The 71,529-nt window shown below is 43.6% G+C and overlaps 1 protein-coding gene across 1 annotated transcript; it reads right to left on the bottom strand.

The window, feature by feature from the left end:
- Positions 1 to 11,233: 11,233 nt before the first annotated feature.
- On the bottom strand, positions 11,234 to 65,882 carry LOC310868701 (uncharacterized protein; the record flags this gene model as incomplete). Its single annotated transcript, XM_083779158.1, has 6 exons — positions 65,441 to 65,882; positions 29,559 to 29,870; positions 23,095 to 23,170; positions 22,769 to 23,013; positions 18,945 to 19,135; positions 11,234 to 11,530 (listed from the first exon to the last, which is right to left on the bottom strand). The coding sequence occupies exons 1-6, from the start codon at positions 65,838 to 65,840 to the stop codon at positions 11,234 to 11,236; spliced, it is 1,521 nt and encodes a 506-aa protein (XP_083635284.1). The 5' UTR covers positions 65,841 to 65,882.
- Positions 65,883 to 71,529: the final 5,647 nt, after the last annotated feature.

Below are 71,529 nucleotides of genomic sequence, written 5' to 3'. Positions count from 1 at the left end.
AGAGTAACACAACGCCACAAGATAACATAGAAACCAGACAATTGGGAAGTTGTTAACATTTATTGGTTTTATTTGACTAACATTTAAAGTACCCAGTCTCAACTTCTAAAACAGGTAAGAAAAACAAAAAAACAAAACAAAAAAACATCACCATTGCCTACATAATAATCATATTTTCATGACAGTTTTAACTTGGCATGAATGACATTCAGACTGCACTCATGTTCTCAACATGGGGCGGCGGTACAAAGGGAAGGAGACTCATGGCTGGACACCATTCCTATTTGAGATAGTCCATTCTGGACATGCAACTATACTGAGGGAGTAAACAAAAATAATTCCACCGTGAGAAGAGTGGCTCACACTTGCAGGAGCGTCCATTTGTCACGCTGCTTCTGGTGTAAGCGTTTGGCAATAAACTAACGATCAACGTGACTTCTGTTAGAAAAGGGTCAAAGGTTAAAACGTTAAAAAAAATATATATTTATTTTTTTCTTATTATTTGACTATGGGACTCATAGATCCAGAAAGTACTTCTACCGTGTATTTTCTGTAATGGACTGACTGGAAAGTAGAATGGATGGACCCAGCCTTGATCAGAGATTCAGAGTTCCAGAGAGACAAAACTAGGCCCTTAGAATTTGGCAGGTCTAGCTTAGTTTTAAGAAAGAATTACAAAAAGGGTATATTTCAGAAAAAGAAAAAAAGAAAAGAAAAAAATGACTGTTGCATATCCCTTTAATTCCCTCATTCGTAATTTTCACAAGGTGAGACAGATCATCCCTAATCTGATCATTTTGAAGCCAACCTCTGACTGAGGAGGCTGGAGTCGCCATATCACGTACATACTCTGGGAACCACAACCACTTGTCAGGAAAACTGCCAAAAAAGAAATAAAATAAAACATAACCATGGAAATCTTGATGTGTAGTCGGGTGATGTTTTGAACCACTGAAGCTTCGTCGGGTTCACATGCTTTTGTGATTCATTCCGTGACCGTTTTTTCTTCCACGTCGTCCTCCTGGTGAGTGCATGAATAGAAAAGCACCTGGTTTAATTCAATACAGATTCAGCAGGATTAAGGAGCACACTCCACTCCGCCATCTTTTCTCCCTTCAGCTACACTTTTAGTGGATGTAAAGACATCGTTTTCATATACATATGATGTGTTTCTCCAGTGTAGTTTGTAGTAGTAGTTTGTCTGTATAACTTCACTGATTACTCATGGCTCTGTTCCAACTTAACAATCGTCATTTCCCTTTTTTTTCTACTACTTCACTTGAAGGAAGAATCTGTTCTTAATTTCACCAACGTGCTAAGTATAATTAAGGCTCGATTACACAAAAAACTTAAACATGTAAACAATATTGATATTGGCTCTGTTAGTCATCTGTAACAATTCGTTATCGTTTGCTACGACAATCACCTCGTTTCCGCTGGTTGCTGGATCCCGTTCCTTACCAATATATAAATAGTCTAGTGTCCCACTAAACTACTCGTTTGATTCTGGTGACTGTACGATTCTCGCCAAGTGCTTTTCTCTTCATTATGGCTTTCTTTTTTATTGAGGACTTTGACAACAGGTAACATACACTGCTGTGGTTCACGGGGGAGTATCTGCTCATGTTTGAAATTCCTTTGAATGTCCTTTGCATGCCGTATTATAGCCCATTCATTTGTTGTCCGACTGTGTTCCAACAGTCAAGACCGTTTGGGCCTTTTGAAACCAGTTAAAACAACATGCTTTTGAAATATGATTTCTTTCCTTGTCACTTGTGTGTAGTAATAATAATATAAGCCAAGACCCGCCTGTCCAAAGAAAACAAAAGAAGAGAGAGAAAAAAATAACCTCTACATGTCAGGTAGTCTAATAACAAGTACTTAAGAACTATTGAGGTAATGAGGTCTGTGTGTCACATAATAGGAACCGTTTAAAAAAAACGACAACATGAGGTATAGTGTGAATTGGTAGAGTTGACAGAGTGTTGGAAAGTGCAATACATTGGAGTAAAGACACAGTCAAGTACAGTACTAAAAAAAGGAACCAAAGAAAAAAGCAGGTTCACACTTGGCATTTGCAGAAAAGCGGTTGGGTAATTCACATATAATGCAAAGCAGAGACTGAAGCGGAATACATTTTATAGTTGCTGCAGTCGGAGCAGGGTAAAGCGTTCAGACGGCTGAATGTTGGGGTTTGAAACATCGGTGAACGAAACCAGACACTGCCAAGATATGCTGTGTGCGTTATTTTAAGGCATCTTGAGGACGATAATCTGGTGTGTAACATGTTGAATCAACAAATGTTAGGTTTTTCTTCTTTTCGTAGTTTTTCCCAGATTGTCTGATCGTGTGTAAAGAAGTCTCAGATGTAGAGCAGCCCTGGTTTGGTCTACTACCGTGTGGGATGGTCATGGTACTCTTGAATTAAATGGATATTTTCTCGCCAAAGGCGGTGTGTGCACATGTGTGTGTGTGTGCACACATTTACTGTATGGAGTTTTAGCCAACATTGTGTGTCTCAGAACGCCCCCCCCCCACCCCTACCTAATACAATCCATCATGGCTCTAATGCCCCGTGAAAGAGCCGATTTACAAGCTCGCGACGTGCCGCGGTGCGACGTGTCGTGGAGCTTGCAGATCTGCTGTGTTTGGCGCGCGACAGCGGGGCATGCAGCCAAGTATAAAAGTGGGGCGCAGTAAGTTTGCGAGTGCTTTCTCATGGTCTACAATGTTGAATAAGAGGCTAAAATGTTATCATGCAACAAACATCTACAGCCAGGAAGCAGAGATTCATCTAATATTGCTTGGCGACAAAGTTCAGTTCCAGTAAGGACACATGGAATCACTGGACCCTACAGAGAGACAAATGAGTTCCACAACTCTTTAAAAAAAAAAGTTCTATAACATTCCATTACGAAGACGTTCTGCCTTTCACAGTAACCAGCAACCTAATCAGAGATAACAGCCGATTGTGCATGCTGAAGCATTGTATTGTAGAGCAATATGAGCATTTCAATAAAAGTCAAGATGACAGTTGTGTTTTCTGTTTATCCCATCTATCTAAATGTCACCTATTCATCCCACCCTTCGGTTTCCCCAAAAGTCATAGAAAATGATGCCAAAGTTATTTACAAAAAATACAAGTCACCTCTGACTCAGGCAATAAAACATACAAAATACTGACATTTAAAGAGAGAGCGCAAAAAGCCTAGCTTCACCAATGCGTGAATGCAAACGCCGCGCGAGAAGGTGACGCAACATCTGCCCATTGCCCGAAATTAATTTCCTTTTTAATTGAAAGGTAGACCAGGATGTCACCTATACATGTTTGTCATTCAGCACTGCTCGGGCTTCGCTTAATTACAGGCATATGCAGAATTTGTATTGAAGAGGTGAGGTGGTGTCTGTACCGAAAGCCAGTGATTTTCTCAAGAATAAAGAGCACTTATTGTCTTCTAGACGGCGGAGCTTGTCCAGTCAGTGTCCACTCCAGTCCAGGAGGTGACCCTAATTGGGTTTAATTCTAGCTGTCTATAATCAGGGGGGCCGTGTATAGACCTTAGACATCAGGTGAATGCAACTTACTGGCATAAGAGAACATATCCAGTAATCTATGGCCCACACTAGAGGAGACCAGAGGATAAAAGAACCACTGGTTTAGAGGTGGCACAGCGAGGTGCAGTTCAACGTGCCAATTAAGTCTTCTAAAAGAAACTGAATGATTCCACACGGCCGTATCCAGTTCCTTGGTAACCCGAACACAGAATTAAAAAAAAGTCTGAACCAACTGGTTCACCGGGCTAAAACCACATCGATGACACTTCACGGGAGGACGTGCCACAGCACCGACCACAATTACAATCAACAACTAAAGTTCTCTTGCATCGCACGAGATGCAGGCTACCACGACAAACTCAAATTCCTGACAGCAACTTCATCATTATATTAATATAGCTAAATTACTTCATAGAAACAAGAGAAGAGACCGTCGCTACGCCTGCCCAAGGTGTACGGTAGAATAGATAAACTCATCGGGAGGTGCAATCACACGATACATCTGGCAGGTGTTAATGTCACGGTCAGTCACGCAGTGAACCGTCACTAATGCAGCTGGGGGATGACAGTTTGGTAGTGCTGAAGATTGAGAAGAGATTTGAGTTGAGGTTTACGATTTCAAAGGTAGCGCCCTACAGCATCAAATGTAAGGAATTGACTGAAAAAGACAGCAAGACGAGACAACGGTGAGCTCCAATTTTGGGCATGTCATCATAATCAGGCGAACATTAACAGGAAGGGGAGGGGCCAAAATAAACATACGACATGACACGTTGTGACCTCGTAGGTCGTCCATTTTGGCCCGGCGATACTTGTCCGATGTGCTTGGAGGCGACCAAGAGCCGAGGAATGCCAATTGTATAAATCACGTGCAATGTTCTGTTGTTTTTAACTACTGTGTGTTGTTTCCCAAACCACGTGCTGCAATGTACCAAAAAGGACCATGTGTAACCAACCATAAGTAATACTATGGTAATATCTGACCTGAACGCAACCAAGAACCACAGCTGCAAACGATTTTAGGTAATGAAGAAAACACTAATTTGCAACCCAAGGTGTAATGTAGGCAAATCGTCTGTGGACTAATGAGAGTGAGGGCATCCCTTAATCACATAAATCACTAGAATAGGAGGACGTCAAATTGAAAAGTGGGTAACGATAAATTACTAGCAATGTCCCCTTGAGCAAGGCACTACTCTGCTCCAGCCAGTGTTGATTTTGTCAACTAATACTATGACAAAAAAGACAGACAGACACAGACAAACAGACAGACAGACAGACAGATCAGGAGACAGGATAAAAGTGAACTTTGGGCCTTAATGATTAATCCTAGATCGGCTATTTTCAGCAAGTGAAAGTCATTACGACGGCATCAAGGCCCGCCAAAATACATTTTAGTCGACAAAATCAAGTGTAGATTTAGTCGACTAAAATCTTATGACATTTAGTCGACTAAAACTAGACTAACACTAAAACATTCCAGGTGACTAAAACTAAATGAAGACTATTCAAGAGACTATGACTAAAGCTAAAATCAAAATGCTGCTGTCAATATCAACACTGGCTCCAGCATAGCAGCAGCAGCTCATGGCTTCAACACCAGGTGGGAACGATATGAATGTTAGGTCGATGCTGAATAATAACCGGCGTGTTCGAGAAACGAGAAACCTTTTACTGGATGAATAAATGTTAGCAAATTATCCACATTGATTTTCAATTTTTCTTTTCCTGCCCCAGTTATAAATCCCGAGCTACACCGACTCAAAATGTTGCCGGTCGGTGTATCATTATTGACTTAAGAAACACCATCAATATTTGGAGAGCGGATAGCAGAGCGTGCCACGGTAGTGCTGTCAACACACAGCAGGAGCTCATATACACGCTATGCGTCTGGCTTTCACAAAAGCTCTTCGGGTATTTCAAAGAAAACAATGTTGGGAAATTGTCTCCCCTTTGGTCGTCTGTTTTTCTTGTTTCCTTTGTGGTTATTTATGATTTTCACAAATTCACACCACTTTCATTATCCGCTGCAGAAGTCCACAAATACGAGGGTAATAATAGGGTATCATTGATACATAATATCAATCACTAAAATAAGGAATACAACAATGCCAATGTTGCCGGGTTGATATGGAAAACACTAATGTAGATGGGCAATTCTACCATCAATTGCATAATTGTCCTTTTGTTTCGCAAAAAAATTACTTTATCTCGAGACTTTTGAAACGTTTCGTTTGGGATGCCTTCATAAAGTTTTGAATGACCTTGACAGTGTGTGTATTAAATACGCAACCTTATCAAATGTATGTGTAATTTATAGGGCCATTAAACTATGTATAAAAGGAAGGTTCAGGTTCAGTGAGATTCCTCAGACGTAATTACCAGGGTTGGGTTCAGTCCTGCACGTCCACATGATTCATTGCTTCGTGGAATTCAATTCAATAACGCATGATCGTATCTGGTTGGTTCCAGGAAAAAGAAAACTGGCTTTTGTTTGAGAACCCAACCCAGACAGTGCATTGGCATGGTGTAAAGGTGACATTGATTATTACACCAAAGTTAAACCTACGGTCCAGATAAACGACTTCGTCATGGGGGTTAACCATGGTCTGGGGACGAGCTGTGGGGTTTCCTACGCAGTGAAACGGGGGGGTATAGCAGTGGGGTTTACTACCCGCTACCAGTGGGTAGGTAGAGGCTGTGGGGTTTCCTACGCAGTGAAACGGGGGGGTATAGCAGTGGGGTTTACTACCCGCTACCAGTGGGTAGGTAGAGGCTGTGGGGTTTCCTACGCAGTGAAACAGGGGGTATAGCAGTGGGGGTTTACTACCCGCTACCAGTGGGTAGGTAGAGAGGCTATGGGGTTTCCTATGCAGTGAAACAGGGGCAGAGGTGGCTATTTCAATAGCTAACAGAATCTCTCTTTTGGCCGGTGAGCTTCATTGGTTCTAAGGAGACTCATTGGTGGGGTACAGAGGGAGATTACACAAGTGGAACACACTCTCACCTCCCTACATCTCTCAGGGTGCTTCTCCGAAACACACGCGCACACACACACACACACACACACACACACACACACACACACACACACACACGCGCGCGCACGCACACACACACAGAGTATTGCTTGCCTGCTTGCTACAAGTCTATGGTTTTGTGTTGCCACAAGCTGTAGAAGAGTCTACAAAGAGGCACACAAAATCTTGAATATCAAGGAAGACACCACAATACAAAACATACAATATAAAGACAAATAAAATCATAGAGCCTGGATGAAATAGCAGGCCTTTGAAATAGAAATCGACTGACTGTGACAGACAGGCAGGCTTTCCATCAGTGGGAAAACAACAGAAACCAGCATGACATAATTTAGTCAGCATCTTTAGAGACTTCCATTTCACCAAATCCCACCTCGAACCCTTCCCGTTCTGGAATGGCCCCTCCCCATCCTGTTCCAAGCCCCTTCCCTCAACAGAAGGTCGAAGGGAAGGCCCAAATAAGGCAGGGAAGCAGAGAGGACCTCCGCCGCCGCCTCGGGCTCTAGAATGTTCCCAAAAGGACTCTGAAGTCACCCAGAACAACAACAACAACCCTACATTTCCACGGTAGCATTGCCGCACTTCCTGGGTTGTGGGTCACGTGACCTAAAAAGGTCTTGCATCGTCATCATCCTTCCCCCGAGGATTTCCTCTTCCCAAATCCTCTTCCCAAATCCCCAAAACTTGCTTCTGTTTGCCTGGCCCTCGGGACTATTCTCTTTAAGAGTACCGGAATTGTGGGTGAATGAGGAAATGGGAATTGCCTAAAGCCTATATATATACACACAGAAGCAGTTATGATGATAGCAGGTTGTCAAGGACAGAGTGAAGTCAATCTACAGTATGTGACTACTACTGTCCATCATTGGTGTCTCACTGAAAGAAGCCATGCTTGATAAAGAGAGGGGGGGAAAAAGCATTGCGTTTAAGTGCCTAGCTAACGCTTGGTCACGCAGTTCGATCTGGATTAGGACGCTTTTGGCTTCCGCATCGGATAATTGTTTACATTCCAAATATCTCAACTCCTTAACCAGACCAACCCGTTGAGCGTGGTCCCACGTTTAATGATATCATCACCACTAGCTATCTGCCTTGACGGTCGCCTCTGTCACGTCAACCGTCCACTAGCGGAATCGAACCGGCTTCTAAATGTAACAGAAGATAAGATACACAGCTGTGTTTGTGTGGAGGAGGTATTCGTGTTGAGATGAAAAGTAGAATACTGAGGGGAGAGAGACAGGTAGTAGTTGATAGTGGGCTGACGAAGTGAAGGTAAAGAGGAATAAAAAGTAGAAGAGAAAAGAAAAATCCATCATTCTGGTCGGCGATGTGCATCGAAGAGGAGACCAAAAGAATGTCTTCCTTCCGCCTTGTCATTTCTCTCGCTCCCCAAACCCTGGCTCATACTGGGCGTCCTTCTCCTTTTTTCTCTTTCGTTCCATTTTGTTATTCTCCCTCTTTCTCCAGACTCAACGTTTTAATCAGTCCTTTCTCAAGTGATACAACAATATAAAATTGCAAAGGTAGAAACGGTCTACAACAAAAAAAATAAAAAGGTTCACATTCAATGAATCCTTAAAAACGCCACTGATGCACAGAGAAGATGCACATTGAGCAGTTCAGTTCAGTTTTTTTTTTGTGTGTGTTTTTGTGTTTTTTCTTGTCTGTACAAGGCTCTGGGGCGGTCCACAGAGAGGAAACGATGCCCCATCGTCCACGTGAAACAACTCACATAAAAATAATAAAAGATCCCCGCGACGACATTCCACAAATGTAAAAATACGAAGAAAATGCACTTGACATTAATCCAAAACATGTAAAAAAAAAAAGAAAAAAAGAGAGAGAGAGAAAAGAAAAGAGAGAGAAAGAGAGATAAGAGTCTGTTCGTTTGAGAAAATCATAAAGGCCACTTAAAAATAAGGTCAAAATGAAATTGGTAGAAAATAAACAAGGTCACTTTATTGGTAAGTGACCACTTTGACTACATTGCTAGGTCCATGCTGTACAGATTTTACAATTAAAAGAGACTAAAAAAAAAGAAAGAAAAAAAAACTACAACTCAGGGCAGGGAAGAAATGAAAATCCACCGGCCACAGAGCCTGCTGCTACATCCCCCAAAATGCACCAGCCGCTTTTATTGTTCTACCAGCCAACTTGATTTTTAGATCCAAAAAATGCATGTCTGTTCTCCCTCGTATGTGACTGGTAGTGGAGAGGTGTAGCATTTGGCTGGTATTAAGTTTCCCTCCCTCATCCTTGTTGAACTGTGTTGATGTAGAGATGCACTGACATCCAAGTGGAGATTTTAAAGGAGTGAAAACAGTTCTGTACAGCAGGATGGTGTAATTAGTCCAGTCCGCCCAGAGAGGGCTGACTATGTGCGTATGGCTGTGTGTGTGTGTGTGTATGTATGTGTGTGTGTGTGTGTGTGTGTGTGTGTGTGTGTTGCGTGCTGTGTGTGTCTGTGTCTAACTTCTGTCTCGTATTTGCCACCTGTTTAAAAGTCCGTCCAAATAAAGTCTTGTTTCACGTCAATGGCTTCGATTGAACTGTATAGTGTTCAGCTCAATTCCCTGTATTGGATTAATTAATGATCATATTGTGCCCAGTCTTGTTGTGTTGCGTTGCGTTGCGTTCCCCCATGTCAGGCTAAATGGCGCGCTGTGGTCCAGGTTCTGTGTTCGTCCTGTCCTCCAGTGGTTCTGCGGTAGTGATCTGGTCCAAACTGCAGGTCCCTGCTTGGGCTGCATTCTCTGTCCTTCCTGGAGTTCTGTGAGGTTCTGGTTCCACATTCTTTTCCGTGGTATTTCTTTTTCTCCTTTTGGTTCCGTGGAACGATTTGCTGTCCCTTTTCTTTTAAAAACTAACAGAGTTCTGCTCTGTTGATTCCTTTGGTTCCCTGGGGATCTCTGGAGCTGCTCGGTCAGACCAGTCCAGTTATATGGCTGGATGCTGCTGCTGCCGTGCGGACCGATATGTTGACCTCCGACCCGCCCTGTGTTAACCCATTCTGTCCTGAGATCAGATTCATACGAGGTTTCCGCCGGACACACACTGGTCTGATGAACCCATTCTGACCTGAGATCAGATTCTAAAAAAAAAAAAGTCGTTCTTCGATTTTTCAAAAATAGCAGACCTACAAGCTCGTATCGCGCCACTCGGTGGCGCGATATGAGCTTGTAGATCTGCTATTTTTAAATAGCTAAAGCATAACATGATGCTGACACCAAAATGGGTGCCCGTTCAGAATGGGTTAATTCCTCGGGTTCCTTTGTATTCTACTAGGAAGCGGTTCCGTTTGTTGGCTCAGTCTCAAGTCGTCTCACTCATTCCGCTTCTGTCTTTTTTTTCTAGGCCTTCGGGTGATCCCGTTTCAGGCCCTCGATCCGATTGGTTCGTTTTGTGGATCCATATTCTGGTTCCATCTCAATGAGGCTTTGCATTGAACCCAAAAGAAGCCTTGTGCTCTGAGCTGAACAGTGCCATCTTGGACTGCATTACTTTCAGGCTGCAGGTGTCCGCTATAAAACTGTCGCTTGAGAAAAGTCTCTATTTGGTGTCTATTTTTGACTAAGGACTAATCTAATTCTGTTCAACTTCTAATTCTGACTCGGTTCGGTTCTTCTTGTCCAGTCCAGTGTTTTCCGATGAGTTAACCTGATTTGCTTCCGCGGTGTGGGAACGAAGCACCGAGTTCTCCGTCTTGTGAGAGATCATTCCGATGTTTGTTTTCCCGGTTTCCGCACGGTTCCGTTCCGTTTGATGTCCCTTGTTTTCTCTTCCAATTAGTTGCGTTCCCTGTCAACGTGTGCTGCCGGGTCTTGGTCCTGATCCTTTTAAGATTTCCGCTTCGTTTTTAATTCTGTACTGTGTGGTCGGGTGCAGTTCCACTGCATTCTGGTCTATGCGGTGTTCCTCTGTTCTGGTCCCAGTTCAGTTCCGTCTGGACTAGGTCTGGTTCTGTTCTGTATGGCCCAAGATATGGGGTTTTCTGCCTGTTCTGTATGACCCATAGGGGGTTTCCTAACTGTTCTGTATGACCCAAGATATGGGGTTTTCTGCCTGTTCTGTATGACCCATAGGGGGTTTCCTAACTGTTCTGTATGACCCAAGATATGGGGTTTCCTGCCTGTTCTGTATGACCCATATGGGGTTTCCTGCCTGTTCTGTATGACCCAAGATATGGGGTTTTCTGCCTGTTCTGTATGACCCAAGATATGGGGTTTCCTGCCTGTTCTGTATGACCCATAGGGGGTTTTCTGCCTGTTCTGTATGGCCCATATATGGGCCTGTTTCTCGTGTGTGCACCGAGTTCTGATCCTCGGGTTCCGATTCTGTTCCGTCTCTACAACCGGTTCAACTGCATTCTTGTTCCGAGTAATCTGTTCTGCCGACCTGCCGGTTCAGCTCTGTTGAGGTTTAAATCCTGCCGGTGTGTTCCGTTTCTGTGTTTCGCTGAAGTCGGTTTCATTTTTGTCTTCTTCGTCAAAGTCACCCGGGTTTTGTGTATACGTTCCGTTTCTGTCGTTGTACTGGAGTTGGTTCTGTGCTGCGGTGCGTTGCGTCGGTGCGTTCAGGGTCGTTTCCCGGGGGTGATGGGTGCGTTCAGGGTCGTTTCCCGGTGGTGATGGGTGCGTTCAGGGTCGCTTCCCGGGGTGATGGGAGTGCAGGTGGCTGTGCAGACGGGAGGCCGAGGAGAAGCGCTTGCCGCACTCGGAGCAGCGCAGCCCCGGCTGCGACGAGACCGCCGTCGGCGCGGCAACGTGGTGGTGGTGGTGCGTGAGGGGGGAGGGGGGGGCCGAGGTTTCAATGCCGACGCCGCCGTCCCCCCCGCCGCCGCCGCCGTGCGTCTGCCGGTGGGCCTTGAGAAGGGAGGCGCGGCTGAACCGCCGACCGCATTCCTCGCACTCCAACCACACTCTCCTCCTCTTTTTCTGGAGAGAGAGAGAGAGCAAAACACACCCACACGGTTACATAACCAACACACATTCATGTTCATTATTACACCATTATTCATTGGTTACCTAGTTGTACACTGCAGGCCCTTTGCCACACGAGGACGGCTCGGGCTGTTCCCAGTGCAAGTTTATAAACGATATAAAACTTTCCTGTGTCTACATTGCGGTTATGTTAATTATGTATGCTGTATACACGAGACCGGTAAACTGCTCCGGATTCAAGGGAAAGCTGTAGTACACATGGCCGGCCTGTAGATGGCCACCCAAAGAAAAAAGCTTATTCTAAGACTTAGGGCTGTATTTTGCGTGTCTTAAGTACCAGGTCTTATTACCTAACTTGAGTAAACTAAAGACCTGGAGGCGTGATGCTCTTTGGCCACTCAGAATAGCCAAATGGCATTGATCACGCCTCCAGGTCTTTAGTTTACTCAAGTTAGGTAATAAGACCTGGTACTTAAGACACGCAAAATACAGCCCTAAGAGTCTTAGAATACTATTGGTATTTCACACAGGTGTTGCCAAATAACTAATTATCTTGCCAGTCAGATGCGCATATGACATATCTAGGTCATAACAATTTAATCAGCAGAGGCTGCAGAGCAGTGCTGCCAGCTAGTTTATGCCTACTTTAAAGCTCACAACGAGGGGCGGCATGATACATTGTGAACTTATGAGTTTGACTTTGGAGATTGAATATATATATATATATATATATTCGCTGGTGCGCAACACCTCTGAATGTCAGATAATTGCTCGTTTAGATTGATTCCACCTGCTGCGCAGCACAGCGCTAATCATTGCACATAGGCTGTACAAAAGTAATTAAAAAAAAGAGCAATTGGAAACAGTCCGTTTATAGAGGAATATGGACAGTAAACAATGTGTTAATCTGACTGCAGTGTGCACTGCAGTCAGACCTGCCTGAGAGCTGTGCTTGTACTTGTATAGCCTGTATACTAATCTATTCTACACTACACCATTTAATAGTAACAATAATGTAGAAGATCATCCGTTCTTTTCTTGTCTTCCCAGATTGGTAACCATCATTTAGATCTGTTCTCCAAAAATAGCTCATCTACAAGCTGCAGATCGGCTATCTTTGGAGAAGAGATTTATAGACATTATGTGCAAATATAAAATAGCTGTGATACTTATATGTAAGTGGTTATGGTCAGTGTTGTGACTAACGCCCTTACATCGCGTTACGTTACATAACGTAACTACTATTTGCAGTAACTTGTAACCTAACGCTTTACGTTTCCCTATTCCATAACGGCCTTATAGTTATTGTGCGAGCGTTACCCGCGTTATGGCGTTATGTCAACTTATGTGATCAGTGAAAAGTCTCGCAGCTCCGTGAGTCTATCATACAGGCGTCTCTGTGCTGCTGCCTGCAGTGCAGAGAGAGAGAGAGCGCTCTCTGTGTTGACAGTTTCGTTTGTGCAGTCATACTAGCCTCTGAGACCACATGGCTTGATAAAAAGAAGAGGTCATTGATTGGCTAACGTAGGGCCAGATTTCGGGGTAAGCCAATCAGAGACAGTCTACAGGGTGGGCGGGCTAACTGGCTGTCGTAAACAGTAACAAATTTAGTCACAGACACACAAACCCTTGTAACGCATACATAGACACTACACAGACAGAAATCGCGGGTTGAACGAAAATCATAATACAGTACCACACGCTAAAATGGCAAATGCGGATCATGACAGCGAGATCGGATGCTTTGGGGGTTGGAAATATCGATTTTAAATCGCCACAGTAGCATGTCACCAAGAGTCAACTTGACAAAATGATTGCTAGGTAGCCTATGTTGTTGAGGAAATGCTTCCCCTCTCAACGCCGGTGGAGTCTGTTCCTTGGTCAGCAAAATACCAGTGAAAGCAGGGCCAATGTGCAGAAATACATTTTCCAAATACCTGAACAGTGAATATTCTAAAATGGAAGATGAGCTCAAAAATACATTTGATGAAATAGAATATGTCTATGAAGATGCCTGTCAAAATTCCTGAACATGTTTTATTGTTCCACTACATTTCATAATGTTAAGAGGGAGTTGTCTTTTCTCTTACTGTGCGACAGAACAAAAAACCTTCTTTTAAATCGTTTTTTATATTATTATTATTTAAAGTAAAGTAAAGTAAAGTAGTTACTTTCATAATTTAATGTAAAGTAAAGTAACAAATTACTTTTTTAGATAAGTAACGATAACTATAATTCCTTACTTTTTAAAAGTAACTTCCCCAACACTGGTTATGGTGAAATAAACCATTAACACTGGTTAGTTAGGAGGGGGCGAGGGGGTAACAAGAAGACTCGCCCCGTTTCTGTTTTCCTCCCAGAAATTTCCCCAATGTGAGGGGTGGGAGAGGCTGGACAGCAGACGGCTGGACTTTGAATTTCTTTAACTATAAACTTTCATGACAGCAGACAGCCTAAGTACAAATATAATTTATGAAAATCTACTACATTGAAGTCTGTTCACAGAAGTTGTTGTAGGATATGTGGGGATTATCTGACGAGGTACCATTTGAGTGTGCAAAACCTTACATTATACTAAATAATACTAAATTGTTTATAGGGTCAATATAAGTAAAATAATATAGCCTTTCCACAGGAGTATCTTTTTATATTTTTCCAAAAAGAATACAAACAGCCAATAGTATTACAAAGTTATCCCCCTCACTGGTGACAATTCCGGGAGGAAAAACGGGCAAGCACCGGGTCGAGTCTTCCGGTATTCGGCAAGGGGACTATGACATCACCGTTTCAGCAAATTAGGGATTAGGCGGCATTTGCTATACACACGGAGACGAGAAAGTCGCGTCTCCAAACTTTCCCACTCTGGAAGGTGGTTTCAAAATTAGCCGGTCCCCCAAAACGCCGTCTCCGTGTGGCAAAAAGCCCAGATCGGCTAAATACTTGCCCAGGTAACTCAAAATACGTCCTCGTCTGCACACCACCTTAGCCTCCATTCATTGGTTCATCTAGTTTTACACTAGAATACATTTCAAGATTCTATTGATTACTTTTAAGCACGTCCACTCTGGCATCGCTATTTGGGGCATATTGTCACAGGAGAAAACGTTTCAAAATGTTCAGGAATAGAAAGAAAAATAAATTAGAATATATATATATATATATATTTCAAAAAGCAGATCTACAAGCTCACAATGCGGCATGGAGTGTTGTGAGCTTATAGATAGTCTGTTTTTGCTGCGCAACACGTTCCATAGTCTAGAGTCTAGACTGAAGACTAAAGGTGATCCTGGACTTTGGAATGACCTGCCATAATAACACGTCTTTTGCCGGGGAATTCTTCAAAATAATGGCGCTAGAGTGAGGCGAGGAAACAACGGTGATGTCATTACATGTTCTCTACGAAACAACTGTGAGGTCATTACATGTTCTCTACGAAACAACTGTGATGTCATTACTTCTCTACCAAACAACTGTGATGTCATTACTTCTCTACGAAACAACTGTGATGTCATTACTTCTATACGAAACAACTGTGATGTCATTACTTCTCTACGAAACAACTGTGATGTCATTACTTCTCTACGAAACAACTGTGATGTCATTACTTCTCTACGAAACAACTGTGATGTCATTACTTCTCTACGAAACAACTGTGATGTCATTACATGTTCTCTACGAAACAACTGTGATGTCATTACATGAATAATAAAGAGCAGTGGTTTTCAACCGGTGGTCCGGGGACCACCAGTGGTCCTGGATGGGGTTCCAGGTGGTCCCCATGCTAAATGAAAAGAGTTGGTAACCAATTGTCCGATAGCTAAGCCCCTCCCCAAACTGTTATGGTCCAATCACAGCTAAGCATAACATGGGTTAGACCAGAGTGTAGAGTAGGAGAGTACTAGCGACACGCTTTGATCTCGCGGCAAAGCGGGTACCTTATGAGCTGTAGTTCCAAACATTGCTCCTGTCGCTGGAACTATCCCATTGAGATAGAATGAGCACATCCGCATCCCATTGTTACAATGGGAGTCAACGCTATAGTGTCGCCACTCTCTTACTAGATTACTCTGGGTTAGACAAACCTCTCCACCAATAGTTTTCCTATATGATAAAACATTGTTTTCAAAAAGAAATGTCACGCACATATTTTCCCAGTGCATATGGCATTGGCAGGCCTTGTTGACGGATTTGCGGAGTCTGGCTCCAAAAATGAACCAGTATTTAATGTGTAAAATCCATGATATTTACATTGGAATGAATGAGCCCGGCTGGAAAGTGTCTAAGTGGGAGAGGGCGGGGCTTAGCTAAAGCTGAATTGGACCTTTAACTTTAACTCTTGAGAGCGTAAAATTAAACCAAATGGACCCGTAAGGGGGTTCATTCTACGCTCTCAAGAGTTTAATTATTGTTAAACATCTGCATTACTTAATTTGCAAGAAGTCTGCACAATTAGATAATTCAAATCAATACAGACAATACAGAATAGACAAGATCTCAACGATAACGTTTTGGGTCTGAGAGGCTAAATGTCATCACATGGTGGTCCGTGGCTCAAATGCCAAAAACATAATGGGCCTTGATATGAAAAGGGTTGAAAAGCACTGTAGTAGAGTACAGGTGGGAGTCACCAGGGGGCGCCATTTGCAGAAGTCCAATACATTATTATTATTTCTTTCTTTCTTTTTTAACCCATTTTGACATTCTAAAAATGTCTTCTACATCCTGACAGTTTTCTGAAAAAGCTATGTTTCCATGTCAGTCGTTCTTTGATTTTTCAAAAATAGCAGACCTACAAGCTCGTAGCGCGCCACTCGGTGGCGCGCTATGAGCTTGTAGATCTGCTATTTTTCAACAACACCAAAGGGGGTTCCCGCCCCAAAATGGGTTTTAAATGAGCTCCTTTTTTTAATTTAATTAATCGACAAAGAAACGGATGAAATAATTGCCAAGAAAATAATCAATAGTGGCAGTACTATGGGTACTGTTGAGTGACCCAATGACCTATCGTCTCCTCTACTGTACCACCGACCCGGCTACAGAAAGATGCTGGTGTGGAAACCGACGCACAGACAAGCTTTCCCCCCCCACCCAGAACAGAGAAACGGACCTGGGGTGGCCAACCCCTCCCACTGTCTGGAACTCACTCTCCCCAGCTCACGTCAAAGCTAACCCCACCCTCACCACGTTTAAAGGTTTTATGACATTCATTTTAATTTCTTTTTCTTTTTTCTTTTAGGTTTTATGACCTCAATTACACCCAAAAAACCTGAACTTTGAACATTCAGTGGATTTTCTGTGGTCTGAAGTTTTCTTTGGGGTTTTTTGGGCCTTTTGAGCTACAATGAAAACAGGCAACACAGTGAAACAGTGACACCTGCTGGCAAATCCCATTGACATATATGGGATTTGCAGTAAGTGATGTCACTTACTGCCGGCAAATCACCTGTTTGAGCCAGAAAACCCCAGATCACAGAAAATCTACTGGATGTTAAAAGTTCATGTTTTTTGGGTGCAATTGAGATTAGAAAACCAAAAAAAAACAAGAACAATTCCAAAACCTTTTTTTTAATGTCACAATCCCTTTAAAACCACAGTCAAAACACACCTTTTCAGATAGATTTTAACATTTTTTACATGAGTTATTCTTATTCCTATAAGTTATTTTTTTTTAAATTTTGTTGCCGTTTTGTAAAGCGACTTTTAGTACGTCACTCGGAAAAGTGCTATATAAATTGTACGCACGTATTATTATTATTATTATAAATTGGCTAGATGTTTGGAGAATGGAGATTACTAGAGACGCCTTTGGAGGACTCGTCTGAGGACGACGTAGAGAGCTTGGACGCTCAGGCCAAGTCTTGATAGAGAGACTAGACAGTCGTGGTGGCAATACTAACTGGTTTTTTTTCTTTTTTTAATCCAAAATGAGTTAATAGCACAGGCAGACTCTTCACATACTAGAGCAGGGGTGCCCAAAAGGTAGATCGCGATCTACCAGTAGATCACAAAGGCTGTGCAGGTAGATCACAGGACATGTCCCTGAAGAATATTTAATAAAAAAAAATATATATATATATATATATATATATATATATATATATATATATATATATGTATATGTATATAAAAAAACATCTTTTGGAATCTGCCACTTCAGTTAAAGGTGACTTACTTGATTGATTGACAAAAGGGGCGCCTGTAAGCTCAAACTCACCGTGCAATATTTTGTTTTCAACAGTGTTGCTGTGCACAAATTAAATACAGAAAACCCCTAACTATTAGATTTCTCCCCCCCTATTTCCCATTCCAAGTGCATGTGTCTGTATTGCCAGCGCCCCTATTCTAAAGCCCCCTCAGGTGCATTTGAACCAATGGTGGGTAGATCTTGTTGAGCTGATCATTTTTGAAAGTAGCTCTCACGCCATAAAAGTGTGGGCACCCCTGTACTAGAGCATGTCTGAAATAAATGTCAGAGCTGAAATTGACATGTACATATGAAATAAATGCTTAAACATGTAGCTAGGTGTAATGTTAGAGACCACGGAAGTGAACCTTTCAAGCCCGTTTTCTCAACTCGCTGTTTTCCGCAAGACATGACTCTATAAGCCATATCTCCAAAACCGGTGGGTCAAACTGAACAACCATTATGTCAATTTGAAGCTATATGATTCCCTGCTTTCATATGACACTAGACCTGTACGTGCCCGTCGGCTACTGGCCTACTTGAGAACGATGCAACTTGGGAACCTAATAATACCCGTTGTCAACTTGTCATAGCACCCCTTTTAACTGTCTGTCTGTGTCCCACATGGAGATGGAGATCTCTGTATCCGCCTGTGTCTGAAGAGGGCAAATTGACTGACTGTGAAAAGGGGGACTGGTTAAGTAGGCTAATCCATTGTCAGGTGTGGGGTTGCCATGGCAAGCAATTGGCTGAGGCAGAGGCTGTAAATTGCACAGGTGAGGGGATTTAGGCTGATTAGGCCCACTGGCAGAGCCTGACCAGAGCCTTTTGTGGTGGTTCTGGAGAACCGTGGGTCCGACCAACTCTAAACCTGGCACTGCACTCCCTGTGGGGGTGTGGAACGTGTGTGTCGAAGGCGAAGTCGGTGGGTCAAACGGTTCTCGAGTTACGTGCGTTACAACCGTACACGCACACACACAGAGACGTGGTCGCATTTATATTTACGAAAATTCAGAAAATTCAATGACTTAGCCTCGGACAGAACCAGTCACATATCGTCGCTGTCGGGAAGGAATCTCTTATCAACATATTTTAAACTTTGTGTGTTTTAAAAACCCTCCTCACCTTTCTCCCTTTGTCCTCCTCCCCTTCCTCGGCCCCGTCCTCCTCCTCCCCCTCCTCCTCCTCCTCCTCCTCCTTGATGGTCATGGGCGACGGGTATGCTGTGCGGAGGAGGAGGCGGTCGGGCGGCTCGGCGGTGGCGAGCTCCCGCTGGCGGCAGTTGGCGATCTCCGCGGCCAGGGCGGCCAGTGTCTCTGTGGCGTCCGCGTTGTCCTGGTCGTCGTCCAGCAGCTGAGCAGGAAGAGTAAGCAGACGATGGAGCATGGAGGCCGACGAGCAGTGGCCGGAGAGGTCTGGAACACACACACACACACACACACACACACACACACACAGGGGAGAGAAGAGAGATTATTATGGAGCATGGAGGCTGACGAACAGTGACCAGAGAGGTCAGGAACACACACACACACAGACACACACACACACACACACACACAAGCCCCTGACAGTTTTCTGATAAACCTCTGTTTCTATGTCAGTGGTTCTCAAACGTTTTCCTGACAAGGACCCACCAGAATATGTATTTGGCCGCAGACCACCATCTCAAGAATGTTTTTTTCCAGGGACCCCCCAGAAGCAAAGATATAAACGTTCGCCGTGAAAGAATATATATTCAAAGATTTATGCCACATAAGATTTCTTCTAAAATCCGCAGATCTACAAGCTCACAACGCATCACAACGTTACGTAACACATTGTGAGCTTGTAGATCAGCTATTTTTTGTGAATGTTCCCCTGACAAAAACTACATGAAAACTAAATAAAAACTAAGCCATGATGACTAAAACTATGACTAAATATAGTGTCGATTTTGTCAACAAATAAAAACTAGACTAAAATGTTTCGGAAGGGACTAGTGGACAAGAGATCCAGTATAAGTCATTTTACAATTAGTTGCATGCTGGGAAATAGCCGATCTACAAGCTCACAACGCGTCGCAAATCGACCGTAGATTTAGTCGACTAAAACTAGACTAACACTGAAACATTCCGGGTGACTAAAATGTGACTAAAACTAAATGAAGTTTTATTCCAAATCCAAAGACTATGACTAAACAAAAATAGTAATTTGCTGACAAAAACAACGCTGTGTGTGTGTGTGTGGAACTACTTCTCCAAAGCGAGTGATATCCACAGCCACGACACCAGAGGGAGCACCCATGATCTGTTTAGAACAAACATGGGGAGGTTCTCATTCTACTGCTCAGTGCTCTGCCAGCCAAAATGTGGAATTCCTTGACACCCATCATCCATTAACCCATTCTGACCTGAGATCAGATTCACACGAGGTTTCCGCCGGACACACACTGGTCCTGATGAACCCATTCTGACCTGAGATCAGATTCAAAAAATGTCAGTCGCTCTTCGATTTTTCAAAAATAGCAGACCTACAAGCTCGTATCGCGCCACTCGGTGGCGCGATATGAGCTTGTAGATCTGCTATTTTTAAATAGCTAAAGCATAACACCAAAACGGGTCCCTGTTCAGAATGGGTCAAAGGATGGGTAACACTGGGTTTTTTCACAATTGGACTGAAACAATTCATCAGACCGCCTGATAGCTTCAGACCACAAGGGGAGGTAAATGTAATGTCCCACTGTCTTTTGTACAGTGTTTGTATTTGTTTACTTTTTTTTGTCTTTACTGCACCATGTGCTGTGCTGTTTACATTTCTGCCTAAGAAAGGATTCAAATAAATCAAAACGTGGGCCTCTTCCCCCCCCCCCGTCTTCATCTTGTACATTGGCTATGTTTGGCTAATGTTCCCCCTGATTATGGATGTCGCGGTTCGTGTGGTTTTAAAGGCCTCGTGAAATCTAAATTAGAGCCAGATCCAATGCTGATCCCAAGTTAGGAGAGCTTCTGATTGGTTTGTCCGATATTTTTGAAAAAAAAACCAAAAGGAAAGTATGTTAAAGTTTCTCTTTACCGACATGGAATAGAGCTATAATATTATCTAGAGAACGGATTGAGGAGCGATAGCCTCACCCCTCGCTATTCACTTCAATGGAAGTTGCTCAGTGGTTAGTAAGTACCCCTCGAGCGTTGATATGATTGGTTGGCTCCTATCATAGTACCCCTCGAGCGTTGATATGATTGGTTTTTGGCACCCGTCATAGTATACCCCTCACGCTGTTCTTGTGGTACCTCTACGTCACGGATTCATTCATGAATTTAACCTGGGCCCAGCCATGAACTGCAGTACCACATTTGACCAGTAGGGAGACGGCTTCAACGTTGCCCAGCCATTCTGAGTGCTTGGTTGACACGACAGAGCTAACCAGTTCGTCTGAGAGACGTCCTGATTGGTTTAGTCAATACCGGGACACAGTGGGGTCTGGGCCAATGACAAATTACTATTTCGAAGGGGCCTTGAAAGAGTCACAGAAACCATTATTATCATTTGTTTTGCTTCTTTGTCTTTTCAGAGCATTTAACTTGTTGTTAGCCATCCGAATATAAAGAATGGTTTACTGATTGAAACTCAAAATGAACACAAAGAAAATGTGCAGAATCAACTGACATTCCGTCTAGCCATTCCACGGGGCCTTTACGTAGAACGAGAGCAATAGAGACAGGGGGGGGTTGCACAATGCACCACGACCTGTGCTCTAGTGGTAATATCCCTTATCTCTAGACCTACATCTAACCTGTAACCTTCCCCCATACGGTCCTCTGCTCAGTTGCACTTCCTTACGTCTCAAGAGAGAAATGCTAAAGACAGCAATGTTCTCCCTTTGTCTCCAAAGCAGACATAGGAGAGGCTCAGGTCAATAGGAAAGCCCTGGGAGTATTGTCTTTGCACCTCTCACAAATCAAACCTCTCCATGGCAGTCAGTCAGTCTCCTTGACAACATTCTGAATACTTTCCCAAGCCATAATTACATCAACTCAAAAATACGTATCCAAGCCATAATTGCTTAATTGCTCACGCAAGCCATAATTACTTCAACTCTAAATACTTAGCCAAGCCATAATTACGTCAATTCTAAAATGCAACAATTACTGATGTTGCTGCTGCAGCACATAATATTAGTCAGTCACTTAGTTCTACTACAACAGGTGTCGCTAATGCCACCACCACCACCACCACTACTACTAATATACTACTACTGCTACTAATGCTACTGCTACTACTACTGCTACTAATGCTGCTGCTACTACTACTGCTACTGCTACTGCTGCTACTACCACCACTACCGCTACTCCGTTCCTTCGTAACAACTACTGCTACTACTGCTACCACTACTACTACTGCTACTGTAGTCCTGCGTAGCCAGACGATTGCCAATCTCCACCTAGCGATACATCTTGTGACATCTACAATCAATGTTTTGACGAGAACTGCTGCTGCAGACAAACCTATGCCCATTGCTCGCTCACGCTGCATGGGCAAGACCTCTACGCTGTAGAGTGCATTGCTGGAATTTGGGCTGTCAATCTGGCATCAGGGCCCGTGGGACGTTCCCTCCACCACTGCTACGTACCTATCCCCGTCCTTGAGGGAGTTCCACGGGGGGTCCCCAGCTAAATGATAGTTTGGAACCAAATGGACCCTTATGGGTCTGTAACTCTGAGAGTGTACACATTTTTGGTGTTTTAACTAAGCATTATGTTATACTTTAGCTATTGGAAAATGGCAGATCTACAAGCTCATATGAGCATGTAGGTTTGAATATATATATATATATATATATATATATATATATATATTCTTTCAGAAGACTTTTTATTGGGTTAAACACGTTGAGAGTCACCGCTAGAGCCGTGAAAAAACTCTTCTTTTATGGGGGGGTCCCTGCCATATCTCTTCAAATGAGGGTCCACGGGGCTAATTAGTGTCAATTTTCGGGGGTCCTTGACATGAAAAGGTTTCGGGAAACCACTGCCCTATATATATATATCCGTGACTGGCGTCCTTACCTGCCGCGGGGCCGAGGGTCGTCCCGAGGGGGGCGAGGCCAGCCTGCCCTCCTCCTCCTCCTCTTCCCGGCGGCTTGGGTCTCTCGGCCAGGCCGGCGTGGTGGTGGTCGTCGTCGCCGTCCTCGGGGGACAGCACCTCCATGTCCTCCAGCGGCGTCCAGCGGGGGTCCTGCTGGGGCGAGGTGGGGGACGGCTCCATGTCGCAGATGGGGTTGGAGCTGGAGTCCTCCACGCCGCCGCCGCCACTGCCACCCCCCCTCCCCCCGCCGCCGCCGCCGCCGCCACCGTCGCGCGGCTCGTCCTTGATCTGCCAGATGTCGCTGCACCACTTCTGCCCGAACACCTTGTCCAGGATGGGGACCCAGTCCTGGGAGACGGAGATGACCGCCGGCTTGTCCCGCTCTGGAGGGAGGGAGGGAGAGAGGAGGAGGAGGAAGGAGGAGGAGCAGGAACCGGAAGCGGGAACAGAGGGAAGAGAAAACGGGAAAAACAGACCGAGGGAAGGTGTGACGGAAAACAGCGGGATACAAGACCAAGCGGAAAGGAAAGAGAGATGAGGGGGGAAACAAGAGGAAGGAGAGGAACATAGAAGATACTTTTATGGCATGATCTGGAAATGTTGTCGTCATAGCAAGCAGACCGAGGGCACGAGAGCCATCTGCCATATCCACGTGGCGGCCATTTTGCTATTTAAGTTAATGAAATTCCACCGTCCCAACCTTAGAGTATATATATGACGGCACCGGATATTTCCTCCCATCCACTTGCATTAAGTTGCTCAAAAGTGCATGGGGCGAACAGAGTGCATTCTGGGAGGGATTTGCCCCAAACTCATGAACATGCTGGCCGTTGACTATCATTGCACGCGTTCACGTATGAAACAGCGGCGTTCACGTATGAAACAGCGTTCACGTGTCATCATGAACGCGCACAATGGTAGTCAACGGACCAGCGCGTTCATGAGTTTGGCCCAGCGCTGCAATACCAAATTCGGCCACTATGCCGTCTCTTTTCATACTCTAAGGTCCCAACCAGCAAATATGACGTGCGAGCAAAATGGCCACTGTGTGAGTCACTTCTTGGCATTCAATCCACAGACGACCATCTTACACCGTGCTCGATGAATTGAGTACAAAGGATCCCAATGGAAACAAGCCAACAGGCGCCGCTTTCTTGGGTTTAAATTAAAACCCTCTTAGCAGACCTTGTACTGAACTGTACTTCCCTGTGCTCTCTGCTCCTACTTCCTGGTTGACACCAAGGACTGTCTAAAGAGGACGAGACGCGAAGACCGTACGGGCGACGCCATGGTGCTCCAAAGAAACATGCGCAATGGGCTATATGCAACCAACACTTCCGCGTTCAGCTTCCTTGGTCTCAACTGCGCATGTTTCTTTCCTTCCATGGTGCAACATGGCGTCGCCCGTACGGTCTTCGCGTCCCGTCCTCTTTAGACAGTCCTTGGTTGACACAGGGAAACACTAGACTGTAGATCTGTAGACTGTCTATTGATGCGTTGCTCCCTCTCTCTCTCTCTCTCCTCGATGCTGTCCTAATTAGCGTCATCAAGCCTGCACCCCCCACACAAATCAGTACACACGCCGACGGTACGTTTCATTAAATATTAACACATAATGTGCATTGATTACTGTGCTCTATTATTCATGTCGTATATATGCTACCGTATTATTTATTTATTGCCATTATATTACTTTATGACATTACGAGGGTGCCGATAATATCACAAGGCAAATCCAGAAGGCTAGGATTCGATGCTACGGTGCTTGTATGGTGCTTCTATGGTCATACTTACTCATAGCCTATTGTGGTTGGACTGAGGCCGATTCTAAAAAGCCCTCTAAATCCTGACCTAAGCTTTCTGAAAAACTTCAAATATTTATATAGCAGCGTCAAAGTTATTATTTTTGAATACTGTACATACTGTACAGAACCCCAAGAGGGGTTCCTTATACAGAAGGCTTAGAACACCAAAAGGGGTTCCCACTTCCCGCCCAGAATGGGTTAACGTCTTTCGTGAAGACATATAAACATGCAGACAAAGGGAATACCAGATATAAACACCATCAGTAGTGCATTTGTTCACACTGTCTATGGAATGTTGTATGCATCCGATCTTCCCCAGGCACTGCTCCACTCCATAATTGGTAGACCAAACCAAAAATCATGCTCCATAATTGCCCACTGTTCCTCATGGCTCCATTCATACTCCCACTTTTAGGTGATAAAAGGTGACCACCACCGCGGTGGTTGGGAAAACTACAACATGACGTCACGCCTCCCACCATCTCCTCGAACTGCTGCCATCTGGCAGGAGGTTCAAGAGCCTAGGAGTAAGCACCAGCAGGCTGTCCAACAGTTTCTTCCCCCCAAGACCATCAGGACACTGAGGCCCCTTTTCCACCGGTTGGTTCCCAATGGGAACCGGTTCAGTTCTTTTTGGTTTTTAGTCCATGAGCCAGAGCACCAAAATTGAAACGTTAATCATGAATTGAGTGGAGCAAAACTATACCTATATTAGATTATTGTCACCATGACATTTTCCCCAATTGAGTACTTACACGAAGTCAATGATTTATAGTATTACAAATTTTACATTTTTAAATATGCAAATAGGAAAATATGCTAAATAATCGAAAATAGGATAAAGCTACTACTGTGGAAGGGTTATCATGTATAATTTACTTGTATTGATCCTAAAAACAATTTTATATAAGGTATAGTTTTCCCACCAATTTTGGAGCTCTGGCTCATGGACTAAAAACCAAAAAGAACTGAACCGGTTCCCATTGGGAACCAACCGGTGGAAAAGGGGTCTGAATGCTCGCCACATTTTGCCCCCAAGGCCAACGTCCTGAGAGATGAACAGCACTATCTATATTGCACTTTGAATGCATCAGCACTTTCTCCTGCCAATGTTGTCTGCTCTTTTTTTTTACTGCTTTAATGTTTTCTTTTTAAAGGCTTTTGCCTCCTTTGAATGTGTCTTATTGTTTTTAACATCATGAGTTGTGGAGAACGGTATTGTGCTCCCCTGTATGCCCAGTGTACTGTATATTGTGGAAGTGACAATAAAGTCTGATTGATTGATATTGATTGATAAGCGACTCACCGCTCATCCGAACATATATCTCCGTGTCCCAAATATACAGTTTTTGTCCACACACGTCTCCATATAAGAATGCATAGGTGGACCCTGCAGGCTATAGTCTACTAGTCGACTAGTTGTTTAACTAGGCCTACATATTATCTAATTGTTTTTATTATTATAATTTATTTTAAATAGTTGTACATTTCATTTTTTTTAACTATAACGATATTCCTGCTGATCTTGAGGCCTACAAAAACGGGGGGAAAAAAACATTCGTTCTTATCAACTAGTCAAAACTAGTACCAACAAGGTCGACTAGTGGATTTACTAATCGACTAGTTAAATAATGGACTAGTTGCTTAAAGCCCTATACTCCTCAGTTAATAGTGTTGTCCATACTGTATATCTAACCATACATAATGGACCTTTGCACTTCATTCTATTTACATGTCATACATGTATACATACATACATACATACAGTATGTACATTACACTGCAATTTACTGCTTCTTTTGTGCATTTGTTTCCTACCATTTGTACTCAATATACATCATGACACCGACTGCTCAATGTAAACCAAGAGCTATAGTTTCAAACGGTACAGAATACACAAGGCAACCGATGGCATTTCAACACAACATTTTATTATATAATATGTCCAGGGAGAGAGAGGGTGAAGGTCCGGCACGTTCCGTCTTGTACTCCTGTTGTTGCTAGATCGCACGCACGCACACACACACGCACACGCACGCGCGCGCACACGCACACACACACACACACACACACACACACACACACACACACACACACACACACACACACACACACAATTAAAATGGTTGAAATAAAAAACATTATTCATAATCTGATGGAACAAAACAAACACACAAAACAAGTTTATAGATTGATGTCTTACCATGGCTGGCTGTGTGTGCATCATTCGGACGCATGGCTTCCCAAAAGAAACGGCCGTTCCATGAAGTCCGCAGAAGCGACGAGAACGAGACAATTACCGTACATACCTCTGCTAATGGTTGCATCTAGCTGGCTTGCTACTAGGTCATCAAACTTTAGTCTTCCATATGCTTTCTCATGGGAGTTCTTTAACAGAGAAATGTGACATGATGAGATCATTAATAAGTAATTATTAGCCTTTTAGCGGTTATAACTAGTTATTCACATTTATGCTGCTGATCTTAACACTAGTCATTGATCCACGGACTACTAATAAACAATGTGTGTAATGACTGAATTACGCACTTTCAACCTGGCCTCCCTAACTTGGACATTGTATAGGCGGACATTTTGAGCATTTTTTCAGCATTTTCCACAACGCCTGCTACGATGTCCAACAGAGCGGAAATGGCCAATCTATAAGATCACAAACACATCGCACGACGCAACGCACTGTGAGCTTGTGGATCAGACAATTGTGCCATTCCGTTGTACAATAAAGTATGCAGGCCAGGGTTTAACCCATTCTGAACGGGCACCCATTTTGGTGTCGGCATCATGTTATGCTTTAGCTATTGAAAAATAGCAGATCTACAAGCTCATATCGCGCCACCGAGTGGCGCGATACGAGCTTGTAGGTCTGCTATTTTTGAAAAATCGAAGAGCGACTGACATTTCTAGAATCTGATCTCAGGTCAGAATGGGTTAATCAGACCAGTGTGTGTCCAGTGGAAACCTCGTATGAATCTGATCTCAGGTCAGAATGGGTTAAGTTAAGTTAAACCTTGCTAGACACAAACTAGCCATGTTACCTAAAGTTGAGCTATAGCTATCACTCGCTGCAATCAGAATGTATCAAACGCACAACGGCAGCTTTGCCCGATTTACACTTTGCCATAGAACGCTGTCGACACGACACGTAACTGCATTCGGCCAGGCTTTTCAAGGACACATGCTGAGCTTGTAGATCAGACATATTCGGTGCGCGACAGACGCCATCAAACGATGAAGTAAATTATAGACAAGCGTAAGTATGAGAGGAGGGGGGGGGGGGGGGGGAGGGGGGGGGGGCTTGTAGCCTGGTGGCAGATGCTCTGTAGGGAGAGTGCTGCTGAGTGCGTGCTATATATAGACGGGACAGGCCGTCATAACAGTCACTCCCAACACTCATTATGTTATGGAAGCTGTTTTGGTGTATACCGGTAATTCTTATTTTGGTTTGTTTTATTTGCTTTTTCACTCATTGGTATACGAACACCAAAATGTTTTGTCGTTTTATTTTCAGCCCAATAATTTCGGTGCATCCCTAAGTAATACGGTCAAAAGCAAAGTGTAAAACAACTGAAAAAAATAATGAATGCCACAAAAGAACAAAAACAAAACTGCAATAAACTATATATGTTAACTAAAGCCGACTATTATATTCAAATAACACTATTGACAACATTGAGGAGATGTCAACAATGCAGTCATTTCATCAACTTAGCAGCGAGTGAGCATGCCACGGTTAACCACCGAGAATGAACGAGGTTCAACGCTGGAACTCTACACAGCGTTCGGAACTATTGGGTCTCCCCCACCACGACACGAGGTTACTTCTCCACATTACAGCAGAGGAACTATTGGGTCTCCCCCACCACCACGACACGGGTTACTTCTCCACATTACAGCGTTTGGAACTATTGGGTCTCCACCACCACGACACGGGTTACTTCTCCACATTACAGTGTTCGGAACTATTGGGTCTCCCCACCGCGACACGGGTTACTTCTCCACATTACAGTGTTCGGAACTATTGGGTCTCCCCAACCACGACACGGGTTACTTCTCCACATTACAGCAGAGGTCTATGGGAGTCACAGCTCTTTCTTTCAGCGGGCCTGGGTTGTTACAATGTACAACCATGTCGCTCGCTGAAAACACGAGAAGGATCAGGGACCGTGTGTTGCGGTCGTAGGAACCAAGTATATGATTTGAGCTTTTTAATTTCTACTTTTACTTTTCTGCCAAGCAGCCACAATTAATGGTCCTGGTCCATTTTTATTATCGCCTCTGTCGGGTGGAAGCCGCATACATGTCCAAAACTGTTACTTCTGAGGATTAAAATTCAAAAAGCATCAAAAGTCGCAGATCTACAAGCTCGAGCCTATGGATCTGCTACTTTTTTTTTATGGTTGTTTTTGTTGGCTTTCGTCTTTATTATTATTTATTTTTTTATGGAGGGACAGACAGTAGGCTGACAGGAAATGGGGAGAGAGATGGGGGGGGGGGGGGGGGGGAAGACATGCAGTAAAGGCCGTGGGGATGGGGAGTCGAACCCGCGGCACGCTGCCAGGCTGTAGTACCAGCCACGGCCCATAGGGGGATCTGCTACTTTTGACGCTTTTTGAAGTTCATTTACGAAAAAACACTAGTTAAAATATGGAGGTTTCTTCCCACAGCAACGATATACATTACATAGACAGTGCATATTTGGCTTGTAAATTAGTAGCTGGTGAACACACGCAGGCACGCAGGCACACACACACACACACACACACACATACACACATACACACGGTCATTACGCAACTAGTCGACTAGTTTTCTAGTAAGATTTTTTTTCTTTTTTACATAATAGGTAGTTAAACAACTAGTCGACTAGTAAACTAGGCAACTAGGCAACTAGTAAAAAATACTAGAAGTTAATGCCCTAACCCACACACACACACACACACACACACACCATGGCTGGCCGCCTCCTTGGCCTCCTTCTCCTTCTCCATGTCCTCCCTGGCGTCGTCGGAGCCGCTGGGCGAGGCAGAGTCGTTCTCGGAGCCTCTCCTCCGCCCTCCTCCCCCAGCTCGTCCGTTCTCTCCTCCTCCTCCTCCTCCTGCCGCCGCTGTGCTCCGGTCCAGGCGCTCCTCCAGGAGGAGGTCCTTCTCGCGGTCCTTCTTGGTGATCTCCAGGAGGAGGTCGTCGAAAGACGCCTCCACGATCTTGGTGAGCTCGCACACGGCGAAGTCCAGGACCTGCTCCATCACCGTCTTCAGCTGACCTGCGGAGGGCGGGGGGGGGGGGGGGGAAGGCTTATTATTAACCCATTTAGACCTGAGATCAGATTCATATATACGAGGTTTCCACTGGACACACACTGGTCTGATTAACCCATTCTGACCCGAGATCAGATTCTAAAAATGCCAGTCGTTCTTCGATTTTTCAAAAATAGCAGACCTACAAGCTCGTAGCGCGCCACTCGGTGGCGCGCTATGAGCTTGTAGATCTGCTATTTTTCAATAGCTAAAGCATAACATGATGCTGACACCAAAATGGGTTCCCGTTCAGAATGGGTTAACCCATTTAGACCTGAGGCCGATTCTAAAAAATAAAAATAAAACAGTTTTCTGGAAAAAAGCCTATGTTTCGATGTCAGTGGTGCTCAACCTTTTTCACGTCAAGGACCCCCAGAATTATCTGTATTTGGTCTGCCCGGAACCCCCCATCTGGAAATATGTAGAACATGCTAAAGAACAATCTGAAATGTTGAAACCATAGGATACAAAAGGTAAAGTGGTAAACCTACACCATGAACCTGGCACTGTCTAGACAACATGCTAAATAACAATCTGATCTTTGAAAAACCACAGGACACCAATTTACCAAGTAAACCGTGAAGCTAGCATCTGTCACCATATGCATAGCACCATACTGTATGTACAGTGTGTGCCCATATATACTGTACAGCTGAACTGCAACCAGATCCTCCCTGTACCTTTCCTCCTGTGGCTCAACTCTCTGTCTAAAGACAACAAGCAAAGATACAGTACGTACGTCCCAAGTGGATTATGTGTAAAATCCACTAAATCAGGGGTTCTCAACCCGTGGGTCGCGACCCCTCTGGGGGGGGGGGGGTCGCCAAATTATTTTGAGGGGTCCCCAAGTTATTACAAATGTATGATTATATAACATATAATCTCCGGGGACCCCAGCCAAAAACGTTGAGAATCCCTGCACTAAATCACACAAAAAAATTAAAATAAAATCATCCTTCTAAATCGGTCATCTTGTCATGCCACAAACCCCCATCTGAAAATATTTTATTCCAGGGACCCCCCGGACGATAAGATTTGTGATTAAAAAAATATATATATATCTATATATTAGTCCAATGATATCTGCTATTTTTGAGAACGACCGATCTATTCTAAACCACTGTTAAAAGAGTTTTCTGGAAGAAAGAAAGACACATGGCAAGGACATTTTTTTATATAGCACCTTTTCTTACACAAGGGCAATTCAAAATAATTCATAATAAATAAATAAAAATACATAGCCTCCCCCTGGCCAGCCGGGGCGCCTGATGGAGGGGAAAGGAACTGGTTGGAATAACGTGTTCCTTCCAGGCGCTACGTCCAACCAGGGAAACTCCCCCCTGTCAGGTGTAAAGGAGCAACTTGGACACTCAGGCATGAAGGAAGCATGAGTTCAAGTCCGTTGCTCTCCCCTTGTCCCCCATATATGGGGACTAGGTTGGTGGAGGGTGTGTAGAGCCCAGGATCACATTACATGATTGACACAGGGGTGAAAAATGAGTTACAAAATCGTGGGATAAAAAATATATATAAAAAAACAACAGTGCAACAATGCAATGAATAGAGAATATAAATATAGTAAACATTAGAAAAAAATTAAAAATATACTCCCACCTTTGATAAAAGATATATAGCTAAAATAAAAAATAGCTGATAGTAGTCATGGGTTAAATAAAAAAGGACTATTAGCGTAAGGAGTGACTGCGCGGAGTAACCCAGTAACCTACATCCATTCAACAGAAGAACAACTAAGGTGACATAATTCAGTTAATAGTCTTGTGTAACCAGACAGACAACTCATTCCACAACTAGTCCATCTCCAAATGCTACATAAGAGTCTGGAACACAATTTTGTAACCCATTTTTCACCCCTGTGTCAATTATCTAATGTGATCCTGGGCTCTACACACCCTCCACCAACCTAGTCCCCATTATATGGGGGACAAGGGGAGATCAACGGACTTAACTCATGCTTCCTTCATGCCCGAGTGCCCCAAGTTGCTCCTTTACACCTGACAGGGGGGAGTTTCCCTGGTTGGACGTAGCGCCTGGAAGGAACACGTTATTCCAACCAGTTCCTTTCCCCTCCATCAGGTGCCCCGGCTGGCCAGGGGGAGGCAGTTTAGAGACCAGGATTACTGCATGTTTTTTGTGAGGGTACCTACCCTAGGGGACACGGGGAGAACATGCAAACTCCACACAGAAAGGCCCTTTCGCCAACCCCACCTCGGGTATGGGCACTGTTCATCTATGCTTAGATGATTCTTATTTCTATTACGACGAATTTGCGTGACTGCACGGCTATTTTCAAATGGCCGAAATGTATAGGGTTGTTTTGTTTTATTACTCGTCTATAAATCTGTTTGTGGCTTTGGGCCCGGCTACATCTCAGACATGCTGAAGCCATATTAGCCCTCCAGAACCCTTAGGTCATCTGAGGCTGGCCTACTGATAGTTCACCCCATAGCTGGAACAAAACATGGTGAAGCGGCATTCCACCATTATGCACCACAAACCTGGAATAACATTCCAGGTTACATTAGAAAATCCCCAACCATAGCCGTTTTTAAGTCAAATTTAAAAACGTATTTATTTAACATTGCATATCCCAATTAACTGTTTCTATTAAAGGTGGGAGTATCTGTTGTATAATGTAATGTAATTGTATCTATTATAATCTGTATTCATTTTAAAGTGCACTGTTGCACTCACTCTGTGTTTGTTTTTATTCTGTAAAGCACTTTGAATTGCCTTGAGTATGAAAGGTGCTATATAAATAAAATTGCCTTGCCTTGCCTTGCCTAGTGGTTTAACGTATGTTTTCTAATAAAAATGAAAATCGCCAAAGTAACTAGTAACTAAAGTTTTAAAATAATTGTAGTGAAGTAAAAGTAAAGATGTAGATGTAGTGGAGTAGAAGTAAAAGTACTGGAAATTGGAAATACTCAAGTGAAGTACAAATACCTCAAAATTGTACTTAAGTACGGTACTTAAGCAAAAGTACTTAGTTACTTTCCACCACTGCAAAATTGTGTGCGTCAACAGTGTGGCTCGGGAGACTAATTGAATTACAAGTAGACTCCAAAACATTTTAATTGCCGTTTGCGTGTGAATTTAATAAATGTCACACATTAATTCAACTGAAAGTAAAAAGAACAAAGGCTCCTGCAGGCCTTGGACAGAGCCTAACGTGCCCTTGATGCCAGGCACTGAACCGTCATGCCTGCACCGTCATGGTGGACGAGAGCCCCAATGCCACGCAGATGTGAAGTGCAATTCAGTGCTATCCTTATGTACCCGGCGGCTACATGCTACATGCACGCGCGTGCTCGCACAAGCACACACACTCACACACACACACACACACACACACACACACACACACACACACACACACACACACGCACGCACAAGCACAAGCAAAGGACATTTCAGCTGCTTTTATCACTCATTCCTCCCACTCTCAAAACATGTAATCTCATCCATTCAAAGGGCCGGGCTCAGCGAGATGACCCACTTTACTTCAACACACACACAACACACACACACGCACACACACACACACACACACTCACACACACACACACACACACACACACACACACACACACACACACGCACACACACACACACACACACACACACACACACACACTCTGACAGCTGTCATCCTTTCATAGTCACACTTCTTCTGACACACACCCTCTCAATCTGAAGCCTAAATAATAAATAATAATCTATTAATCACAGAGGCCGGAGGTCAAGCTGGCTTTTGGGCTTTTTCTGTCATATATATATATACACACACACACACACACACACACACACACACACACACACACACACACACACACACACACACAGTATATAATTGCTTGTACTATATAGGGCCTGCCAGCACTCCCATTAGCCAACATATAAAATCCTACTGGATTTTTTTTATATATACTTTGGCTTTTGGAGTTAACCTGATTAAAGAATGTTCCTTCAGCAGACCAAGCCATTTCCTGTTGACTCATGTAGGCATTGAGCTTTTAATCCACACAGCAGTGATTTATATGCCGCTTATATAAGAGTGGAGCAGCACTGCTCCACTCCCCCCCCCCCCCCCCCCCCCCACTCCACCACCCAAACAACAGTCTATATGAGAGAGGAGGAGGGGGGGGGGGGGTGGTTGTAGAGTGACCGGATGGGAACCGTTGCAAAGGTTCCCACTTCAAACCCCCCCCCCCCCCCCATAGTTACTGTCGAAGTGTCCTTGAGCAAGACTCTGAACCCCCTAACCCATTCTGACCTGAGATCAGATTCATACGAGGTTTCCACTGGACACACACTGGTCGTCGTTCTTCGATTTTTCAAAAATAGCAGACCTACAAGCTCATAGCACGCCACTCGCTATGAGCTTGTAGATCTGCTATTTTTCAATAGCTAAAGCATAACATGATGCCGACACCAAAATGGGTTCCCGTTCAGAATGGGTTCTAATTGCCCCCCCCGATGTGCAGGTTGGTGCCTTGCATGGTTTCCTCCGGCATCGGTGTGTGAATGTGTGTGTGAATGGGTGAATGTAATGCACAGTCTCTGTGAAGCACCTTGGATAAAGGCGCTATATAAATGCACCATTTACCATTTACCCCTCCACTCCTCCACCCAAACAACGGCCTCTATAGAGCAGTCGCAGTCCCGCCCCCTCGAGAGACCCGGAAAATAATCCCCCCCCCGTTTAATTTTCCTCATTAATTTATTTAAAGATGCGGACAAAGCCATTTCGAGTTGTGACAAATTATGACAATGAATACAACGAACAAATAATTAGAAACGGCAGGTTACAACACTTTTTTCCTTTTCTTCCTTGTAATTATTTGTTTGGTCCAGCCGTTCTTGAATTATAGTATTTGTTTCACTGTTTTAACTCACCGATATATGAGGTTATGAATATGGTTAGGTTTTAAGACATAGTATTACTGACGTTACGTTGCGTATATAGGAATAAGGTTAGGTTCAGGCATCGTTTTTTACTGGGATTAAAGGAGCATTCGGTGATTTGGGTGATTTGGAGGAGAAAAAAAACGGTCCGCCCTGGTAACAAGATATGCACATGCACATGCACAACAAGGCCCGCCCCCGCTCAATCCTGACTGGAGGAAGGCCACTTCTATCCTGATTGGATGAAGGCTTTCTCACCCACCACCAAAACCGAAACTAGTGTTTTTTGACCCCTGCGGTTCACTGGGGACAGGGAGGAACACATTCTATGGTCAGCACACACTCTATAGTAGGGAGGATTATCACACATTAAGTGAAATCACGGAATATACCTTTAAGGTTAGGATTGGACCCGGGGCGAGAGTTCTTGTAACCCACTCCTCCACCCAAAGCCAGTCACACTACAGACAGCGCGCACACACACACACACACACACACACACACACACACACACACACACACACACACACGCATCTACAGCAGGCCGGGAGCAGTGCCGAGCAACGATAAGAAAACCTATGTTGCAATGTAAACTACTGTAACATGATTTACCAATCAGTAGCCTAATTAAGAGGTTATTAACCACTTAAGCCCTATAATCCCTCATCGTAACGACGGAGAGCGAATGGCCGATCTCATGCGTAGCACTACAGGGACACCGACGTCTAAGGGAGTACGCTTATTAACCCCATTCTGGGAGGGAACCCCTGTTGGTGTTTTTAAAGCATTATGTTATACTTTAGCTATTGAAAAATAGCAGATCTACAAGCTCGTAGCGCGGCACCGAGTGCCGCGCTACGAGCTTGTAGGTCTGCTATTTTTTTTTCTTTTTTCGTGAACACGTTTCTAACTCATATCTTTTCTTCTGGGGGGGGGGGGGGGTCCCTGGAACAACATATTTTCAGATGGGGATCGGCGTCCAATTACATATAATTTTTGGGGTCCTTGACATGGAAATGTTTGAGAAGCACTGACACAGAAACATGATTTAGAAGACATTATTTTGTATAGGTCTAAATTGGTTGTATGAGTAAATCTAACATAAACAAGAGTTTATTATTCAAGTCATATATCAACATCTTTTTTGTCTTCTTTTAGTTTTTGTTAGTGGTTTAGTGTAAAAAAGAAAAAAAAAAGCTAAATTTCAGAAAAACATTAATGACTTTGCAAAGCAGTGAAAGTTGAGAAATTGAAACGTCTGTTTGGGTACAGACTAGAGTCGTTTACTAATGGGAGTCATCAGTCATGGCCTCCAGCGGCCATTAACACACACACACACACACACACACACACACACACACAAACACACACACACACACACACACACTTGCGTCGTTGCAGAACAGAACAGAAGAGACGTTCTCTCTCTGGTTGAGCGTGGGAACCATATCAAGTCAATTTGTCTCGCTCCGGGACGAGCGCCTCATTAACATAACATATGCCACTTGGTGAATGCTTTCATCCCAACAGTGTTACAGTGTCGTGATCGTATATGATTCATCTCTACATTCTTACGCTGACTTCACACCGGGGCGCTCGCCGGTATTTTCGCTGGCCTCTCATTCTTACCCCATTGAGGCAGAGCCGGGGGGGGGGGGGGGAGGGGGGACCAGCAAAAAATAACTCATCGTCAGAAGTTGAGAAAAACTCCACTTTTGATGCTTCAATACTAGGGATGTCGCCGATCATGGTTTTTTTTGCCTCCCGATCCGATTACGAACATTTGATTTTGAGCATCTGCCAATATCGATTTTTCCCCATCCAATATTTATATATTTATATATACAACACGTTTATGCCATATCACAATAGAGCGTCGCAGTCCCGCCCCCTCGAAATCCATGTTCATTTTTCCGCATAGACTTTTCGGAAAGTATTTATTTAAAGACGTTTACGCCGCGGACAAAGCCGACTCTTGTCGTGACAAATCATGACAATAAACACAATGTTTTGGGGCCAAACAAAGAATTAGAAAGTAGAAAAAAAAACAGCAGTTTTTTGTTGTTGTTTTTCTTCTTTGTAATTATTTGTTTGGTCCAAAATATTGTGTTTGTTGTCATGATTTGTCACAACTCGAGTTGGCTTTGTACAACACTTAAAAGGTCTTTAAATAAATACTTTTTGAAATATCTATGGGAAAAATGCATTGGGATTCATTTCCTGGGCCTGGCGTCGTCATGAAAGGGGGCGGGACACATTACATACATACATAGTACATACATACATACATACGTACGTACACTCGACACCACTAAGGTTGCCAAGTTCTGTGCCTTGAGTTGAAATAAGGAATCGTAAAAGTAAAACGAAAACTTTTTGAACTGATAAGGGACACACTTTGTTCCCTTTTGTTTTGCTAATCAATCTAAGACACCCACCTTAGTCCAAGTTCAAATAGCTCACGACACGCACGCAACACACACACAGTACACACTCCTTTGAATCGGTTCTACAACTTATGCACGCACGCACACACACAGCCACACACACAGACAGTGCACACTCCTTTGAATCGAATCACTTGCGACGCAATGCGCCAACGTGCAGCGGGACATATCACACCGCTGCGACGAACGCTAAAGCGGTTTTGTTGGCGTCTCTCGAATCATTGGTGTGGTTGGTGTGCTTAAAGATATATTCAGTGATTTCACTTAATTCAAATATCACTTATTTTTTTGTTTTGTTGTGATAATCCTCCCTACTATAGAGTGTGCTGGCCATATAAGGAGTTTCTCCCTGTCCCCAGTTAACCCCTGGGGGTCAAAAAACCTTAGGTTTCGTTTTTGACTCTCTATCCTGATTGGACGAAAGGCTGGGTCCCACAGCCAAAAACGAAACCTACGGTTTTTTGAGTGAAATCACTGAATATACCTTTAAACCTTCTAAACAACCTGCCGGGAGATGTGCATCTGTCTAGTAGTGTATCTATCCATCTACCCTTCTCCTCCTTGTGTCTGGGAGCTCGTCTATACGTCTAGTAGTGTATCTATCTACATATCCGTCTTAGAGTATATATGAATAGAGACGGCACCCAGAGGAAACCCTGAGGCCAAATGGACATATAGTGGCCGAATTTGGTATTGCAGCGTGGGCCAAAACTCATGAACGCGCTGGTCCGCTGACTATCATTGTGCACGTTCACGATGACACGTGGAACGCCGTTTCACACGTGAAGAACGCACGTGAACGCGTGCAATGATAGTCAACGGCAGTCAACGTTCATGTGTTTGGGGGCAAATCCATCCCAGAATGCACTCTGTTCCTACCCGGAAAGAGGAGTGAAATCGCCTCGTGCGCTTTAGAGCAACTTAACCCATTCTGAACGGGAACCCATTTTGGTGTTAGCATCGTGTCATGCTTGAACTATTTAAAAATAGCAGATCTACAAGCTCATATCGCGCCACCGAGTGGCGCGATATGAGCTTGTAGGTCTGCTATTTTTGAAAAAATTGAAGAACGACTGACATTTTTAGAATCTGATCTCAGGTCAGAATGGGTTCATCAGACCAGTGTGTGTCCAGTGGAAACCTCGGATGAATCTGATCTCAGGTCAGAATGGGTTAATGCAAGTGGATGGGAGGAGAACTCGGGTGCCGTCTCTATTCATATATACTCTAAGCTATCTATCTATCTATCTATCTACCTATCTATCTATCTATCTATCTATCCTTCTCCTCCTTGTGTCTGGGAGCTGGGCTGCCGGCTTTGATTCGCCCGGAGCTCTGCAACATTAGTTATGAGGGAGTCACTCATCTCCTTGGACACGCCCAATGAATAGCATTTTGCGAATGGCCGCACCACAGACATTCCCTGGCAGCTGCTGCCATGGATTCATCGTTATACAGACAGTTAGACGACTCCTGGATGATGTTTGTGGCCACGAGTTGATTTGTATACTGGTTGTATTGGAGTTTTTAGTTTTAGTTTTTTTCACAGTTTTTTATTTTTTATATATATATATATATTTCCTTGTGTCTTCACTGCCATCACTGCCGGGAGGAAAGCGTTTAACTTCGTAGTCTGTGTCTTTAAATTAACCTATTTAGACCATGAGGACAATTCTACAAATGTCTTCTATTTCATGTCAAGGAGCCACAGAATGATATGTAATTGGCCGCCGACCCCCATCTGAAAACATGTTGTTCCAGGGATCCCCCAGAAGCAAAGAATATGTATTCAAAGATCTGTGCCACATTTTCACGATTTTCCAAAAAAAATAGCAGATCTACAAGCTACGAGCTTGTAGATCCCAGGATCACATTAGATAATTGGCACAGGGGTGAAAAATGGATTACAAAATCGTGGGATAAAAAAAAAAAAAAAGAAATGCTGAATAAATAATGGACCTTGAAAAAGGGATAAGTGCAACATTCATATTAACCACTTTCAACGCGGCCATCTGTATTTCACGTCATTCTAGGTGAAAGATATTTCCAAAAAATGTTCCCGAAATAGCCGATCTACAGGCTCACAGAGCATCGCGTGCGTCATCACGACGTGTCGCTGTGAGCTTACGGATCGGCTACTTTCACCATTGTGTTGGCCTAAACAAAGTACACATATATATGCGGCGCTTTAAGTGGTTTAAGCTGCTCACAGAATGGAATTAATGCCATCATGCCGCTGAAAGGACACCGGGGACTGGAGGATGAGGTTGTAACCCCGGCTGCTGCTGCTGCCCTTGGTTTGAACCCTAACAGCGCTGCTCAATGGTCGTCTGGTTATTTATGCGGTCAGTGCACTGATGTATACGTACGTTTTCTTCTTTAACCCATTCTGACCTGAGATCAGATTCTAAAAATGTCCTCTACATCCTGACAGTTTCATTATTAACCCATTCTGACCCGAGATCAGATTCTAAAAGTGTCTTAGGTTTTTCAAAAATAGCAGACCTACAAGCTCGTATCGCGCCACTCGGTGGCGCGATATGAGCTTGTAGATCTGCTATTTTTAAATAGCTAAAGCATAACATGATGCCAACACCGAAATGGGTGCCCGTTCAGAATGGGTTAACCCATTCTGGGCGGGAGGGAAGCCCTTATGGTGGTGGTTGTATACTTTAGCTATTGGAAAATAGCACAACCTACAAGCTCGTAGCGCGCCACTTTTGAAAAGAATCGTGAAAATGTGGTGCAAGAATGAATATATATTCTATTCAGAGCGAACGTATTTAACTCAAATGTTTGCTTCTTGGGGGGGGGGGGGGGGGGAGGTCCCTGGAACTACACATTTTCAGATGGGGGGTCCGCGGCCAAATACAGATAATTCTGGGGGTCCTTGACATGAAATTGTTGAGCACCACTGACACTAGAAACATAGGGTTTTTTCAGAAAACTGCCGGGAATTTGAAGGCATTTTTGTAGAATCGTCCTCTCAGGTCTAAATGGGTTAAAACCTCCAAGTTGACCTGGTTTATTAATGATGATGGTGCAATATGGCGGCGCGCCGTGCAAGGTCGCATGGGGCGGCCTTTGGCGTCGCCTCTCCAGGGACAATATATGTTAATATGTTCAGTCTGTGTCTACAGCATGTATGCAGTATTTTACACATCGTTGAAGGCGGGAGGAAACCTCATGACTCCATTTTTGAGGTTTTTGATTTGTTTTTGTTGGCATAGATCAGTGCCTTTACGTCTGTGTGTCGTTTTGAAAATATTGAACCGAGGGAAGGTAGTAAAAAAAGTGCTTTGGACAAAACCTCTTAACTCCATTGGACCCTCAAAATGTCTGCTAAAGCAACTAACTCCACCACCTCTCCCCCTCCCATGGAAATAATTGACTATGTAAATTTAATATATAAAGTCACAACACCAACTTTGATGAGGCTGTATGGCTTTGTTTAAAAAAATATAAGGTTTTCTTTATTTCCTGAAAAATGAACATTTTTGTTATGGGGGGGGGGGGGGGTTAGGGCTGGTCTCCGGGACTGGAGGGACCGCGTGGGTGAACCGGGTTCAATATTGAGGAACCTGAATCCATCCCATGTGGAACATGGGATGGAACATGAGATGTTCCAACAAAAGTTGGAACATGTGAAATCCCTTTTCTACCAAAAGACTAAACTCAAAATCACTAAAATCAAATCTCCATGACATAAAAAAAAAGGACCTTCAAATAAATACTTACCTAAAAGAAAACATTCATAGATTAAAAAAAAATGAATTGATAAATCCCGATACATCCTGCTGAATACCTTTTCATTTAGTTTTGTGTACTGCGCGAGCGTGTGCATGCGTTCCAACTACATGCAGGCTTTGCCAAAAAATACAAAGAAACTATACAGTTGTTTCTTGCTTAGATTAACTTTTTGTTTTAAAATATGATGCTTTGTATTCCAGCAATATTTTTAACCCATTCAGGATGGAAACCCCATTTTGGTGTTTTAAGCATTATGTTATACTCTACAAGCTCTGGTAGATTTGCAATTTTTGAAAGAAATCGTGAAAATATGGCACAAATCTTTGAATACCCGGTATATATTATTTCACAGGGAACATTTTTAATTGAAATCTTTGCTTCTGGGGGGGGGGGGGGGGTCACTGGAACAACATATTTTCAGATGGGGGTCGGCGGCATATTACATAATTTTTGGGGGTCCTCGTCATGCCAATGTTTGAGAACGACTGACAGAGAAACATAGGTTTTAACCCATTTTGGCCGGGCACCATAGGTTTTAACCCATTTTGGCCGGGCACCCGTTTTGGTGTTAGCATCATGTTATGCTTTAGCTATTGAAAAATAGCAGATCTACAAGCTCATATCGCGCCACCGAGTGGCGCGATACGAGCTTGTAGGTCTGCTATTTTTGAAAAATCGAAGAACGACTGACATAGAAACATAGCTTTTTCAGAAAACTGTCAGTTTCAAACAGACATCTTTAGAATGTGATCTCAGGTCAAAATGGGTTAAAAAACTGTCATTTGTGGAATCGTCCTGGGGTCTAAAATGAGTTAAAAAGATGCCAATGCTCATCATCGCCCACGTCAGACCAACCAGCTCGCCCCGTTGGTTTGGATGAGGCAAAATGGAAGCGAGGGCTTTTCCAAATGTCACGCTACACACAAAGCCACACGGTCGTCTTGAGTTATTGTTACACTTCATTCAGCCGTCCAGCCTGTCCTGTAATCACGTGTTCCGTTTCCTCCTGGCAGGCAGACACTTGACCAACCCATGGTTTTTATATCTAACCCATTCTGACCTGAGATCAGATTCTAAAAAAATGTCTTCTACATCCTGACAGTTTTCATTCTGACCCGAGATCAGATTAAAAACAATGTCTTCCATGTCAGTCGCTCTTCGATTTGTCAAAAATAGCAGACCTACAAGCTCGTAGCGCGCCACTCGGTGGCGCGCTATGAGCTTGTAGATCTGCTATTTTTCAATAGCTAAAGCATAGCATAATGCTAACACCAAAATGTGTTCCCTCCCAGAATGGGCTAATTACTGTCGGGAAACCAAGCTTCAGTCTTCACAACTTGGCCCACGTTGGTGTGAAATACAGGGTTTCTACCCTGTAAGTACAGGGTTCTACCCTGTATTTCACACCAATCTTATATACGCAAAACAGCTTCTGCAACCTTGGCCACCGCGGCGTCTCACGTCTGCAAACAAAACGTTTATTTTGATTTACTAAAACGGCAAATAAAAGTTTGATCACTTAAGGTAATTCAGATACTTTCACAAAGCTCACTATATACACGACAACCCACTTCATAAAATAAAAAAAAAGCTAATGTATAGAATGAGTGTACACACAAACAAAGCACTGACACAGCAAATTAAAAGATATTTCATAACTTTTTGTATACCGGTAGTTCAAGTTGTGGATGTTGAAATCGTAATGGGAGCTTGGCACAGAATCCCAAGACACAAATGGACTCGTCTCGCAGCCTGCCAGTGTTTGACGCGTGCATCTTCGTTGGCATGTATTCTTCGCGGTATTTTCTTCTTGCACGTGCCTTGCCGTCTCCCTCCCCCATGTCAATTAAGTCTGTGAGTCAGTGTGTCTTAGTCTTCCAAACAGACGAACGGTCCCACACACAAAGCTCCATGTGTTCAGAACGGCAAGCGTGTCTATTGAAGTGCTCGTGAATGATGTCTCTTATTTGTTTTCCACGAAAAACAACACACAGAATGTCCCACTTTCATGCTGCATAACACGGACTTAATGCATACCTTCACGGCATAATGCGAGTTGATGAGTCGATAACTAGATCAACGCATTTCTGACGGCTTTTGAACGACGACCGATGATCCAAGTCATTATGAGATGACTGAAATGGGAGGATTAGAAGAGGACATGAGAGCAGATGTGAAGCTGCGATCCGAAACTTGAATGATGAATGAAGCGTTGTTTTAGGCGGGAACCCCCTTTGGCGTTTTTAAAGCATTATGTTATACTTTAGCTATTGAGAAATAACAGATCTACAAGCTCATAGCGCGGCACTCGGTGGCGCGCTATGAACTTGAACTGAAAAATCGTGAAAATGTGGCTCATATCTTTGAATATATATTATTACAGAGTGAACATTTTAACTCAAATCTTTGCTTCTGGGGAGGTCCCTGGAACAACATATTTTCAGATGGGGGCGGAGGAGGCATATTACATATAACTTTTGGGGTCCTTGACATGAAATATTGAGCACCACGCCGCCACTGATACAGAAACGTAAGGTTAAATGGGTTAAGAAACCAGACGGTTATGGTAGAGTATGTTTTAGTACATCTGTGGGTGGAGGTGGTCTCGCTTCTCTTTCCTTGAGAGATGCAGACCCCATGGTGTCAGGTATAGGATGCCTACTGGTTGCCCACTGAAGCTAAATCTCTAATGCTCAAAATCTCCCCTCATCCAATCGGTAAAAAAAACAATGTCCCCGCGTTGTTTTACACCTTCTTTTTCGTGTAGACTAGGGCTGACCCAAAAAAATCGATTAATCGATGTTCAATCGATACGCACGGGAATCGATTTTTACATTTTGAATCGAATAGTCATTAAAAAAAAAAGCGGACGCTTTTGGTCCGCGAGACGGCCCCATTTGGTCCGCGAGCCATGCTCGCGCCTCGCAGCACCGCAACGCCTCCTCCCCTCTCCCCCTCACTCGTGGTGGTAACAACAAGGAAGTCAACACACACACACACAGCAGCCTGCACCCATGCCGCCACAAAAGAAATCTAAAGTGTGGTTGCATTTTAGAATATGCAAGGAGAACAAAGAACAAGTGGTGTACAGTGTCAACTATGTGACAAGAAATTGGCGTATCACATACGGGATGGCTCCCGAGGGACTTCCAGGCGCGTTAATTTGAGCCGCGGTCATCCACACTTTTCTACCCCAAGAAAGAGCCTCGTCGGAAGGGTCTGAGAGCGGCGTAGACCGCGGCGCATATTAGCGCGCCTGGAGCTCCAGGACTGGTGCTTTTTTTGGTGAGAGGTAATGCCTGTGTCAGGCAGTTGACTTGTTAAGGTCGGAAGTTTTATTAAGCCTAATTATTTGTGCGTCACTGCTTTCATGAAGGTGCTGCTTTCGTTGGGTTTCGAAGCGTCGACGATCGAAACAAATTTATATCGAAGCGTCGATCATCAAAAACGTAATCGAAGGTCAGCACTAGTGTAGACAGGAACTCGGTTGGGCTCCTCCCCTTTCTTATTACACTCCGTATATACAGCGTGTTCACCGTGTTGAGTTTGCAGATCTCCGCGCGCTACTCACCGTGGCCTCACAACAGCGCAACACCAGTCCTCCACACCCATAAAATAGAAATAAGTGCCACATACTCAGCCTATGCACAACCAATTGTTTTAACCCACAAGAAACATGAAAAACCTCATGTTTCTATATAAGTTATTCTCAATATTTCATGTCAAGGACCCCAAAGATTATATATGTAATATGCCGCCGACCCCCATCTGAAAATATGTTGTTCCAGCCTTCCCGGGACCCTCCAGAAGCAAAGATTTGAGTTAAAAAACTGAAACACTGAAAGAATATACATTCAAAGATTTAAGGCACATTTTCACGATTTTTCAAAAATAGCAGACCTAACAAGACCTATGAGCTTGTAGGTCTTGTAGGAGCTTGTAGGTCTGCTATTTTTGAAAAACCTTGAAAATGTGCTTGAAAATGTGAAAATATCCCTCAAATCTTTGAATTCCTTTAGAGCAAACGTTTTAACTCAAAGCTTTGCTTCTGCGGGGAGGGGGAGGGGGTAGTATGTATATACACAGAGAACTTAGTTAGAACTCCCGGGGCAACCAGTGACTTCCAGGAAAGTCTGGATGGCAACCGAGGAAGGTCGGTGGCGCTGAAGAGACAGCTGGCCTGGGTTCCTGGAACAACATATTCTCAGATGGGGGTTGGCGGCCAATTACATAGATTTTTGGGGGTCCTTGACATGGAAATGTTTGAGAACAACTGACATAGAAACATGGGTTTTTTCCCGAAAACTGTCAGGATTTAGAAGACATTTTGCAGAATCGTTCTGAGGTCTAAATGGGTTAAGCAGCAGGTGCTGCCTATAAGCTCCCCTATTCTCAATATTAAATCAAAAAGACAAAAGACTTTGCCTGCTATATATGTTTACAATTTACAATTTAGGCATTTAGCTGACGCTCTTAATCCAGAGCGACTTACATTAAGCAAGAACAAAAAGCATGGGAATACATCACAAAAAAGCATTTATCATAAAACATGCGTAAGCTAAGAAAGTAACAGTGGAATATCTATATTATGAGACTATACATATAAACTATATATATATATATATATATATATATACTACTATGCTATACATATGTACTATGGCGTGCTATGACTAAATACAATGCAATTATAGTGCTGTCTACATAACATGCTATAAGTCTGTATCAGATGCTATCTAAGTCTACAGAAATGCTATCTAAGGGGGTATACCTTTGAAGGTATACCTTTTAAATTTGCACTTAAAAACATGCTCGACAGTAACTGTAACCAAATAATGGGCCTGTGCAGGCTGGTGAAAAAATAAATAACAGCCTACTGCAAATAACGGCCTGGTTCATTATAAACGCCCGGGCTACTATTTGGTAATATACAGAAAAATATTTTTAACCCATTCTGACCGGGCACCCATTTTGGTGTTGGCATCATGTTATGCTTTAGCTATTGAAAAATAGCAGATCTACAAGCTCGTATCGCGCCACCGAGTGGCGCGATACGAGCTTGTAGGTCTGCTATTTTTGAAAAATCGAAGAGCGACTGAAATTTTTAGAATCTGATCTCAGGTCAGAATGGGTCAATCAGAGCAGTGTGTGTCCAGTGGAAACCTCGTATGAATCTGATCTCAGGTCAGAATGGGTTAAATAGTTCAGCTAGCCGATCGACATAACATTGACACGCTGTGAGCTATCAGCTTGTAGATGGGCTATTAGTCCATCTCCCGTGACCAAAACAAGTAAGCCTTATTGTTAGAGATCGAAAGGTGGTCTCTCCACAGATCCGGCATCCAAGGGTAGTTATTGATCGGAAGTGTAAATGCATACCGTCTCGTTTCAGAACTACAAGAAAACATTGGCCTCTACCTTTTAAGAAAATCGAAAAAGGTCAAGGTTTTTAAATGATCCAAAAAAAATAGCCCGTCTATGAGCTCGCAACATGTCGCATTGAGACACGTGAGCTCGGAGTTGTACATTTGGACATTTTGGTATAGGGCTTAAGAAGTTAAAATAGAGACAAAAGCGCAATAAAAACGACAAAAGACGAAACAGAGGGAACCGCCGCCACCGTACCGAACCGTACAACATGAAACATTACACCCAACCTTCCTATACCAACAGTGCACGTCATCAATAGGACAACTGCCTCACTGAAATGTGTATTTACCTCATGGCAGTGTGGATAAAGCACCATTTAAAATGCTCAGTGCTACTACAACTATACGCCTTGGTGGTACAACAACTGTGGATCGCTGCCAGACAGCAATCTGTCCCCCTTTTTTTACTGAGCTATAATAACCTCCTAAAGAGAGATCAGGTCAGCAGCATGCAGTGAAATCTGTAAATATTGGAGCAGTAAGCAAAAGTAACTATCTTTTTATTTTTTTACTGCTGGCCCATCTGCAGAATAATATGGATTTTGTGCCTGAAAGATGCCCAGCAGGCAGGAAGCGGCTGCCATGCAGCCAGGTGGGGGGATTTATGTATTAGGCCCTTCATATTAAATTCATGACACCTAGAAAATACACACGCACTCATGGCGACAGCTCCCGGCGACACGATGAGATTTTAAATGAGTTGCCGAATGAAACAAAATGGAGAGAATCAAACGGAAAGGAACAACAACAGAAAAACTCCAGGGAGGAGAAAAAAAAATGAAGTGGAGAAGACAGACACCGCTAGAAGTAATATTAATATTACATGAAGGAAGGAACAACCTGGACAAATGGGGCGACAAAGCTCAGTTGACCAAATACACATCATTCGACACTAAAAGGCTGGCAGTGAAGATTTAACCCATTTAGGCCTGACGTCGAAATAAATAAAAGGTCTTCTGGAAGAATATTACATTCAAATAGTTGTGCCACATTTTCACGATTTTTCAAAAATAGCAGACCTACAAGCTCATAGAGATCTATAGCTCATAGATCAAGCTCATAGATCTATGAGCTTGTAGATCTGCTATGTTTCAATAGCTAAAGTATAACATAATGCTTAGTTAAAACACCAAAAGGGGATTCCCGCCCAGAATGGGTTTAAACTTTTTTTCACATTCAAAACTTCACTTTGAGTTTTTTGAATAAAAATATATTGTGTTATATATATATATATATATATATTTATGACGTCATTATTATAATTATATTATCCTCCAATATATATATATATATATTCACATTCACACTCCGATGGCGGAGGAAACCATGCAAGGCATCAACCTGCACATCGGGAGCCATTTAGGGGTTCAGAGTCTTGCTCAAGGACACTTCGACACCAACTCTGGGGGAGCCCTGATCGTACTTGGAACCTCACGGTTCCCGGATGGCCCTGAGCCATTGACGCTGACTTCTATTATAAAATCAAAGCTATATACACAGTATATATATATATATATACTTATGTGAAGGTGGAGGTACTTCTTTGGCCATGTATGGTACTGTATTCGAGCGATACCGCTCGACACCAGAGTTATGATCGCCCCCCGTGTACGATTCCAGACCTCAGCAATGTGTCCACATGTCCCTGAGCAAGACAGAGCGACCCTCCCTCCACGCTCGGCTGTCTCATCTCATCACCAGCCGGGTGGAGGAGATGAACAGTGGCGCTCCCCCGTGTGGGGTCGGCATGAGTTATTAGACCGTCAACGAAGCTTCAAACTATTCTGCCTTAGTAGTAGACTGTACTCTACTGTATCTATAAGCCACACAAACAAACATTTAAAAAATAAATGCCACATTGACGTCCCTACTCTGAGCAATGCAGAGTCGAGTATACTGCCGAGTAGCAAAGACAGTAGACATGTTCTACTATGTCTGAATGTGTGCCACTGTATATGGACGTATAAATCATTGAACAAGAATTGGACAGACCGGTTGCCATGGCGTTGGCGTGACCTTTCCGCTGACTGACAAGCCAGAGGTCAAATGACATCTGTCCATACGTGGGGAAGACGGGGCCTCATGAGTCCAGTACACACACACACACACACACACACAGCAGACACACACAGCAGACACACACAGCACATGGCATGTGTCCAGTCTCGAGACGGCTCGTAATTCATCGTCGGCCCCAAAGGAAATGTTCAGGGCAAACGTAAACACAAAGGAGCCAAGGGAGGGTTTTTTTTTACCAAGATTTACAAACATTTTGTGCGTTTTAGGCATTTGGTCGATTGTCCTCTTCCAGAGTTGCTTAATTAATGCAACAGCAGCACTGTTAGCATTCACAGTTAATTAGTTCATTTAACAGACTCACTCCGAATAACAGAACCCTCACCCCAGACAGACTATAGTGCTGCCAATGTAAAAAAATAAAAGAATAATCGAATATTTTAAATCAAATAAAAATAAATAGCAATAGAATTGCTGTGTGAGTTCTGGCGAGACTGTGCCACGTAAACTAAAATATTATACAAAATAAATTAGGCTATTAACCCATTCTGAACGGGCACCCATTTTGGTGTCGGCATCACGTCATACAAGCTCATATCGCGCCACCGAGTGGCGCGATACGAGCTGTTTTTGAAAAATCGAAGAGCGACTGACATTTCTAGAATCTGATCTCAGGTCAGAATGGGTTAATCAGACCAGTGTGTGTCCAGTGGAAACCTCGTATGAATCTGATCTCAGGTCAGAATGGGTTAAGATAATTATGATTAATCTCGCAAGACTCAAGAGAGTGCATTTCTCAGCACCAACCCATACAGGACCGGACCCTATAGATAAAGAAAGAAGGTTTTACAGCATATTAGGCTGCAATATTCATTAAAATCATGTACATTCGACCTTCGAAATCCATTTGAATGCATGTGGTGTTTTAAAAGGAATATTCGAATGTCATTTCTGGCCAATTCTGGCAGCACTAAGACAGACACACTGACTCCAAGAATCAAGATGGCGTTTATATCTCCATTACATAGGTGACATATCCACACGCACGCACGCACACACATTTTATTTCCACATTCGTTCTCTGTTCCTCTATGTGGTTAAATTATCTTGATCTGGCGTGCCAACGTGCTCACACATGTGTCAGTCACACACACACACACACACACACACACACACACACACACACACACGCTTTATGCTTCCTCTTTATGTATTCACCAACGATGTAACGATATAAGATGTAGCGTATTGGCTTATGTCCACTAGTTGCACAAATTACGTTTTCTCCTTTCCATTTCTGGGAGTTATGAAAATATGTGGTTCCAGGGAAACCAGAGTTAAAAACGTTCACTCTGGAAGAATATATATTCAAAGATCTGCACCACATTTTCACAGTCTGTTACCACGTCGTTCTGTGATGGTGGAGAGGTTGAGAACCACAGTCTGTTACCAAGTCGTTCTGTGATGGTGGAGAGGTTGAGAACCACAGTCTGTTACCAAGTCGTTCTGTGATGGTGGAGAGGTTGAGAACCACAGTCTGTTACCAAGTCGTTCTGTGATGGTGGAGAGGTTGAGAACCACAGTCTGTTACCAAGTCGTTCTGTGTGATGGTGGAGAGGTTGAGAACCACAGTCTGTTACCAAGTCGTTCTGTGATGGTGAAGAGGTTGAGAACCACAGTCTGTTACCAAGTCGTTCTGTGATGGTGGAGAGGTTGAGAACCACAGTCTGTTACCAAGTCGTTCTGTGATGGTGAAGAGGTTGAGAACCACAGTCTGTTACCAAGTCGTTCTGTGATGGTGAAGAGGTTGAGAACCGCAGTCTGTTACCAAGTCGTTCTGTGATGGTGAAAAGGTTGAGAACCACAGTCTGTTACCAAGTCGTTCTGTGATGGTGGAGAGGTTGAGAACCACAGTCTGTTACCAAGTCGTTCTGTGATGGTGAAGAGGTTGAGAACCACAGTCTGTTACCAAGTCGTTCTGTGATGGTGAAGAGGTTGAGAACCGCAGTCTGTTACCAAGTCGTTCTGTGATGGTGAAGAGGTTGAGAACCACAGTCTGTTACCAAGTCGTTCTGTGATGGTGAAGAGGTTGAGAACCACAGTCTGTTACCAAGTCGTTCTGTGATGGTGAAGAGGTTGAGAACCACAGTCTGTTACCAAGTCGTTCTGTGATGGTGGAGAGGTTGAGAACCACAGTCTGTTACCAAGTCGTTCTGTGATGGTGAAAAGGTTGAGAACCGCAGTCTGTTACCAAGACGTTCCGCAAAGTTACAAAGTTCCCTGGGACAACATATTTTCAGATAGGGGGTTGACGGCCAATTACATATATTTTTGGGGGTCCTTGACATGACATTCTTTGAGAACCACTGGAGATAGAAAACTAGTTTTTTTTTCAGAAAGAGAACAGTCATGATTTGGAAGACATTTTGTAGAATCGTGCTCAGGTCTGAATGGGTTAAACAGCCTCAAACATGCAGTACAGACAAAACCCACCCTCTTCCCCAAACGTGACCTGACCCCCCCCCCCCCCTCGTGTACACACACACACACACACACGCACACACACACACACACACACACACACACACACACACACACCCCTTTGTGAGATATTAGCCCCTCGGTCTCTGGGCCGAGGTATAGGAGGCTAAGAGGTGAAGGTCTGGCCTGTACATAAGGTCTGTCTCAACAGGTCGTGTTGACCTTGGTGAACCGGGCGACCTGATGGTCACACACACACGCGCACACGCACACGCACACGCACACGCACACACAGAGAGAGTTAGTACCCCAACAGTTGCACGCAGAGCAGGGAGACTGTTGCTATCACTCTGTTACCAGTGGTGAAACAAGTATTGTTTTACTTAAGTAAAAGTACCAATACTGCAATTTAGAACTTGTTACGAGTAAAAATGCGGAATTTAAAATGCAAAATGTACGTAAAGTACTAAAAGTAAAAGTACTCATTGTGCAGAATGTGACATTGCACATGTTCAAAATGTGTACAAAGTGTATTGAAAATAGCAGATTGGCTATTTTCAAATGGTCGAAATGAATAGTTTTGAAGTGGTTAATGTATGTTGTATGTAAGTTTTCAAATAATTGTAGTGGAATAAAAGTATAAATGTTGGCTCTGACATGTAGTGAGTAGAAGTATTGGAAATTCGAAATTATCAATTCAAAGATTTGAGTCACATTTTCACGATTTTTCAAAAATAGCAAACCTACAAGTTCATAGCGCTGCTCTCGGTGCCGCGCTATGAGCTTGTAGATCTGCTAGAAGAACAGCTAAAGCATAACATAATGCTCAAAACACCAAAATGGGTTCCCGCCCAGAATGGGTTAGAAAATATGTCATTGTTTGGGTGAACTATAAAGCCCTATAGCATTTTCACTTAAATATATAAAAAAAAAAAAAAAAAAAAATACCAAACCAAAATATAAGGATGGAAATGTATAAATGACGGAAAACGTGGCAACAAATTGGGCCACACACGTAACTGCCGATAACGATGTTGACGCTTTGAGGGACGCTAGCCTCTCCGATATTCAGCTATAGTACTGTAGATTGTTGTCCTAACACAAACATTAAATGCTTATTGAATAAATGCTATATTATTATATCACAACATAATGTTGTTATATCACTGTCATTGACCATATGATATCATTGATCACGGTGACGCTCGGACCTCGGTTATAGAAAACCTGGGATTCCCACCGCGCGTACCAGCGGGACATGTCACAGCGCGACGCGTTGTGAGCTTGTAGATCTGCTATTTTCAGCATGCAACCAAGTGTAAAATGACTTATACTGGATCTCTCGTCCACTAGTCCCTTCCCAAACATTTTAGTCTAGTTTATATTTGTTGACGAAATTGTCAATATATGTAGTCTTAGTTTCATCATAGCTTAGTTTTCATTTAGTTTCCACTTAGTTTTACTCGGTGAAAAAAGGTAGTCGACGAACGTTGTTCATCTTAGTTTTAGTCGACGAAATCACCACTGCGTATACCAGTGGTTAGGAAGTACCTCTGACCTCCAAATGGTCTGCTCTCCATCTCTCCACTGCGTCTGACGACAGCTAAAGGAACACATTATGGAGGCAGACTGCCACAGTGTGTGTAGAGAGGATGGAAGTCAGCTAAAGGAACACATTATGGAGGCAGACTGCCACAGTGTGTGTAGAGAGGATGGAAGCATGCGGGTGGAAACGTGACATTGTCTTGACTCTCAACGGCTGGCTGGTCCACAACACTGCATTTATATGTCTTCATCATCACCATTACTGTTAGGTCAACCCCCCCCCACACACACACACACACACACACACACACACAAAACTGTGGCCTATATATCCGAACTCCATGACTGTGGCGAAAGCTTTGTTATTAACCCATTTAGACCCGAGAACGGTTCTACAAAATGTCTTCTAAATCCTGACACTTTGTGTTTCTATGTCAGTCGTTCTCAAACATTTTCACATCGAGGACCCCCAAAGATAATATGAAATTGGCCGCAGACCCCCATCTGAAAATATGTAGTTCCAGGGACCCCCCCCAGAAGCAAAGATCTGAGTTAAAAACGTTCACTCTGAAAGAATATATATCCAAAGATTTGCGCCACATTTTCACGATTTTTCAAAAATAGCAGAGTGCAGACCTACAAAAATAGCAGATCTACAAGCTCAGCTCATAGCGCGGCACTCGGTGCAAAGATTAAAAAGCAAAGGTAGCAGATGGACAAGCTCAAAGTGACACTATTGGAGCTCGTGGATCTGCTGCCTATACTTTTGCGTGACGCTGTAGTATGATCTTTTAATGTTCTTTAGCTTTTAGTGGGGGGTTTTTCCCCTTTTTTTCTAATAAAGTTGTTTTTATTTGTCGTTACCTCTGTAAAGCCCCCCCCCCCCCCCCCCATGTAAAGCGTCTTTGGGTACTCAGAAAAGCGCTATATAAGTTTGAGATATTATTATTATCAAGTAGGGCATTCATTCTCAAAAGAAACGCAATACGTTCAAAATGTTAAAACGTGTTCCAGGAAGCATTCTCACAGATAGTGTTTGGTTTCTTTTGTGTGTGTTTTTTTGGGGTAATATCACGTATAAAATAACAAATTGCATAACCACAGCAAATTTACAATAATAATAAATGAAATAAAAGAACAGATTTAAACTAAAACAGGCCAGGCCTGCACTTGGAGCAGCCCCGAGGCCTTGCGTTGTGTTGTGTGCGGCGGTAAAAAAACAAATACAATACAGCCATCTGTACATAATTCAGGAGTGAGAGAGAGGGAGAGAGAGAGAGAGAGCATTGGGGTGCATTAGTAACAGCTTGATGTACAGAGAGGACAGCCCTGCCCCGAATCTCACACACACCCCCCACCCACTCCAAAAAACACGCCATGAGCTACGTATACAATGATTACACACTCCAAGAACCAAGATGGCGTTACCTCCATTACATAGGTGACTTATCCACAAACACATGCGCGTGCACACACACACACACACACACACACACACACACACACCCACCCTCTCACTCTACATTCACATGGCAGACATCCATGCCAGCAGCATAGCTTACACTGATGATTATCCGTTGTTGTCTCAGTTTAACCACTTGAGCCCTATATATGCTTTGTTGTCATAGGACGAATAGACAAAGTGACCAATCACCGAGCTCCCAAAGTACCGTGGTGCAAATTGAGCTTGTAAGCCTAGATGGTGCTGCAAAATGAATTACAAAAGAAAAAAGAGATTGTGATCTAGATTCAGACACCTATATTTCTTAAATTTGAGCAATAATCCTGCAGCACTAGTCGGCTATCCAATTCATTTTAGCTACTCCTATGTTGTTTGATACAAGGGAGAGACTTTAACCCATTTTAGGCCCGACGTCGAAAATAAAGTCTTCAAAATCCTGACAGTTTTCTGAAAAACCTCATGTTTCTGTATCAGTGGTGCTCAATATTTCATGTAAAGGACCCCAAGAATTATATGCAACTAGTCCTTACCCGTTGTGAGATATTCCCCCCCCCCCCCCTTGTGGCCGTGCAGGGTACTGCGCCCGGGTGCGTTTGTAATTGACTAATACATTAATTAATAATCATTAATGTGTCAAATCGAAAAAAGGGCTTCGTTACGCCCTGTGATTGGTGCAGGCAGTAAGGAGTTACGGCACTGTTTCTGACAGACACACACACACACACACGGACAGACATTCGGTTAATTATAGTATGATATGATATGCCTCCGCCCCCCCATCTGAAATTGAAAAATAGCAGATCTACAAGCTCATATCGCGCCACCGAGTGGCCACGAGCTTGTAGGTCTGCTAATTCTTTTTTAATCGAAGAACGACTGACATTTTTAGAATCTGATCTCAGGTCAGAATGGGTTAATCAGACCAGTGTGTGTCCAGTGGAAACCTCGTGTGAATCTGATCTCAGGTCAGAATGGGTTAACAGTTTGACTGCGGAAAACGATTTACCAGACTTTTAATCAACCCCCCTTCACTGCAGAGATTGTTGTATTACCTTTAGAGCATACGCTGAATTATTTGGGCTTTTAATCCGCGAAACTCGAGCGAAAAAAGCTTCCCCCGTTTGTTATGAACGGCCGGACCACCCGCCATCTTGGTACACCCGGAAGACGCAGCACAGGAGCCTCCTCCATGAGGCGTTGAACCCCATTCGTTTGTATTGGCCTCAATTTCCCAGAAGCCCTAGCAGCCCACAGCATGTGACGATTTCCGGTTTCATCATCCAAACAGATGCATCTACTCTCTTTCTCCGCGGCGAAGAAGGAATTTCTATTTATTTTTTACATTGCGGCGGATTAAACACATAAAACAAAAGTCGCGTATGTCCGATATGGCAGCGACATTAACCTGGAGTAATCCATTCAAAGCACGGAAACTGTTAAGAGAGGTCATCAGCCACAAAGCCACAGCCGTTGTCTCCATGAAAATAGCATTACTTGGTTGGTTTTCAAAACCAAGTGTCACTGTTGTGCAGCCTAACATACATACAGTACAGTACAGTACAGTACAGTACAGTACAGTACAGTACAGTACAGTACAGTACAGTACAGTACAGTACAGTACAGTACAGTACAGTACAGTACAGTACAGTACAGTACAGTACAGTACAGGAACCCCCTGGGGACCCCCACACGGTAACTGTCATTTCTCAACCGTTTCGGACGCGGAACCGACCCGGCCCCCTGTGCGTGTTCCTGGGGGTCTGGATCTTCCCGGGGACCCCCCGGGGACTTACTTCACACGGGTGCGATTTTAATGTAGTAAGCCCCTTAGATAGCACTTTATGTAGACTTAGATAGTATTTTAAACAGACTCATAGCTTGTTACGTAGATAGCATTAGAATTGCATTTCATGTAGTCATAGCACTTTATAGTACACATGCATAATATATAATATAGTATAGTATGTATAGTTTACATAGACACTGTTACGTTCTTAGTTTATACATGATTCATGATAACTACTTTTTATAGATGTGATATATGCCATGCTTTTGTTATTGCTTAATGTAAGTCGATCTGGATTAAGAGCGTCTGCTAAATGCCTAAATTGTAAATTGTAATGCTCAGCAACTACAGACAAAAGACAACATATGATCGTGATCTCAATTCTTGTGGAGGAAAATTGAGATTCACATTCGAGCAAGAATTGTGCAGCACTAGGCCTAGTTTCTTCATTCTCTCTCTTTTTTTGGAATGTTTTGCCAATAGACCATGTTTGTAACCAAACACGCAGAGCACTATTTACGGGTAGAACGTTCATTTGATATTTACACCATATGGGCGAACAAAAAGGAAAGAAAACAGCAAGGTGCGTTGCTTTCATTTTAAATTGTGTTTTCATGTGCGATTTGTACACATGTGTATGTATGTATACACTGCATTATTACCGTTTCATTGTATTTGTGTACAGCCATTGGAACATATGTTTTGTGACAGTGGCCGTGAGCTACGTACAATAGAATTTGACTTCACTCGACTCAATAACTGTGCAGCGCAAGTAAAGCATCCCGACATTTTATTGCAAGCTTTCGGTCACATGACCTTCTTCTTCTTCTTCAGACAACGCATGCTGCGGTGGCACGTTTTCTGTTTTGTTCACCCCCATGTACGTAGTTCAGCTCCAGCACATCACGTCAAAGTGTTTGTTTGTTGTTTTAACAGGTGAGCGGTGGATTCGTTTACTTTTCATATTTACACAACATAAAATGTTTGTAACATAATAGCATAATGGCATGCCCCATAACAACAATGTCCTGTTCTTCCAGATTATACTGATTAATAATACGCAACGCTGGCGGAATTTATATACCTGGAAATAAATCTTTGGTTGTGGTGTCAGGTGATGATGTCAAGATGATCTGCTCTGTAATTATGATGACACTATTATCATGCCAACAAAAATAAATAGGGAAGACAGATTGAAGGTGATAATGCACATACTGTACACAACACACACACACACACGCAGACTTGCCGAGCAAGAGTGCGCATGTGCATGTCCCTCTGTACACTCACATCCTTTCACACGCAACTGTCCTCTTTCGCATGCGTGCACACATCTTCTCTACACACTTGGAGCAAGGACAGCAGACAGACACGCAATGCACCCCCCCCCCCCCCCCTCGTGACAGAGACATGCCTGGCTCAAGGGCTCCACACAGCCCCCGGAAGACCTCTGTCTGAACTCTGGACAAAACAGACAAAAAAAAAACAACACAAATGACAAATGGCTTCAAGTGGCTTGAGAAAATACTGTATAGTGGTATCAGTATCGGTATAAGAGTATATATTATAGTTTTAAGATAGAAAAGCCCCAAAAATATATTATAGTTAGAGAGAATTTGCTAAATGTGTGGCAAATCTGCAAAAGAAGTTCTTACCACTAGCTTTCTTCACAGATGTGTTCATAAAGGTGTCTACTATAGCATATGCATTTGTTCCAACCCAACTCCCTTGGGAAACCTGCAGAAAGTTGGGGGTACCATTAACAACCAATATAAGGCAAAATTCCCAAAATGTCATTATCCTTCAAGTAGCATGTGACGGTTTTCATGATGCTGAATCCATGCCAAGCATTATTTTTGCATGGAAATACTCCTTGGGCTAAATTCGGCCATAGCCACTTGCCCTAATGTGTCCAAATGTGCTGACCTCATCACATTTGTGATGACGGCTATGGGCATTTTTAGGCAAAGGAGTGGGTTTTTTTCTTTTGCAAAACTAATGCTTGCAATGGATTCAGAATCATGAAAACCCCCTAGTTTGACACGTCCCATGCTACGTAAAGTATAATGACATTTGGAAATGGTTGCCTTATATTGGTTGATAATGGTACCCCATCTTACAAGCAGCTGGTCTGTTGACTATCATTGCGCACGTTCATGATGACGCGTGAACGCCGTTTCATACGTGAACGCGTGCAATGATAGTCAACGGCCGATTTGGCCCAATCCATCCCAGAATGCACTCTGTTCCTACCCGGAAGGAGGAGTGAAATCGCCTCATGCGCTTTTGAACAAGTGAATGCAAGTGGATGGGAGGAGAACTCTATTAATATATACTCTAAGCTTTGTATGCCTTTATTGATAGGAAACAGTAGTCAGACAGGAAATGGGGAGTGACACGTGGCAAGGGGCCGTCGGGCTGGCTTGGCAGCCTAGGGGCTCCATTTTCGTCACCGCTAAACCCCTTTAACCTGACTTTGCCAGATGGGGGCGGTATTGGGTAATCATGTTCCCCAACACAGCATCCATCTGGAATCTCTCAGGGAGTTGAGCTAACACCAATCCGTTCCGTACCGAACCAATCAGCGTGAGCTAAGGGCGGGATATGTGCGAAACCGGATGTGAAGCTATATAGACACGTCAATATGATTGGTTGTGTTTGCACGCCCACACGGTGATAGACAGACGGTCCCATCCAATCATCTACGAAGTATCTTGAAAAAAAAGGAACAGCCCCGTCATCGAATTTGCTTCCGAGATCCCAGATCCCAATAAGCTGTGAAACAATTTTGTGTAGCAAGCTTCTTGGACCTGGCAGCGTCAGGTTAAAACCCCTTATCCCTAAACTTCTTTGCCTTATTTTTTATACTATTTTGCACAACATTTTTTAATAGTTAAAATGGCCAGTCTTACAAGCTCACAACGTGTCAATGTAGATTGGCTAGTTGAACTATTCAAAAATGAAGGCAAAGAAGTTTAGGCATAAGGGGTTTAGCGGTGAGGAAAATGGAGCCCTAGGTGCCCGTCCGGGCCTATTAGGTTCTTTATTTTGACATAATAGCCTAGATATGTGAGACTGTCGCTCTGATATTGCATAACAAAGTATTCTCCAAATGATCTGACAGGCCAGATATTATTTCTGGGGGGCCAGTTTTGGCCCGCGGGCTGCCTGTTGCCTTCCCCTGGTATGGACTATAGCAGGGGTTCCCAAACTTTTCCATGTCAAGGACCCCTAAATTGACATTTATTAGGCCTGCGGACCCCCATTTGAAAACATATGCCAGTGACCCCCATAAGAGAAGATTTTACGGCTCTAGCAGTCATTCCGAGACATATTAATTTCAAGGACCCCCCAGTTTGACATGCTTTAGTCTACGGACCCCCCATTTAATGGCATGTCTATCTCTGGTCACTATCACTGTTGATTTAACTCTGAGTTACAGACCCATAAAGGTCAATTTGGTTCCTATATCTCGAAGTTGAGCTAGGTACCCCCTGGAACTCCCTCAGGTACCCCTGGGGGTCCCCGGACCCCACTTTGGGAACCACTGGACTATAGAGGGAAATGATGGGTAGAACATTTTTATTGTTTCGTTATGTAAACAAAACACAGGGCACTTTAACCCATTTAGGCCAGACGTCGAGATTAAAAGAAATGTCTTCTAAATTCTGACCGTTTTCTGAAATAGAGGGTATGCGTGTGACATCATCATCAAACCCGGAAGTTATGCAAGTTATGCAAGTTATACTGACTGGCAAAAAAAACTACTTTCTGGCCTTGACAACCAATGCATCCAAACAGAAAGGTCCTATCTGATTGCATTAAACAACATTAAACAATGTTAAACTCACTTTGCATGGTGCTTTGCCACTCGATGTGCCATTCACTTTAAGCATACCCTCTATACCCTCGCATACCCTCTATACCCCATGTTTATGCATCAGTGGTGCTCAATATTTCATGTCAAGAAACCCAAACATTATATGTAATTGGCCACCGACCCCCATCTGAAAATATGTTGTTCCAGGGACCACCCCCAGAAGCAAAGATTTGAGTTAAAAACGTTGGCTCTGAAAGACTATATATATATTTGAGTCACATTTTCACGATTTTTCAAAAATAGCAGACCTACAAGCTCGTAGCAGATCTGATATTTTTCTATATCTGAAGCATAACGCTTTAATGCTTTAACCCATTCTGACCTGAGATCAGATTCATACGAGTTTTCCACTGGACACACACTGGTCTGATTAACCCATTCTGACCTGACCTCTAAAAATGTCAGTCGTTCTTCGATTTTTTTCCAAAAATAGCAGACCTACAAGCTCGTATCGCGCCACTCGGTGGCGCGATATGAGCTTGTAGATCTGCTATTTTTCAATAGCTAAAGCATAACATGATGCCAACATCAAAATGGGTGCCCGGTCAGAATGGGTTAAAACACCAAAAGGGGTTGCCCCCCCCCCAAAATGGGTTAAACCAAGAACAGCTACAGAGTGAAGATCCATCCTCCGTGGTCCAGCATGGAGTTTAGGGTCAGCACCACACTGTTCAGACACCGACCCTGACCATCTGAACCGTATCAGTTAAACAGGACGTGCCATGATAATTAGATGTATATAAACATTTCTAGTAAAGACAAAGCCACACGTCCATGTTACTGTATATATATATTATCCTCGCTGTCGGGCAGAAACCTCCCTATTATCGTCCAAGCTAAACCCCTTATCCCTAAACTTCCTTGCCTTTTTTATTTTTTTTGACATAGCCAAACTACAAGCTCACAATGTGTTGACTAGTTGAACTAGTCAAAAATGTTTTTTTTTTCAAAATAGTGGGGGAAAAAAAGGCAAAGAAGTTTAGGGATTTAGCATGGACAAAAATAAGATGTAAAAATAATAATAATAATTTACGTCAGCGCTAAATTCCTTATCCCTAAACTTCTTTGCCTTTTTTTTTTACTATTTTGCTAAACATTTTTGAATAGTTAAAATGGCCAGTCTACAAGCTCACACAGGGTTTAAAGCAAAAGAAATCCCAAGACTATGAAAATGATTTTTTGCAAATCTCCACTGATCTCATTAAATGTCCCTCGGGACTGAAATCCGTCCCCAGGACTGAGTACTTTAAGCCCTGCTCACAACGTGTCGATGTGGCTAGTTACTACGGCGTCACACAAAAAGTATCAAAAGTAGCAGATCGGCAAGCTCAAAGTGTGGCGCGAAGCGACGCGTTGAGAGCCTGCAGATCAGCTTTCATACATTTGAATCCTGAAAAGTAACACTTTTGGACATAAAGGTTCCCACCCGACAAAGACGATATACGCCAACTGAACAATACTGGGGGTACGTGCGGGCAGCGCGTCCCTCGAAGGCATTAACACTCAGAGGTTAGCGAGGCTAGCCTCCATTATAGGAAAACGAGTGTTCCGCCTTTGATATGGCCCACACACACACACACATGTTCACAGTACACACACACACACACCCACACACACAATACACTCCAAGGCCGAACACAAACCCTCTCTCTCTCTCTCAAACACACACAATGCCACCATAAACACACAGACATTTAGGTCAGGAGCCCCAGCATGTTAAGGTCAGGGGTCGAGTTGTGGCGAGCTCAGATCCATGTTGAAACATAAATCCGTGTCTATCCTAGCGTTAAGATGCAGATGACATGTTGTGGCGCCGCCGGGGGGGGGGGGGGGGGGGGGGGGGGGAGGGGGGGAGTGCATGGGAGGTGGAAGTGTCACGAATCCCCTTGAGTTTGGACAAATCATTAAAAGAAGCCCTCCGTGTTTTAAGTTTTGTTTATTTAGAGGGGGTTTAAACTGGGAGGGATTTGAACCAATACCATGGGACATTACCGTCAGAAACATATGCCCAGTAAATCTGCCCAGGCTTAGAATAGCTTTTTGTTTTGGAGACAGAATGAGTCGCTGACGTATTCAGTTCGGTGGTAAGAATTTAATACAAATCTGTTGTCGGATTCGTACTGATGGATTCATTTATTTTTAATGATTTGCAGCTTTTATGAGCTTTTGGTGAAGATCAAACATTTTCATGGGGACAAGACTCAAGAGTAGGTGACTGCTGTAACTGTCACTTCACCCTTTTTGCCAAAAATATATGTTAATGACATTTAGAAGATTTAGAACACTTTCCTGGAGGTCTTTAGCTCACTGCTAATATCTGATATATCTAAAACCACACATTACACACATGAAGAACCACAGGAAAGTGTTCTAAATCTATCTAAAACATCATTAACATTTTATTTATTTTTTGCAAAAAGGGTGAAGTTTCCCTTTAAAGGATGGCCTTTTAAAGTAGAAACACATAATTCTGTATGGAAGCCAGGCTGCCAGTACAAAACGGCTTTCAAGTTGGATTTAAAAGATGGCAGAAGGTTCTATTGTGTCCCTCACTCAAATATCTGTTTAAGAAGAGTGTCATCCATGTGCTTAAGAAGGACATCATTATGTCATCTGAAGCTCCCCAATTACTAATTGTGTAATAATCTCTTAAGGCGGAATTTCTCCCCCCCTTTCTTTTTTTTTTTAAGATATTGTTTTTGGCTTTCGCCTTTTTTTCCATTTTATTGATAGAGGGATAGATGAAAGTAGGCTGACAGGAAATGGAGAGAGATATGGGGGGGGGGGTGACATGCAGTAAAGGCCGTCGGGATCGGGAGTCGAACCCGCGGCACGCTGCCAGACTGGATTACCAGCCAAGGTGCCCAGACAGCTATGCCAGCCGCCTGGCCCGGGCTATAGATTGATAGATTGTTAAACAATCTCCTCTTTCTTTCCGTTTTGGCTCTGCAGATGAACAAACTGTTGATTCAAATGTACTATGATCTTTATCGATTCATACGTCTATGACTATGTAATCTACAAGGATTTCCTTTGATTCAAAATGAATAATTACTCCATATATACACACCATGATCTCCACTGATTAAAATACTATGGGTACTAACTAAGTAGATCTACCGTCTTCTCTAATGATTAAAACTGTGGATTGATTCAAATCTACTGTGATCTCTATTGATTCAAATCTACTATGATCTGTTGATTAAAAAAATACTATAGTATAGTAATTAATATATATAATCTGATCTCTATGGATTCACATTGATTAAGATCTACTATTGATTCAAACTGGAGGCTGCCCCGATTATGTGAACTGGGCCACATTTATGAGTACTGGTACATCACATGGACACTCCTGCAACTTCAATTAAACTGTTCAAAAGGGAGTAGCCGTGTGGAAAGGTTGTGCCACAGCTCAACGCAGCCAAGAACACAACACAACAAAATCACAAAGGACAAAATAATTGACAATGTCTGTTGGTTACAGAAAACGGCCGAAGACAGTTTGCCCCTGCACATTAACCTTTTGTGCGTGCGTGCGCGTGTGCGTGTGTGTGTGTGTGTGTGCGCGTGTGTGTGCCCCGAAACGTCTAAAAGACAATTTATTCCTTGAACAAAAGGTCGTAAAATGACAGCTCAGCTGCCCTCTGGCAGAGGAGAAAAGAGGCGACATCCTGCTGTGTCTGATAAAAAAAGAGAAGGAAAGAAAACAAACAAAACACCTGTCTGTCTGTCTGTCTGTCTGTCTGTCTGTCTGTCTGTCTGTCTGTCTGTGAGTGACGCCGCGCCCACTACCCACCAGAGGCTGTGGCTTACAGCGTCGGATGCCACAGGCTTCCGTCTGCCTCTGCCAATCGAGAGAGAGAGTTGAGCAAGAAAAACAATATCACCAGACAGTACCACGTCTCATGCCCACAGTGTGTGCGTGTGTGTGTGCGCGATTGTGGGCGTTCACATTTGGCACGCCATACGCCGGTATATGTGTGTGTGTGTGTGTGTGTGTGTGTGTGCACTCACAGGCATGCGCATGTTCGCACGCCATATCAAGAGAATTTAATAATGAAACTGTCAGGATGTAATAGACATTTTTAGAATCTGATCTCAGGTCAGAATGGGTTAATAATGGAACTGTCAGGATGTAATAGACATTTTTAGAATCTGATCTCAGGTCAGAATGGGTTAACCACATAGGGGAACAGAGAGTGAATGTGGAAACAATACGCTTTCCTTGTGACAACTCAACTTAATAGACGGACACGGTCAGATTAACACGTAACATTATGTCTTGTCATACTATAAATGTAGTAAATTATAAGTATATATAGTCCTTCAAATAGACAGATAAAGAGAACACAACTTTAACCTGTCAGAACTATACAGGAGCATTTATCGTCACAGTTTGATCATATATCATTCATGTCTTCTTGTTCAGTGACCATCTCTTCATCCGCCTGTCTGTCTGTCTGTCTGTCTGTCTGTCTGTCTGTCTGTCTGTCTGTCTGTCTGTCTGTCCGCCCATCCATCCATCCATCCATCCATGCTTCCCCATCTATCCATCTGTCTATCACTGATGCACCGCCCGTTGAGTATGACAAGACACGGCAGCAGGTCAACACAGGACAAAACAGCAGGCTCACTGTGGCATCCCGGCTATAGGCTAGCTAGGGGGGCGTGTGGCGGAATACTGTCGGCCCCGGGGGATGGCTGTGTCGTGGTTCGAATCTGGCTTCTATCTTTGCGTGATATATATCTCAACATCCGTCACGAACCAGACACGCTGATCACACTAGCACAGCAGTTCTCAAACTGTTCTCTTATTTCAAGGACCCCCCCCAAACTACATCCTCAGGTCTGAATTGAGTCTCTGATTAGGCAAACAGGAATGAAAACAAAAGCATACACAGATGAAGTGTCTCGGCATATAACACTCAGTGAAAATCACGGAGTATCACATTCCAACTTTATCTAGTCATGCAGTCATAGAGGCCTCATATCGTAATATACAAGGTGGGGGGCTAGTAGGGGGCCCTCTCTTTACTCTTAAAAAAAAAGAAGAAGCTACATGTCACTTTGTTTCTCTGTCGTTTGTCAGACAGGGATATGCTTTCTTCTAGTGTTTTAGAAACCCTCGTCTTTAGCCTACACGGGACACTCCAAAGAGATTTCACTTCGGTCCAACACTTCTTTGTTGTCCCAAGAAGCGCCCACACCAGAAAATGTCACCAACTGCCAATTAAAACCAATTAAAAGTTGGTCTCCAGTCTCCACTGGAACGCCAGGGGGGCGTGTTGCAGTGTATTACAGTGTCACAGTGTCACTACTGTGCCCACATTTTCATATGTGTCTTTGTGACTGTCGCTTCTTTGTCCTGCTGTGTTTCCCCCCTCGCTCTCTCTCTCTCTAGTCTTGCAACATACATGTCAGTGTGTAGTGTTTCCCTATCTATAGGCCCCTGTGCGCCCTGGCTGGCTGCCTGACTGCCTGCCTGCCTGCACAGAAACGCACACTTGCACTGTGCAAATCCTGAACGTTCATGTAACTCCGGACAGTGTGGAAACTGAAAATGGAAACCACATGGACCCACACAAGGCTCCTTTTTGGGTTCCATCTGCTCAGACTCTCTCTCGGAGAGTCGGAGTTAAGGATTTCACATGTGTGTGCGTAACGTAAGGACTGTGGGCCTGCTGCTTTCACAGAATTACGTAATGAAACGCGTGTTACACTGACTGGAGCCTGTTTGTTGCAGACACTAGAAGTGTGTCCGTCTGTCTGTGTCTGTGTGTGTGCGTGTCGTGCGCGTATAGCGCCCCTTACCCACGACCCGTCCTTTCTGCTCCAGCCTGCGCGTGTCTGTGCCGTGGCCGTGGCCGTGGCCGTGGCCGTGGCCGGGGGTGTGTGAGTGGTGATCGGGCTTTGTTCTGGCGCTGCCGCCGTCGCCCGCCCTGGCGGAGAGCACCGTGGCCGGGGACCTGTCCCTGGCGTCGGCGGCGGCGTGTCCGTCCGTCCCGCCGCCGGCCTTACGCTCCCCTTCCCGGGACTGCAGCTTGACGGAGAGCCGCTGGTTCTCCTGCTCCTTGGCGGCGGTCTCCAGCAGCAGCGAGTTGAGACTCGAGCCCACCGTCTTGCTGATTTCCTGCACGGCGAGTTGCACCACTTGCTCCAGCACGGACTCCAGTTGCCCTTGGAAAAACGAAATGTACACGGCCCCGTTCATGGTTTCGCCTTCTCCTTCTAGTCCGAGGTGAGGGCTCTTTCATTCTTCTTTCTTCTCAGCCCCCCGCTCGCCCGCCGTTACCTACAGAATATTACATAAAAAAATGTTGTACACAAGTCAGCACTTAAAGTGATTGAAGCGACTGCCTCCTCCTTTTCGAGGCAGGCAGGCAGCACAGCGCGCGTGTGTGTGTGTGTGTGTGTGTGTGTGTGTACACTCCTTCTGGATGCTGCCGTACCGCACGGCGTAGGCGCGCAGCGATATTTCCCCCATCTCGTGGCTCTGGTGTAAGTTTGTCAGTGTGCTCTCTTCGCCTCGCTCGGCCCCGTACGTGCCCATTCACGCCATTTTGCCTTTGAGAAAACATCAGTCAGTCAGCCGCCCCCCTCAAATCAGCCTCGTGATCTGAAGCCGACGATCATGGGTCCTTCTTATCTTTTAAAAATCAAATGCCAAATATGCCAACTCTCCCTTGTGGTAGCAAAATATTGATTCATTATTGATCATTACATAATAATAACAACCATTCATGTTTCCTTTGGCCTATTCATTGGTTGGATTTGCTTAATGGCTTTGTGCACAACAAAAAAACAACAATGTACAGTGTACCATTTAATTCAAATCAGACATAAGCTTCATTATGTAAAACCATATATGCTAGCTATAGGCTGTAGGCCTACAGGAAAAATACACAAACTAGATGTGGTAATAATAACACAGGTTCATATAACTGTCACTTATGATTGAGGTCTGTGCAAGACTGCAACTGGCCTGTAGTCATAGGTTATGCCCCCCCCACCCACACACACACACCCCTACACACCACACAGGCACACACACACACCCCTCCACAAACACAGTGACACACCCCTCCACACACGCACACACACACACACACACACACACACACACACACACACACACACACACACACACACACACACACACACACACACACGTGTGTGTTTCATGTGCAGCCCATCTCTCCCTGCTTCATGATTGTTGACAGCCATTATTAAACCAATGTCAACAGAAACAGCGAGCAGCAGCAGTCTCAACACAAACAGCGGCCAGCCGCGGTCCGGCCAGTTGTTGATGTTTATGTCCCTTTGCACAAGGCCTATCGAACACATCTTCTGAGAAACGCTGTGTCAATAAATGCCCGGCCGCGACAACTAGGACCGACACTGTACAATATGAAACTGTGTGTGTGTTGTGTGTCTTTAAGAAGCAGGAGGAGGCTCCCCTGTTATGATAGGAAATCTCTCTAAGCTGCAGTTTATTATAAGGGATCAGGAAGTGTATTAATACGGTGTGTTCGCGTACAGCCGGACCCCTGCTCTCCGGCCTATATAGGGTCTCTCTGTAGTCTCTAGGCCAGGGGGTTTTCGACTGATCGTGAACCATGGACCACCACCCTGACTATAAGAACCATGGGGACCACTGTTGGCTGTTGACATGTGGGCTAAAGGTGGGTTGGGTTAAGCCTTCAATCTGCCTTTGGCAATGCATATTGCCCCAGGCGGATTGAGTCTAGTGTCGCTCAATTGTGAGCGTGTTTCGGCGGACCAGCAGTAGTGGAGGACCAACCAGGGCCCGGTATGTGTGTGACATACGCTGCTCTGATTGATTTTAAGTTTAACCAATAGAGTCCGTTTGAATCTTTTTGTAACCGCCCCTTGAAAAAAACTAATACCAGACTAATATCCACGCAGTGTAGTATGGCTACGCCTACACGAGGCTAGGTTGGGGTGGCACTTGAAGATTGCTTGAAATTATGCTCAAAAAGAGCAAAAAAAAGGTTGAGAACCAAACCACATAACTATATTCCTCTTAACCTTCCATATTAATGGCCTCAGTTAACCCATTAGGCCTACCTCGAAAATTTAAAAAAATCTTCTAAATCCTCCCAGTTTTCTGAAATAAATATTTTCACGATTTATGAGTGAGTCACCATGCAAGTTCAAGTTCAAGTTTATTGGTCATTTAAAATAAACACACCTTATACAATGTATTCGGTTTTTTGTTGACCAAAAGGGAGTGTTTGGCAGAAGCCTCAGCTGATAATGCCAGCCCTTTTAATATTCAAAATAGCTATAAAGAAAAGGGTCACCATGCAACTTTTTGGGTCTAAACGGTTGCAAGGAGTTAACGCTTGCAATGGCCCAAACCACCCCTTGGTGTGGTTTGGGCCATTGAATTCCATGCGTTGAATCACTAGGGTCAACGTGGGTCAACGGGCAACAAGACATATCACACCGCAGGGACAACGCTAAAACCACCTTGACCCTTTGGTGTGGTTAGGGCTTTAGGTCACCACCATGGTCATTTAGCGCACTGCTTCTCAAGGAGTGGTCCATGGCCCACTAATGGTCCATGGCATAATTACAGGTGGTCCATGTCTGTCTCTTCTTGGCTATAGGCTACTGGTGGTCAGGGACAGAGTCTCGTGTTATTTCCTGGTTCCAACCTTACCCTGTACATAATAATGTTATATAATAATAATAATAATAATAGTTTTCAGGTATGACGTTGTGGCAATACCACTTTCACAGAGATACATTGTTACAAAGGGTAAATTATATTTTTACTGTCTGAAAACTCATCCAGAACTTCACAGGGGACTGCATGACTTGTGTTTCATACATGTATCTTGAAAGAGTCTGTGGAAAATATGAGCTGATCCTCTTCTGTATAAGCTTGAATTACTTTTGGAATTGAAACTCCTCCAATGCACTTGCATACACTTTTTCTTTCTCTCTTTCTTATTTTGTACAATATCACTGGCAGGGTTTAGGGATCTATTTCATAACTGAAGGACACTGAGCTCCTGCCTGCTGTAAATGAGACCGCTGAAGTGTTTATCTCTGTCTGTATTAGAGGAATCGATCAAATTATACTTTACAGTGTCTGAATGCTGTAATAGCTAATACTGTATGTTTAAATAATATGTTATTATTACTTAAGGCCAATAGTTGTGAATATAGTTTGTATTTGTTGAATGTACTCTTTCATGGAAGCAAGAGAAGCAAAAGACAGACAGACAGACAGACAGACAGTATGGCAGTTGGCAAAGACCAAACCACCCATGGACACATGGTGTCGATTAAATGGTTCTGGTTCAAAATCTGTATTCCAGCGGTTCCCCTCTTGAACATCTCAAAAGCGCCCTCAGCCACACCAACCCATCCCACGGCTTATGGGTGGGCCCTCAGCCACACCAACCCATCCCACTGATTATGGGTGGGCACTCCGCCACACCAACACATCTCACTGCTTATGGGTGGGCCGCATGCAATTCCTGAGCATGTTTATTTTGCTGATCGATCAATCAATTGTGTTTTTGCTTGGATCAAAGAAACGAATGTGTTGGTATTGACTTTGTTTTACATGATTGTTTTTATATTAAGGTTATGTTATCAATAAAGTATGTGTTTTGCCAATTACTTGGGGGCCCATTTGCAATATACGCATTGCCCACCCGTGGGCCCGCCCCATTGGAATGATTGGAGTCAATGCTGTATTCAGTTCATTTAAATGTTTATTGTCTTGTAAAGGATGTTTAGTTTCCAATAGAAACACATAAACTGTGCTGGTCGATGAGGTCATGCATTTAACACCTACACAATTAACTCTGAAACTACTTGTACCCTTGCTGACCTATAAGATCAAATCTTTCCTCGTCCAACAGGACGGTCTACATCTCAGATGTCCTATAGTCTCTGGTTCTTCTGCACTGCATGTTTCCCTTTCAGATGTCCTACTATCTCTCCAACACTTTCCCCCCTCTCAGATTTCCGATCTGTCTGATTCTCAGCTTTCCTTCTGTCTGTCTCTCCTATAGTCTCCTTCTCATCTTCATGTCCGTCTGTCACTGTGTTAATAAAGCGAAAAGTGCCTGAGGAATGTGCTGCCTATAAACATTAAACAGCGGGGGGATCGTTTCAAAAAACACCAGACAGGGGTTCGATATAGCCTGATAAAGCATGCAAACAGCATAAGACAGACAAGTAATGTCACCGCATCCGGCAAGTATAATGGCAAACTGGACAGACATGCTGTCTTTGCACTAAAATGTACGTTGATGGATTTGATATTCTCATACTAAACAAGTACCTGACCATGTGTTCCATATTTCAGGAACATATGTTATGTTCCTATAAGACATGGAATGGCCGAACACACAGTCAGGGTGTTGGGGAGGCCTGTTGAGCAGACATTGTTGTTGTTGTACAACTACAGACCCAGGGGTCTGTAGTTGGCCCCACAAAATCTCTTTGCAGAAAATAGCCATCTACAAGCCATCCACACAATGGATGTGAACTTGTAGATCTGCTATTTTTTGCGAGAATATTTGCCCATTTTTGCCAAATGTTTGCCTATACGATGATGCGATACTACTTCATTGTCATCTTTCACTGAATACTGTCCCCTGTTCTGCTTTGGCTAATAAGCCAGACTAATATCACACTATGGCAGGCTTTTTTTTAGTCTGTCTCATTAGCCAGGCTAGTTCTGCTTACCCTTATAGCCATAGACAGCTTCTAAATGTAGCCTCAAAATCGATGAACAAAGGACATTTCATTTGTAGTCTGACCTTATTGAATGTTGGAATAAAAACGGATTATGCCATTCCTAGAATGGGATGCTAAGGTTCATACTATTACAATTACAATAGGCATTTAGCAGATGCTCTTAATCCAAAGTGATTTACAGTAAGCAAGAACAACATATGGTAATACATATAGTCATAAGCAAGCTAATAACCTAATATATGTCTAACAGTAGAGTATCTGTACAGTGAAGCTATGAGTATACATTATAGAGTGCTATGTTTACATAAAATGCATATGGTTAAAGCAGCGGTTAAATACTGGTATATAGGCCTACTTTAAAAGTCTTTTATAGCACGCAGCCATGGCGCTGTGGTGTTCTGCGGATTTACTTCGACATCTGCGTTTGGGGAGGATGTTTCTCTTTTGGGAATTTTCTCCTGCAATTTAGTCACCCTCTCATCTCAGTGCAGTGTGACTCTTCCATGGCTGCTAGACCGTGGCATGTTGTTGTCTCCACCAGGCCGAAGGCATGGGGGGAGAGTATGTTTTGCACTCCGTCCGTCCGTCCGTCCGTGTGTGTGTCCGTGAGCAGCTAATCTCCGGCACCGTTAACCCGGTCGATGCCAAATTTTGCACACACACTCCCTGGATGCCAACGATGAACCTCTGCCCCAAAATTTCCAGAACGGCCTGTTATAGCGCCACCAGGAGGCCGCTTTGTGCAAAACAAGTTTTTGCACAGTACACCTACAGATTTTGTCCAAACATCGCACGAATTGGTACACAGTCTCTCTAGAGCCATTCAACGAAACGTGTCTTTCAGATTTCTCAGACTCCATCCTGATTGGTTAAGATTGGCTTCCAAAGTTCACAGGAGTGCTCAGTTTCAAACAAAATGCTGCAAATCATGAACACATCGCGTGGTTTCCGTGAAATTGTGCACGCACATTCCCACTAGGCCGAGGAAGAAATGCCACATGAACAATTTCAACTCAGCCTCAAGGTGGCGCTGTTTTTACCTCTAATTTTCATTGTTTTGTTCCACTTTTGCTGTGGCAATGTAAACGTCACACACACACACACACCCAAACAAACATGTTTAAATTACTCCTAAACATTTTGCCAAACATCAC

This window comes from Protomyctophum parallelum, assembly GCF_964188405.1.
Source record: "Protomyctophum parallelum genome assembly, chromosome: 13".
Taxonomy (NCBI): domain Eukaryota; kingdom Metazoa; phylum Chordata; class Actinopteri; order Myctophiformes; family Myctophidae; genus Protomyctophum; species Protomyctophum parallelum.
The sequence above is the reverse complement of the archived record's forward strand: the minus strand, read 5'-3'. Positions and strand labels throughout refer to the sequence as shown.